General features: G+C 41.1%; 2 protein-coding genes, 1 long non-coding RNA gene and 1 pseudogene across 3 annotated transcripts in view; 2 read left to right on the top strand and 2 right to left on the bottom strand.

Moving 5' to 3' along the window:
• The window catches only part of LOC118359428 (uncharacterized), a 7,158-nt gene extending 2,822 nt beyond the window's left edge, over positions 1-4,336 (top strand). The window contains exons 5-9 of the mRNA XM_035737950.2: positions 136-331; positions 564-718; positions 875-924; positions 1,021-1,064; positions 1,150-4,336. Of these exons, the coding sequence (XP_035593843.1) occupies positions 136-331; positions 564-718; positions 875-924; positions 1,021-1,063 (444 nt within the window). The 3' untranslated portion in view covers position 1,064; positions 1,150-4,336. The remainder of the gene's footprint in view (positions 1-135; positions 332-563; positions 719-874; positions 925-1,020; positions 1,065-1,149) is intronic.
• Positions 4,337-8,771: 4,435 nt separating this feature from the next.
• LOC118360275 (fibromodulin-like) lies at positions 8,772-9,718 on the bottom strand (annotated as a pseudogene).
• Positions 9,719-16,658: 6,940 nt separating this feature from the next.
• On the bottom strand, positions 16,659-37,400 carry LOC118359606 (MAP kinase-activated protein kinase 2-like). The gene is made up of 10 exons (XM_035738139.2): positions 36,506-37,400; positions 21,080-21,219; positions 20,943-21,007; positions 20,738-20,817; positions 20,506-20,632; positions 20,240-20,315; positions 20,005-20,129; positions 19,731-19,816; positions 18,456-18,536; positions 16,659-18,214 (listed from the first exon to the last, which is right to left on the bottom strand). The coding sequence occupies exons 1-10, from the start codon at positions 36,746-36,748 to the stop codon at positions 18,071-18,073; spliced, it is 1,167 nt and encodes a 388-aa protein (XP_035594032.1). The 5' UTR covers positions 36,749-37,400; the 3' UTR covers positions 16,659-18,070.
• Positions 37,401-37,809: 409 nt separating this feature from the next.
• LOC118359607 (uncharacterized) lies at positions 37,810-46,261 on the top strand. The gene is made up of 3 exons (XR_008082921.1): positions 37,810-38,902; positions 40,584-40,838; positions 40,871-46,261. It is a non-coding gene; the product is annotated as an uncharacterized LOC118359607 (long non-coding RNA).
• The last annotated feature ends 25,828 nt before the right edge of the window (positions 46,262-72,089 follow it).

Raw genomic sequence — 72,089 nt, 5'->3', positions numbered from 1 at the left:
CAGCATTACTTGGGTGTTTTAAAGAAGATTCAAGGAAGTCAATACTGAGCTCATAAAACTATTGTATAATTGTATAGATAGGACATGCATCCCATATACATTTTACAAACATTATTTTCTGACCCTATTGACTAGGACGACCCAGTGAGTTTTGGAATGTCATTCAGCAGTTCTCCGTCTGAGGCCCTGGGGAGGGTCCAGGATGTCCTGTCTGTGTACTGGGAGCTGGTGACCACCATGGACTCACCAGTAGACTGGAGCTGTGAGAGGGAGTACACAGACACTGCAGAGCCTCCCACAGCCCTCCCTACAGCACTCTCTCTGACTACAGGTGGGCAACTTCCTCAAGGTCCAGAGAGGTTCCCTGGCAAAGGCATAAAACAGAGAATTACATAATTATCGAATATAATAATCCAGTCCAGGCAATTTAGCAAAGTAGTTTAGAGAATCAGACCCACTGTCCTCTGGTGTTGCATGTATCAACTTGCTGAGCTATCTGGTTATCTTAACCTCACTTGTACATAATATAACCTGGCTGTTTTGACCTGTCTTGTTGTCCCCAGTCAGCACCCTTTGGGACTCAGAGAAAGCCCCTCAGACTAGTCTAGATGGAGACCAAGATAGAGACCTGTACAAGTTTGGTTTCATGGTCATAGCTCCATCAGTCTGTGGAGGATTGCTGTTCATATTCACTCTCTATTGCCTCATCACACACAAGGTAATAATGCATACTAAGAAGTTACTAAACAGCACTAAATACCCCTGTTGCCTTTAAATTCAGTATCACAGTAAACTAAAAATTAAGAGAAAGGGGAAATATATATAAAACGCAATTTACAAGTTCCTTTGTTTGCCTGATTTTGTTCCACCACAGATGTCCTACAGTACTGACCATCACACATCACTAGGGTACCAAAATTCAAGGTAAAGTATCACACAGTATCTAGAATAATTGAACCAACGCAACATGATGACAACCCAAACATATATGTAGGTTCTAATTCAAAGTTTTACTTGTAGTTTGCATACAGATATTCAGGACATAGAGATGCAGGTGGAATAAAGTGAGTATTATTTATCTATCTTCTGTCAGTCTCTCTATGCATTTGCTGTAGCTACATACTGAATACTTCTCCTTTTGCCACAAAGGCCGTAAAAGATTGCTGGAGATGGAGGAGCACATCCAAGGAGGAGGATATACCATCAAGCTCTCATCTCTAATAAACAATGTACAATGGTGGGTTACATATTATATATTTGATTGATATAACATCCTATGGACATTTCCAGTCTTTTTCTGGCCTACAGGCACTATGAATGGATTTGAATGGACCTTATCTTTATGAGAATGCTATTCAAAGATGGGATATTTTGATAATCTATGTTGTATATTGTGTGTATGTATGTATATATATATAATGTATGTATACATATATATTTATAACTTGACTTAAAATCTATATTTTCTTATACTGTTTATGATGATTGATCTGGTGAATAATGTGCCTTTGTCCACTGTAAAAAACAAGAATTGTTTAGTTTTTTCAAATTGACTGGTAAAAAAGTTTAATTAGAAGAATTCCTATACAATTATCGCCAACATTACTGATAATCATACTTAACTATCCATACAGAAAAAATACATGATTTCCCATGTGAAAATATGTGTTTTTGGAAGACTTCACATGTGATCACATTTTCACATGTGTAGTTTCATGTTATCACATGTTGCTTTACATGTTGTCACATGTTATCACATTCACTTCACATAAGATCACGTGTTTTTGGAACACTTCAAGTATCCACATGAAAACATGTGTTTTTGGAATGCTTCACGTGTCCATATTAAAATGTCATGTGTCCAAGAAAACATGTGTTTTTGGAAGACTTTCTCCATTAAGGGCTAATAGGGTTTGAATTGTAGTTTGTACCATTGATGTCTTCCAGTTCTTTGCTTGTGGGGGATTAATGTACATTTATCCAGAATGTTGCAAACTTCCTTCGAAACAGCCAATCAACACGCTCATTAAAACTTTAAAAGCCATTTCATAGCCAGTATATACATTTTTTCTCACCACTTCGTACATAAACTCAGCAAAAAAAGAAACGTCCTCTCACTGTCAACTGCGTTTACTTTCAGCAAACTTAACATGTGTAAATATTTGTCTGAACATGACAAGATTCAACAATTGAGACGAACTGAACAAGTTCCACAGACATGTGACTAACATACATTTAATAATGTGTCCCTGATCAAAGGGGGGTCAAAATCAAAAGTAACAGTTAGTATCTGGTGTGGCCACCAGCTGCATTAAGTACTGCAGTGCATCTCCTCCTCATGGACTGCACCAAATTTGCCAGTTCTTGCTCTTCCACCAAGGCACCTGCAAGTTCCCGGACATTTCTGGGGGGAATGGCCCTAGCCCTCACCCTCCGATCCAACAGGTCCCAGACGTGCTCAATGGGATTGAGATCCGGGATCTTCGCTGGCCATGGCAGAACACTGACATTCCTGTCTTGCAGGAAATCACGTGCAGGATGAGCAGTATGGCTGGTGGCATTGTCATGCTGGAGGGTCATGTCAGGATGAGCCTGCAGGAAGGGTACCACATGAGGGAGGACGATGTCTTCCCTGAAACGTACAGCGTTGAGATTGCCTGCAATGACAACAAGTTCAGTCCGATGATGCTGTGACACACCGCCCCAGACCATGACAGACGTAACTCGGGCAGTTGTTGTTGCCATCCTGAACCTGTCCCGTAAGTATGATGTTCGGATGCACCGATCCTGTGCAGGTGTTGTTACACGTGGTCTGCCACTGCGAGGACAATCAGCTGTCCGTCCTGTCTCACTGTAGAGCTGTCTTAGGCGTCTCACAGTACGGACAATGCAATTTATTGCCCTGGCCACATCTGCAGTCCTCAAGCCTCCTTGCAGCACGCCTAAGGCACGTTCACGCATATGAGCAGGGACGCTGATCATCATTCTTTTGGTGTTTTTCAGAGTCAATAGAAAGGCCTCTTTAGTGTCCTATGTTTTCATAACTGTGACCTTAATTGCCTACCGCCTGTAAGCTGTTAGTGTTTTAACATCCGTATGTTCATTAATTGATTATGGTTCATTGAACAAGCATGGGAAACAGTGTTTAAACCCTTTACAAATGAAGATCTGTGAAGCAATTTGGATTTTACAATTGATCTTTGAAAGACAAGGTCCTGAAAAAGGGAGGTTTCTCTTTTTGCTGAGTTTATTTTAAAATGTTTAAGTCTACTTGTAGGCCTACCTACTAATACAGCTGTTTACTACACCCTGGGCCTAGAACATGTATCATGTTGTTACTATACAGTTATCCTAGAATAAATACTGAGTTATTAAAAGAGAGCTCGGATCAGCATTACAGAAGGTATCGAATAACACATGATCAGCAATAACACTGTAATTCATTTAAATATCTTGTCAGATCTTTGGTTGGAGAGAAACATATTAAAACACCTGGAATGCCTAGACATTATGACCTATTCCCACCCTGCACCTGGATAGCAATGATGGATATTACTCTACAAACTGATACTAATTTGCTTGTCATTACTTTGGGAGGAGTTCAAGTTTGAGCTATTGAACTGAGTCAATCTGCATCCCTCCAATTGTCAGCATCGTTAAAGCACTCTCAACTCTGGTTTAAAATTAACTGGATCTATAGATATTTGGGAAACGTATTAGGCTTAGGGTTGAGTGTCGAGTGTAATAGCAGTTATGATAACAAAAATAATTCCATCAATCCAGATGCATCAGATATCAAAAGCTCTGCCATTCCTCTGCCCTTTTTGATCAGTTAATACTTCTTGTAGACAATACACAGGCTAGCAGTGGTGTTGGTCTACTAGCTTTTCCCTGAATACTTTTTAAGGAAGCCAAAATGTGTTTTAATTCTCCATAACCTCCATAACATTCTACAAGTGTATAACATATCCACAGTGTCGGTCATCTGTTAATATACTCTTTTAACATTATTGCTTAGAATCGTCAATTATATTCCTAACAACCATTTAGTTTGTCTTATTTTTGAAGGCATCCATTTTAAGGTAAAACTAATGCATTCTGGGAAATCAATTATAATGTTTTGTTTTCCTTGATCATTCATTTTAAGAATTTTTCCTGAAAATCAATTGTTTCAACAATATTTGATATGCTCGTATATAACAACATGTATAATCTTTTATGTACAAGATATACAGTATATTTGTATAGATTACACCTAATATAGAATATAAGAGGCATTTGAATGTTATTGAATTCTATTTCCTTAAATTTCATTAAAATTTGAATTGCAATTCTGTATCCTGTTTAGTACTTCACTTCAAATTCAATTCAAATTCAATAATTTAATTGGAATTTCTGAAACATTCTCAATTCAATTCTGAATTGAGCCTAACCCTGGTGTGGATGCCATGGTATGTGTCAATAATCTCTCCCTTCCTGCTCCGTTACGAGCAGAGGAAAAGCATTCCCATGACTCGATGGAGCTGCTGTCTGTTAGGGATTAAAGGCAGCTGTTTAAGATGAAAAGAGGAGCCTTTGACAGATGTCCCAATATGATTTAGTTCAAATATGTGAAAATTGGCCCCAGAGTAAGATAAGCACTTTCTGGAGGGCCGCCCAGCCTGGAGTGAGCGCTTTAAGGTGAAACAGGAGGGAGAAGGCAAAGGAGGAACGTGGGGCTGGATTTCAGTCCTGCAAACGATGAGCTGACAAAAAGAAAATGTTTTTTCATTCTGTGTGTATCTAGTAAACACTGTTTAATTGCATTATACTGGTTGGTCAGGCTTTAAAATGTGTGTAATTATTTAGATACTTTCAGATCCAAACATGGTCTTTGTCAGTTTCTGATTATCCATCATTACATATTTAGTACTGAGACATATCACATTCACATATCTATTGAATCCATTACTTTGCACAAGTAATGGACACAATATACTTACTTGTCTAATGCAACTTTGTTCCACATGAGGGAAGTAAAACACTGAGGGCTGATCCTAGATAAACATGACTGCAATAAACTCGGGATAAATCTCTCATTGAAACCAACACATGATTTATCAGAACAGAAAGTTATGCACAAATTTCTCAAGTTAGGATTCACGGCAAGTCAAAGGCAGTTAGTTCCAAAAAAGTGGCACTAAAATGTTGGCCGCATTCCTCTGCCAAGGTGTTGCTAATGCATGCCAGATCTTATTACGTCTGGATAGGTATTTTACCTAACAGCTAACCACATCATATGTTATAGCAATCTGTCAGTCGATGACATAGCATGCATGCAATGTCTGAGCAGGGGAATGGAAACTTTATCTGTGCACCTTGAGAGCCGCTTAGAGAGAGAATGACTGTACTGCGTGTGTAGCAAAGCACAAAAGCTTCAATCATTTGTGAATTTCACATTATTTATGACAGCTTTAGTGGTAGGCAAAAAGACAGCAAAACAGAAAACAAGGTAAGTAACATTTAATAAACATTGACTACTGCATTCAGCATTGTCCAATGGTATTGATACAACAACAAAAAACATTTTAATACCAATTTACCCCCATACATAATGATATACACTGATTGCACAAAACATTAAGGACTCCTTTCTAATATTGAGTTGCACCTCTCTGAACAGCTTCAATTCGTCGGGTATGGATTGTACAAGGTGTCGAAAGCGTTTCACAAGGATGCTAGCCCATGTTGATTCCAATGTTTCCCACAGTTGTGTAAAGTTGTCTGGATGTCCTTTGGGCGGTGGAACATTGTTAATACACAAAAGAAACTGTTGAGCGTGAAAAACGAAGCAGTGTTGCAGTTCTTGACATAAACCAGTGCACCTGGCACCTACTACCATACCCAGTTCAAGGGCACTTCAGCAATGTCATTTACAAAATAGCCTCCAACACTCTACTCAGTAAACTGGATGTGGTCTATCACAGTGCCAACAGTTTTATCACCAAAGCCCCATATACTACCCACCACTGTGACCTGTATGTTCTCGTTGGCTGGCCCTCACTACATATCCGTCGCCAAACCCACTTGCTCCAGTTCATATATCTATAAGACTTTTCTAGGTAAAGCCCCGCTCACTGGTGTCATGACGTTGGCCTGGGGGGTAGGTTTATGACAGTCATAAATACCTCTTCCCCCCTTTTTCCTCTCTCTAACCTACTGAGGTTACATTTGCAAAACACTTGGTTAACATAGAGATTCTGGGAACATCAGAAGGGGGTGGGGGGAATTAACTATATTCTGGCAATCCGATCAATTGAACATGTGCAGTGGTACTTAATTGAATATGATGTCAGTTCGGTTGTCATCTGAGACATTCTCATCAATGATAAGATGACATAAACTCTACAGTGGAAAGTCTACACATCAGAGTTATTGGATTCACATGGAATTGTTGTTCAATTTAAATGTTTGAATATGAAATTATTTGTGATGGGATGAAATGTGATTTTAGCTTCTAAAATGTGAGATTTGGGTTTTCATAAAATAGGGCTCTACTCAATCAGTGGCCCGCCCCTATGAAGGGACATGGGCTATAAAACTTTACAAACACGCCCTCCTCTCCCTTCCTATATAAGCCCTTGATGACAATATAACCTCCTGTTCCAAAGATGTGTGGACGACGGTCCTATGTCAAAATGGTTCAGATAATAACTACAGAACGAAGCCAAAATCAGCGTGAGCTTTGGTTATAAATGGTATGAACTTTGAACTCTTATTCACTACAGAAGTGATACCTCCTAGCCGTTGAGATAGCAACAGCAGATGCAAACGCAGGTTAGGAAGGAACAGACAGAGTATCCCGTCTACCAACCAACAACGTTACTACAACGTATCCAATTGACAACCAGAGACATTCTTTAAAAAGGACTCGGTTGGGCCACACGGCCTTCCATCTACCACCAACGTACCGAAGCGCAGCTCAGAGTAAATATTTATTGCATTTTCCTTTTCCAAATGGGCGGTAATTTAGAATGCATCAGGTACTGTATTTACGATAGCACAGCTTCTCCCTGTGTCCCTCAGTCTTCCCACTCTTTCACTCAAACCCAGCCCTTTTCCTTTGAGTAACAAGCTGTCATATCTGTTCCGCCCTCTAGGGACGTTTTCCTTCATGACGTAATTTGTAATCAAGTTATGATTTAATTTGTGTAATTCTGTGTGATTAGTTAGGTATTTAGCAAATAAATAATTAAACCCAATTTTGTATTGATGATTCAAATTGTTAGCCAGGTTTCGTGCAGATAACCAAGAATTTACAACTTTCAGATGAGACTGAATTAAGATGACAATTGATATTGAATGCTATTGATGTAAAATATTACTAGGTCTTTAAGAGTTTATTCGGAAGATAACAGCTCTATAAATATTATTTTGTGGTGCCCGACTCTCTAGTTAATTACATTTACATGATTAGCTCAATCAGGTGATATTAATTACGGATAAATTATTTTATAGAATAGCATGTCATATGACTTAATAATCTGGCATAGCCAAAGACACGACACTGGTCACAATAGAAACACCCACCCGTAGCATGCGCTCCAGCAGGTATATTGCACTGGTCATCCCCAAAGCCAACACTTCCTTTGGCTGGAACGAATTGCAAAAATCTCTGAAGCTGGAGTCTTACATCTCCCTCTCTAACTTTAAGCATCAGCTGTCAGAGCAATTTACCGATCACTGTACCTTTACACAGCCAATCTGTAAATAGAACACCTCATCCCCATATTATTACTTACCCTCTTTCTCTTTTGCACCCTAGTATCTCTATTTGCACATCATAATATGCACATCTATCACTCCAGGTTGCAGTTATAAATGAAAACTTGTTCTCAACTGGCCTACCTGGTTAAAGAAAGGTGACGCCGCGACTGGGAGGTCCGTGGGGCGACGCACAATTGGCCCAGCGTCGTCCGGGTTAGAGAGAGCTTGGCCGGTAGGGATATCCTTGACTCATCGCGCACCAGCGACTCCTGTGGCGGGCCGGGCGCAGTGAACGCTAACCAAGGTTGCCAGGTGCTGGGTGTTTCCTCCGACACATTGGTGCGGCTGGCTTCCTGGTTGGATGCGCGCTGTGTTAAGAAGCAGTGCGACTTGGTTGGGTTGTGTATCGGAGGACGCATGACTTTCAACCTTCGTCTCTCCCGAGCCCATACGGGAGTTGTAGCGATTGAGACAAGATAGTAGCTTCTAAACAATTGGATACTACGAAATTGGGGAGAAAAAGGGGTAAAATTAAAAACAAACAAAAATGTAAAAATACATTTTAAAAAAGGTGGGGGGGGGAAAAAAAAAAGGAGCAACCAAGTAGGCTACATACTTGTGGAATTGTAATGCAACCAATAATGGTAGAGGGTAGGTAGGGTTACAGAAAATGCCCATGGAGAACTCTGACAGGAGGAGAGGGAGAAGGCACAGTTTGTTGACAATTTCCTCGTGAATAATTCCCTAACAGCAATGTTTGGGATTGTTTTTTTGTTTCTCTCTCTCACTTGACATACAAACAAAAATGTAAAAGTTGAAAACAATAAACAATAGCCATCTCTTTGGCCAACTATATAGTGAAATTCGATTTAGTACTTTTTCAAAGGTGTAACCTTTTAACCCATTAAACCACAACTACATCATATTTATTCAACTACATTACCATAATCAGACTGTTACAGTACAACACAAACCAGGATCAGATCGACATGTCCACTTTATATGGCATATACAGAAAGTGAATGCTACACACAGAATATCACAAATGGGAATAACAGACACTTCTTTACCGTTAATCTGAAGGTAGAGGTTCTCTTGATGATGGTGGGAATCTTCTCCACTTTGTTGTGGGAAAGGTCCAGCTCCACCAGACTGCTGACATTGAACGTGTTGGGAGGGATCCCTCTGTCAGTCAACTTGTTATGGGCCAGCCTGACAAACTGCAGCTTGGGATACATAGTGAGGAAGTTCACAGGGATCTTGCTATGTCGTTAAACTGCAACACCTGAGGGAGGTTATCTGGAATCTTCTTCAGTTTGTTTTTCCTCATATCCAGTAGTCAGAGACTTGAGTTCCTTGAAAGCCCCTCTGACCTCTTCAACGGTGTTGGCATGGAGATGGAAGTAAGTGAGGTAGGTCATCCCCTCGAACATGGATCTTGGAATTCTTGTTGTGATCCATGCGTAGATCCTTGATGGACTTGTGTAGGTTAATGGGCAGGCGGGCCATCTCGTTTTTATCCAAGTACAAGAGAGCTTGCTGAAGACGTTCTTGCCCACCTTGTCAGAGCTGAGCTGGTTCTGGTGCAAGATGACCCAGACAAGGCTAGTGGCTTGTCAAAGAAAATAATAAAATAATAATAATATATGCCATTTAGCAGACGCTTTTATCCAAAGCGACTTACAGTCATGTGTGCATCCTGGATGCCTGTGATCTAGTTGCACTGCAGGTAGACGTACTTCATGTGGGAGGGGACATACGGGACGTGCTGTATATTGCGGCTGTGGCAGTACATGGCTATGGGGAAGCTGGCCAGGCAGTCACACTCTAGGGGGCAGTCATCGTCCAGCCACTCGGCCCACATGGATGAGGGGTGGTAGCGGTTTCTCAGGTAGTTGAGCCACTGGAGGGCACTGGAGTGCTGGGTGAAGCTCAGGTCCACCAGTCCAGCCACGATCAGGAACACCACCATCCGTCTGCATGGTCACTCCAGGGAGAGGAAGGGGAACAGAGATCAGAACACAAGTGTACACTGTGGTGATTTAAATTATAATTATTGGGTTACATTTTACTTTTCTTTTTGATTGGTTTAAATAAAAACACTATTTTCTACCTATTACTTACCAATTGTGTTGAAATTGAGTCTAGGAATGATTTATTGTACTTGCCCTTCAGGGCTTCCGAGTGGTGCAGCGGTCTAAGGCACTGCATCTCAGTGCTAGAGGCGTCACTAAAGACACCCTGGTTCGATTCCAAGGCTGTATCACAAAAGGCTGTCATTGGGAGTCCCATAGGGTGGTGCACAATTGGCCCACGGTCGTCCGGGTTTTGCCGGGGTAGGCCATCATTGTAAATAAGAATTTGTTCTTAACTGACTTGCCTAGTTAAATAAAGGTTAAAATACAAAGCTAGGTCATTAGTCATTTACAAGTGAATACCACTAAGACAAAACTGTAAAATCAAGGCTTGATAATGCTTGAAATTTGCCCATTACTCTTTCTCAAAACCTTGTTGTTCAATGAAAACTCTGAGATTTTTTCAAGTGTTATTATCCATAAACAATTGCTTTCATTTAAATACATAATTTCTCAAATTAATGGAAATAAACATACATTAAAGTAAAGTAACCAGACTGTTGTTTAGAGGCAGTTCCTCCTTCCCAGGCTCTGTTGCAGTGTCTCCTTCAATCTGTGCTGGAGAGGGGATTTACCGTTGTGTAAATAGCAGTCTCCCCCTTCTCGTCATCCCCAGCTGCAGCCCAGCCACTCTGTCACTTTACAACACACACATTTTCCACTAGCAAGTAAGACATTATACAATGGGTGGGTCTAATCCTGAATGCTGATTGGTTAAAACTGCATTACAGCCGGTGTCTATTCCACAAGTTACCATCGGCTAAATCTATGATGTTAGACCATCTGGTCTTCAACAACCTTGTTTTCCACCCCTCTCTCTGTTGTGCCTTGTCATTAACTCATCTTTAGCTTAGCAACAAGGGTTATGCCTTGAGGGTTAGAGATGCTGGTAAAGAGGTTAAGGTATGAGACCACATACAATCATACAAAACATGCCAAGGTATGACTGCAATCCATCAAATTAGACCTTCACACCAAAACATACTCCACTCTGTCAGAGCGCCTCAGGGAACAGATTTACAGCTTAGAAGCTTAAATGCAAGTTATAATCTTTAAACTGTGGAGAAAGTTAGCAAACGCCTTGACTGGCACCCATTCAGACAGATGACCACTATTCCCTAAAGAGTGTCCCTTTCCTCTATTACCTGGAAAACAGGAGAGAATTACCTGAATTATGCAAATGATCTCAAGTTCAATTTATCTGCATCCTCTTCAGCTGTTGAAAGAGAAAGTCAAAAACCAAAGTGGTGTTGTTAACACTTCACATGTAATTACCATTATCTGTTATCACAAACACAATGCCCTTCCATTGAATGGAGTATGTACATGACAAGAGCAATGGATGAATATTGGGTCTACCTGGATATTGCCAGGGCACTGATGGATTTACAGTATCATTGTAAGAAGAACTCTACTAGTGAGGTCAGTAATATGGGCTTACTTGGAAACAACCTCAGGTCTAAATCCATGACTTAATTCGTTTTTTGTAGATTAAAATCGCCGGTATATGTCCAAGTGTCTGCATCTAAACTTCAACCTCTGTGATAGGGTGCTGGCACCACATACGGTGCTGGCACCACTGATTGTGCCTGAGGTAGACTTGATAATTGGTCTCTCTGTGTGTAGTGAAGATTGGCTAGGGTTGTGAACAACATGACACCAAGCAGAAAGAATGCAAAGTGTTTCCTGTTTCAGTGCCTTGGTCCTTGAAGTTGAACTCACTATGATTTGGCATGAATATAACCAGCAGTAGGAGCCATCTGTGTCATGGTTTAATAGGGCCATACCTACTACCTCAGGTGCTTAGGTTTCAAACATGTACATGAAAAATAGGCTGTATATAATGCTATGTTCATAACCAAGTGAGAAGGTGGTATTTACTACATATGACTTGGAAAAATCCAGTTGAACGGCCCTCCAACAGGTAATTACTAGTGGGAAACTAGTCTATCATCCCTCAGCTCTGACGTCTCCCACATGCTGAGCTCTGACGTCACCTACTAGGGAAATTACCTCGATAACAGCATTTTAGGCAGTGAAATGCAACAAAACATTATAAAAGGTAATCTATACTAAACAAAAATATAAACACAACATGCACACATTCAAAAAATTTGACTCAGTTACAGTTCATAGAAGGAAATCAGTGAATTTAAATACATTCATTAGGCCCTGATCTATGGACTTCACATGACTGGGAATACAGATATGCATTTGTTGGTCACAGATACCTTAAAGTTGATCAGGCTGTTGATTGGGACCTGTGGAATGTTGTCACACTCCTCTTCAATGGCTGTGCGAAGTTGCTGGATATTTGCGGGAACTGGAACACTGTCGTACAAGTCGATCCAGAGCATCCCAAACATGCAGCATGGGTGACATGTCTGGTGAGTATGCAGGCCATGGAAGAACTATGACCCTCGCACCCCAAATGCACAATTGAGAGCATCCTGTCGGGCTGTATCACCACCCGGTAAGCAACTGCACCGCCCACAACCGCAAGGCTCTCCAGAGGGTGGTGCGGGCCTGTCTGTCCTCCAGGACACCTACAGCACCCAATGTCACAGGAAGGTCAAAAAGATCATCAACAACCCGAGCCACGGCCTTTTCACTGTTATCCAGAAGGCGAGGTCAGTATAGGTGCAACAAAGCTGGGGCCGAGAGACTGAAAAACAGCTTCTATCTCAAGGCCATCAGACAGTTAAATAGCCGGCTACCACCCAGTTACTCAACCCTGCACCTTAGAGGCTGCTGCCCTATATACATAGACATGGAATCACTGGCCACTTTAATAATGGAACACTAGTCACTTTAATAATGTTTACATACTGCTTTACGCATCTCATAAGTATATACTGTATTGTATTCAGTATATACATATACAGCCGAGCGGAAATGGAGGAAAACTCGCCTCCCTGCGGACCTGGCATCCTTTCACTCCCTCCTCTCTACATTTTCCTCCTCTGTCTCTGCTGCTAAAGCCACTTTCTACCACTCTAAATTCCAAGCATCTGCCTCTAACCCTAGGAAGCTATTTGCCACCTTCTCCTCCCTCCTGAATCCTCCTCCCCCTCCCCCCCCCTCCTCCCTCTCTGCAGATGACTTCGTCAACCATTTTGAAAAGAAGGTCGACGACATCCGATCCTCGTTTGCTAAGTCAAACGACACCGCTGGTTCTGCTCACACTGCCCTACCCTGTGCTCTGACCTCTTTCTCCCCTCTCTCTCCAGATGAAATCTCGCGTCTTGTGACGGCTGGCCGCCCAACAACCTGCCCGCTTGACCCTATCCCCTCCTCTCTTCTCCAGACCATTTCCGGAGACCTTCTCCCTTACCTCACCTCGCTCATAAACTCATCCCTGACCGCTGGCTACGTCCCTTCCGTCTTCAAGAGAGCGAGAGTTGCACCCCTTCTGAAAAAACCTACACTCGATCCCTCCGATGTCATCAATTACAGACCAGTATCCCTTCTTTCTTTTCTCTCCAAAACTCTTGAACGTGCCGTCCTTGGCCAGCTCTCCCGCTATCTCTCTCAGAATGACCTTCTTGATCCAAATCAGTCAGGTTTCAAGACTAGTCATTCAACTGAGACTGCTCTTCTCTGTATCACGGAGGCGCTCCGCACTGCTAAAGCTAACTCTCTCTCCTCTGCTCTCATCCTTCTAGACCTATCGGCTGCCTTCGATACTGTGAACCATCAGATCCTCCTCTCCACCCTCTCCGAGTTGGGCATCTCCGGCGCGGCCCACGCTTGGATTGCGTCCTACCTGACAGGTCGCTCCTATCAGGTGGCGTGGCGAGAATCTATCTCCTCACCACGCGCTCTCACCACTGGTGTCCCCCAGGGCTCGGTTCTAGGCCCTCTCCTATTCTCGCTATACACCAAGTCACTTGGCTCTGTCATAACCTCACATGGTCTCTCCTATCATTGCTATGCAGACGACACACAATTAATCTTCTCCTTTCCCCCTTCTGATGACCAGGTGGCGAATCACATCTCTGCATGTCTGGCAGACATATCAGTGTGGATGACGGATCACCACCTCAAGCTGAACCTCGGCAAGACGGAGCTGCTCTTCCTCCCGGGGAAGGACTGCCCGTTCCATGATCTCGCCATCACGGTTGACAACTCCATTGTGTCCTCCTCCCAGAGCGCTAAGAACCTTGGCGTGATCCTGGACAACACCCTGTCGTTCTCAACTAACATCAAGGCGGTGGCCCGTTCCTGTAGGTTCATGCTCTACAACATCCGCAGAGTACGACCCTGCCTCACACAGGAAGCGGCGCAGGTCCTAATCCAGGCACTTGTCATCTCCCGTCTGGATTACTGCAACTCGCTGTTGGCTGGGCTCCTGCCTGTGCCATTAAACCCCTACAACTCATCCAGAACGCTGCAGCCCGTCTGGTGTTCAACCTTCCCAAGATCTCTCACGTCACCCCGCTCCTCCGCTCTCTCCACTGGCTTCCAGTTGAAGCTCGCATCCGCTACAAGACCATGGTGCTTGCCTACGGAGCTGTGAGGGGAACGGCACCTCAGTACCTCCAGGCTCTGATCAGGCCCTACACCCAAACAAGGGCACTGCGTTCATCCACCTCTGGCCTGCTCGCCTCCCTACCACTGAGGAAGTACAGTTCCGGCTCAGCCCAGTCAAAAGTGTTCGCTGCTCTGACCCCCCAATGGTGGAACAAACTCCCCCACGACGCCAGGACAGCGGAGTCAATCACCACCTTCCGGAGACACCTGAAACCCCACCTCTTTAAGGAATACCTAGGATAGGATAAAGTAATCCTTCTCACCCCCCTTAAAAGATTTAGATGCACTATTGTAAAGTGGCTGTTCCACTGGATGTCATAAGGTGAATGCACCAATTTGTAAGTCGCTCTGGATAAGAGCGTCTGCTAAATGACTTAAATGTAATGTAAATGTAATGTATTCTACTGTATTTTAGTCAATGCCATTCCATATAAGAGATAATTGTTTTCCATAAACTTTGCACAGTGAGTAGTGAGATCACCGCGACGAAGTGAGATCAGAGAGCATGTCAGCCGTCCGGAACCGCCCATTTCGAGCAATCTGTATAAATGATGGGTTAAGAAAAAACGCACATTAGACCAGAAAGATGTGAAGCTGTAGCTGAACATTTAAAGTGATTTGAACTTTGAATCTCAACACGAGGTGGAGACGATAAACTCACCTCCCGGACGATCGCTGGTAAGGCTGATTAGCGGTCCGAAGAAAGTATCTTTGAAAGCGAATTTAAGTATGTACATCCTGTTACTCTGCTCAAACCATCGATACGGCTGGCTAGCCTATCTTCAAAGATGCTTCTTACAGAGTGAATGGAAGGAAAGTCAACTATGTAATTCTGTTCATAACTACACGACAAGTCACCGGATACCAGAGAACTACAAAGAAGGACAACAATAGAATCATTTTTGGAACCATTTTGGACAATCAGAGCCTTACAAGCGTGCCGCGAAAAGGCCCAACACCCTTTCCGTGGTGGCCCTGTTCACCGAGAGACCCCCGGCATTTCATGTAAATACATTTGTGATTTCTTACTCAAAGCGGGCGGCGGTTCGTGTGCAAGGTATATGGATACTGTATGAGAGTCGTTTCTGAATGTACCAATGTTAAGTCTCTGTCCCTCTCCCTCACTTCTTTAACAAGAATCAATGTTGTTGCCCACTAGGGACCTGTTTTCAGGTTAATACGTCTCCAGTCAATAACCAGTACAGTGTGTATGTTTATCCTGTGTTCTCACTTAATTAGTTAGTAAATAAATATACCAATTTGTGTAGTACCGAATCATAAGGCTCAGATTTTTGCAGATGCAAGGTTATAACTATTCAGAATGATATGATACGAGGTTATGATTGATAAGTTGACTGTTTATAGACGTGATAGGTAAAGAGCTTTTAGAGTTTAATTCGGTAGATGGTAACTCATTAAAGAATCACTCTCCTGGTGCCCCAGATCCCAATGAGTTAATTGTTACATGATTAATTTAAATCGGGTAACAATTAAACGTTGTTATTTATCTAATTAACTGTCTCCAGATTAATGTTAAAGTCAAGTTACAACAGTGGACATTCCTGCAGTCAGCAATTGCACGCTCCCTCAAAACTTGAGACATTGTGTTGTGTGAAAAAAACATATTTTAGTGTCTTTTTGTCCCCAGCACAAGGTACACCTGTGTAATGATCATGCTGTCTAATCAGCTTTTTGATATTACACTTGTCAGGTGGATGGATTATCTTGGCAAAGGAGAAAAGGAGAATTTGTGCACAACATCTGAGAGAAAAAAGCTTTTAGTGCATATGGAACATTTTTGGGATCTTTTATTTCAGCTCATGAAACATCGGACCAACACTTTTACATGTTGCGTCTGTATTTTTGTTCAGTATATTAATGTGGTTTTTGAATACTAATTTGTTTACAAGCATGGCAGCTGTACTTTTAGTTATGGTTGGCAATTATCCACTCAACGTTTCTCAATAGGTTCTGAAAAAGATCTGTGATTGGTCAAAATACCATTTAGTGGTAAAAATATCAGAATTGAGCTGCCTGTGTCATCCGCTCCAAGTCAAAATCATCCGCTCCAAGTCACGCATATATCAGAGGTTGACTGTATGAGGTTGAATGCTTGTCTTTCCATCTCCATGACAGCAGAGGGTGGTAAAGGGCTGTACAAACAGGAGAATGTCTTACATTGCCACAGTATGACATCAAGGCTACTTTAGGATTTTGGCACACCACCAGTCACATACCAATCAACACTTTCGAGAGTACAAGCGACTTTGTACGAGTTTTAATCCACAGTAAAAGACAGCCAGGACATTAGTAAAGCAGTTTGCGACTAGATGTGCTACATTTCATATGTGTACCGCCATACCCCCATGCATTACAATGGTGCCCTTACCGTCAGTGTTCCCCATCGCCTACCACAGCAGAAACCCTGAACAACACTATTGCTGATGTGTGGAAACCGATAGTTAGTGACACTGATGATGTTGAGTTCATTAGTGAGAATTCTCTGATAAGATATTCAAAAGAGTGCAATCAGCATTAATCTGTGACTTTCATCAGGAGAAGTGACGTGGGCTACACCATCTATGGGCTTTTGTGAGCTCATTCTATGGGGTGGATATTGGATAACAATGTCCCTGTGCTACTGTCTACCACAAGGTGGCTTGGATATTCCCTCACTGTCATCACATTGGGAAAAATCCAAATGAGACTAGTGCACAGACCTTGAATGTGTGTCAATCACTCATAACATCAATGGGAGGTGTGTGAAAAGTTAGGCTACGTGCACAGGTCTCAAGTAAGGATTCGGCCCAATGTCCTCAAGGCACACAGTCTTCCTTTCTAAACAGTCAGTCCACTTTTAATGGTGGTGGTTATAGCTCTGGCTACAGGTGTGTTGGCTAAGAAATCAAACCCAACCAACAATGAAAACCCATTACATTTCAGTTATACAATTCAAAAGTCCAATCTAAAACAAAGTAAAGAGTTCATGGCAAACAAAAAGTCCCACACAACAAATAGAAAATGAATACCGTTGGTGTGAATAAGTATATACAACAAATGACAACTAAAGCAATAACCTAAAATACATACAATTGAACAAACAGAAAACATTGCATCCCCCATTGTGAAGAGTTAACTAATGTGGCCCTTCAGTGCACAGGTAGTGTTTCCAGTGCATAGCAGGAAGAAAAAAAAAATAGACATAGCCATGTCCTTAAAGCACTGGTAACTACAGTATAACTGGATGTTTCCATGGTCTCTAAGCGACTTACCCACGACAGTATCATCATGAGAACCATGTGGCCAATACTGAGGGGAATCAACATTGAAGAACACAGAACAGAACAGAGATGGGTCAGATACTGAATTAGTTACAGTGCTGTCGGCTCGCATATAGTGATCAACAACAAAACCCACTGCCTCACAGATACCATGTGATAAACATCTGATCTCTTTGCAGACAAAAAAAGTTATTTACCTTGAATGGCAAAGTTTTTTAAAAAACGATTAAAGGGGGTAAAACGATGAGAATAAAACTGATAAAAATTAAGTTAAAAACTAAAATGGAAACAATTTTTCTTGAGATTCTGACTTTCACCCCTCAACAATCTCTGCTTGTCCTATTAGCTCTCTTTCACCGCATGAGTGTGTGTGTTTCACAGGCCCGGTGTTTCAGTGAGTGCTTTGTTTGCCTTCATTCTTCTCTTCATCAGCAGCGGATTGCTCGAGTCCTTGATGGTCTTGATTTTGATTTGCTCATAGTCCACTCTCATGGTTGCTAAGGCACTTGTCATTTCCTCCTAGTAACAAAAATAAAAACACTATTAGCATATCACAGAAACAATTACCAAATCATGTGTAAAGCACAGAGAAAATCCAAAGAAACAAATACGCAATTGTGTAGAGTGTTTGCTTCTATGTACAGTCTAGAGTAGAATATTATTGTACTCAATCAGCATGGAAGAGCCGTGTGGATCCAAGTCAGAAGCAGAAAGAACGCTATCAAATCACTACAGTGCCAGTGTCTGTGCATGTGTTCACCTTGACCTCCTCCCAGACGTCCTGCTCCTCCTGCAGCACACGGCTGGTGTGGAGAGGGGTTTGAGGGACCTCCATAGACTGCTGCAGGAAGACCAGCATGGGTTAGCATTAGCGGATAGCTTTAGAAAACACATTGTGTCAAACCAAGGCACGTTAATATAGGAGCAAACTGGAAATGTGAAAAGTATTCAGAAACTCTTGGAGGATACTTGATAAGTAGCGCTCCCGAGTGGCACAGCGGTCTAAGGCATTGCATCTCAGTGCTAGAGGCGTCACTACAGACCCTGGTTCGGTTCCAGGCTGTATCACAACCGGCTGTGATTGGGAGTCCGATAGGGCGGCGCACAATTGGCCCCGCCGTCACCCGGCCCACCCCGGGTTTACTATTAAGTAAAGATATAATAGAAAATTAATCAAGTAAAAGTCACCCAATAAAATACTACTTGACTAAAAGTATTTGGTTTAAAATATACTTAAGTATCAAAAGTAATAAAGTATAAATAATTTAAAATTCCTTATATTAAGAAAACCAGATGGCACTATTCCTGTTTTTTTTATTTATGTACGGATAGTCAGGGGCACACTCCATCACTCAAGACTTAATTTACAAACTAAGCATGTGTTTAGTGAGTCCTCCAGATCAGAGGCAGTAGGGATGACCAGGGATGTTCTCTTGATAAGTGTGTGAATTGGACCATTTTCTTGTCCTGCTAAGTAAGCATTCAACATGTAATGAGTACTTTTGGGTGTCAGGGAAAATGTATGGAGTAAAAAGTACATTATTTTCTTTAGGAATGTTGTAAAGTTGTCAAAAAGATCAATTGTAAAGTAAAGATACTGCAAAAAAACTTCAGTATTTTAAAGTATTTTTTTACTTAAATACTTTACTCCACTGCAAACCAGGCAGCACCATTTATTTATTTATTTATAGATAGCCAAGGGCACACTCCAACGTAATTTACAAGCGAAGCATGTGTTTAGTGAGTCTGACAGATCAGAGGCATTGAAATAAAAATGTACATTATTTTATTTAGAAAAATAGTGAAGTAAATGTTGTCAAATATAAATAGTGAAGTATAGATATCACAAAAAAGAACTTCAGTAGTACTTAAAAATATTTTTCCTCCACAGTGTATTGATTCTGTACATTTTCTTAATAATAACCTTGTACTATAACATTGTGATCAAAACACACTGCAGCAACAGTTGCTCAATGGGTGTACCACCTAGCCCAAAGGGTATATTAGGGGGAACACAGAGGGGTGCTGTGCTTACATTGATCCAGGGGTGGTTCATGAACTCTGTGATGCTCATCCTCTGGGTGGGCTCAGTCTTCAGCAGGTGGCGGATCAGCTGCTTGGCTGGGAGAGAGAAAACACAGGAAATCAGAGTTACAACTATTGTAAGCAATTCATACAGAATTAAAACTGCACCTATCCAGTGTATGTGAAATCAAAATGTATATTGTTTTTATACATAATTCCCATCAATGTCATGATATTCATTTTGAATTTGGCGCATATAAATACCCCTGGCTTTTTTTTATTACCTTCTTCAGACACGTCAGACCACTCTGGGTTTGGGAACTCGTACTGTCCGTTCCTGATGCGTCTCTTCATCCCTGGGGAGATGGCCAGGCCATGGTTGGAGTAGAAGGGAGGATATCCACACAGCCTGGGGAGAGAGGTGGAGAGGAACATTTACACAAACCAAACCATGCTACGTCCTGTAAATGCTGCTATTGGGAATTGATTCATGCTGTAAAACTATTTTGTATCACTTACAGAATATACATGATGACGCCCAGAGACCACATATCACAGGATTTGTCATACTTCTCTGGACCAAGAACCTCAGGAGCTGAGATAAAGGAGGGAAAAAAACCAAAAGACTAAATAAATCCAAGCATTATATTTAAAGAACATAGTAAATTAATGGCATTGAGATCTTCATGAATAATTACACCAACAAGATTTAGGGTGTATTATAAACCACAGAAACAGTAAGCATGTTGAACAGCAAGCATGCAGACCGAGGGGCATGCCCTTACCAACATAATAGGGGGTGTAGCATGGCGTTGCCAGGGAGTTGAGTGTGGTGATTTCTTTTGCAAACCCAAAATCGGTGAGTTTGAGGAGGGCGTCTGGCCTTTTGGAGGTGTACAACAGATTCTCTGGCTGAGAGATGAGAAAATAGCATTACATTTTTTTGACTAAACATGTACATAAAATTTGTTCTGCCTGAAGGCATGTACAGTATAATTCTGTTCAGACAGGCTTTACCTTGATGTCTCTGTGAGCAATATCAATGGCATGCAGGTACTGGATGGCTTCACCTATACTCTTCATAATGTCAGAGGCCTCTAGATAGGGGGTGGGAGAGAGGAGAAAGAGTTCAAGGCATAACTGAGCGAGTGAAAAGTTGAATACCAGTGGAGTGAAGGCAGACATTCAAACGGTCCAAAAATTTGGAAAAATATGCCTTTACCTCTTTCTGTGAACGCCTGGTTCCCTCGGTCTTGAATATGGCTAAACAGCTCACCGCCATCCATGCTAAAAGATAGAATAAACATTGAATAACATAGGCTAAAAGGATGTGTGTGTGTGTGCGCATGTGTGACCTACCACTCCATGACGATGAGCAGGCATTTTCTGCCCTGGTAGAGGTTCTCGTAGACGTCCATGATGCGTACGATGTGAGAGCAGGGCGACGCCCTCCAGTGCAGCTCTACCTCCCGACGAGCCTTCGCACAATCCTGCAGCATCTGAAGAGAGGGAGGAGATGAGAGAAGGGTGAGGATGGAATCAGAGGTTACAACTCATCTTCATGGCTTCTTTCTCATCACCACTGATTATAACAGACCGTAGGCTTTCTACATAAAAGTGAAAGCAATGTCAGACTGTCAGAATTACCGAGCATCAGAAGGGGATTTTTAGGCCTGAACTAATAACCAACAATGACGCAAGCTTATGGTAAACCACACAGAGCCGAGCTGCTGACATCTTTCAAAAAAGGTCACGTAGTCTAGATTTCTCCTCAACCGGTGACTAGTGTACCATTTCCTCAACTACTGAGGATGCATCAGGCCAGGGGTCTCAAACTTTCACCTTTGTTTCTAAATGAGAAACAGCGCAGTGGCTTTTCCACAATCAGTCATCAGTTTACTACGAGTTTAGAGAAGACCTCAATGACGGAACAAAAGCCTTCCAGAGGTAGTCACTTCATTGACTCTGCCATTCAGATCTGATTACGGCAGCCTCAGACATCATAACAACATTTCCCTTCTTCCCAGATGCTACTGCTCCAGAGGCAGCCTTACGCAACCTAAAGACTTTACTTACAACTTTGGATTGCAAGAACAATACCATATGAAACACCAAGCTGGTGAATAAGGTAAAGGCTTAACCCTCGCTGTGCCTGCTGCGACAGGCTAGTAAACAAAACACACATTGGTAAACACTTTACAGTCAGATGCATTAATCAAAGAGAATCTTGGATTGGCATCAATTCTCCAACGTGTTCTTCCTCCAGATTAAGCTGGCTGTAAACTATATTACTTTAAGTGGATAACGTCCACTAGCCTGTGTCACATCCTGAGACTTGAACAGTGTAGAGGCCAGTTAACAGTGACATGTAGCAGAGCAGTTTCATGGTAGGGAAAGGCTTCAGGAACACACACAGAGACAGACTGACATTTAAAAAATATAACTGACAGTGTTTAAGCAACATGAAATGTTAATGAAATATTTTCATATACACCCTCAGGGCTTCTAAGCTAACATATGGAATTGTTTTAAGATGGTCATACCTTGGGCTGTGGCATTCACAAAATTTAATCAGCCGGTGATTGTCAAGCAAATAACGGTCGGTCTCACGGTAACTGACCGTTAATGAACACATTAAAACATTAAGCTTCTACTGGCTTACACACAAGCCACTGATGAAGACCTTTGGAACATCTACATTTTAAAAGTATAATACAGCCATGTTATATATATATATAGCCTACACCTACACAAATTCATTGCTAATGTATATTTCAGAAGAACATAATTGCATACTCTGAGTTGTCCTTGTTAGGTCCTGATCTGGCTACGCCAAATGGCTGTGTGCTGCACAATTTTAGCAGACAAGATTTGCTTAGAATTCAGTTGCATTAGATTGAACAAAGCGGAATAAAATATAAAAGGATATTTTCCCCAAACGATTTGAGGATGTGCGCACATGCGGCTATTCTGTGAAATAGGTATTCCTCTTTATGCTTAATTTAGAAATATTTATGTAACTTTAGTTGTTCTACAAATGTTGGGCTATATGTTGATTTTTTATACATTGTAAGGCTGTATGATGAGACTAATGACGATTTGAAAAGTCGCTTGAAAAGCATGTTTTTTGTGCAGGTTTTACACTATATCAGTCACTCATTCACAATTTCACAAGCACTTGATAATGCCTAGAATCTCACGGCCGCATCCCCTTTGTGTGGCTGTAAATGCACCCTAAAAATGTTTTTATTTTATTTTTTAAATCCATGCCTTTAGGGCCAGTGGCCGTTGTGCCCTTCTCCCTGAGTTCTTCACATTTCTAACAGGCTACAAGTGAAGGCAGACACATCGGGAACGCAACTACGTGTTCTTATCCAATTCCAAGGTGCATATTGAAGATATTGGAGAAAAAAAAAGAGAAAAAAACAACTGTCCACATTTACTTTGTCAGCGAACAAGATGAGTAGGCCTAACGAATAGCAAAAACACTAGCTTAATTCATTCCACTATCCCCCATAGTACAAAGGTCGACCTATTCTATTCTGTCCGAGAAATAAATATTCCAAACATAGTCTGGGACAGTTGCGGAATGCGATAGTTCCCAAATTAATACAACCTCTAGTATAATTATTATTATTTTTTAAATTAAGCAATGTGGCTAACGCAACAGATCAAAACGTTTAGCTTCAAATGTCTTCACATTATACGCGCAGCAATACACACATTGTAGTTGGCTATAAGCGCGAATGTTCCATTAGCAGAAGACACAATTATCAAAAGTGACATGCAATTCGGCATGTAATGGCTTTTATAATGAAAAGGTGTGTTTTTGTGGTGAAAATCTTTCCCAAAATTGAAACACGTGCTGCTTATTTAGGCCAGTTATGCTCTACACCCATGTAAAGCAGATTAATGTACTTCATTTTAAGAAGTTATTTGGCCACTTTGTATCACTAAAGCTTATTAAAACATTTCGGCCTATGGGCTTGCTACATGAGGTGTGTGACTATGACTAGAAAAAGTCACAAAAATGCATTGTTTCTTATGCTGGGCATCATTCACAAGTAATATATAAATTAAGGGTGACAATATTAGCCTATTTTAATCTCGTCTTTACATTTGTTTTGATTTAGAATGGACCATTATCATGCACCTCTATCGAAACCGCCAGTGGAAATGTCATTATGCACTTAATAGCGAATGGAGGACACTTTTCCCTGTGGTTTATTTTCATACCAGCCAGGTAGGCTATACTCCCGTTGTAAATTAGAAATTCACTTAACATTATGAAAGTAAGAGAAATAAATATAGAATGCCTAGTCTATAGAAAGTTGTTCCCCCTCTTTTTAGTAGAGGCCATCCCTCTGTTCTCTCGCACAATTACATAGACTATTGAAATGTTGCGCAACATGAGCCCTCATGAAGTGTTTGATTAGATTTTCGTAACATTTGCATTGATGTCAGGGACAATATGATTAGAGGGACAATAGCAGTAAAGTAAAATACTTAAGTAGTACTTTAAAGTATTTTTACTTAAGTTGTTTTTTGAGGTATCTGTACTTTACCATTTATATTTTTCACAACATTCCTAAAGAAAATAAATTTACTTTTTACTCCATACATTTTCCCTGACACTCAAAAGTACTAGCTACATTTTGACAGGAAAATGGTCCAATTCATACACTTATCAAGAGAACATCCCTGGTCATCCCTACGGCATCTGATCTGGCGGACACACTAACCACAAATGAGTCATTTGTAAATTATGTCTGAGTGCCAGTACCAGGCAGTTAGTAGCCTACCAAACTTACTAATGACCATCAGCAGCAGCAGAGCTTGGAGAAGCCTAATTACCATGACTAAACAGTCACATGGAATTTGACTGCCTTCATGACCGCAGGTGTGGTGGTAATACGGTCACATCAACAGACCTAGTCAAGCTAACATTGTGGGCTAAGGGTTAAACATGGCAATAAATCATTTCTTATCCAAGACCTGAGTCTATGAAGAGCGGTGTGCCATAGCCAATCAGAGATACAGTAGGCCTTTATGCAAATAAGCCATTGCCACACAGGCCTGCCATCAGTCACTTTGAAATGGACTGTGTGTACAGGCAGTAGCAACAGCACAACTTTAGCTCAAAGGCATTTGTGAAAAGCCACAAAATTCACCCGAATGGATTTCTGCAAATACCACAGGAGTCCCCTTACATTTGGGAACTTTACAGCCCTATTGATCAAACCACCATGAAAAAGGTTGGCTCGCTCTCCCTCAGGTACGCATATCAATTAATGCAAGCCAGAGTGAGATGAGTCAAACTAACGAGTGAACATTAGACAAACCCTCTCAATCTTTTCAGCTAGTCAAAATTGCACTGATAAACAATGGCGTAGCCTAATCTTCCTTATGCAGCTTCCCTGCCAATGCGTGCTTGTCCGGGCAATGCATGCTTGTCCCGCCAATGCATGCTTGTCCCGCCAATGCATGCTTGTCCCGCCAATGCATGCTTGTCCCACCAATGCATGCTCTTCCCAAACCATGTTTTGACAACAATGTGAACTTGCCTGCTCGCCCATTTGATTGATGCCAAATACATTGGATTGACAACCAAAGTTATTTTTTTTAAATAAATTTCCTCCAGTGTCAGTAGGCTCGGGGATAGAAGAACAGGAATAATGAAGGTCATTTAAATGTAGTTAGGCCGTGACTGGCCTCACACGCCAGTAAAGTAGATGGTGGGGTATGATCCCAGCGTTCCTCACAGTGGCAGTCAAGCACCCAAGCTAACTGGCTAAAGTTGGCTAGATACTTCCAGACAAAGGAGAGAACACCTCACTGATCATTTCTCACCCTAGCAGAGCTGGTTAGCTGCTAACATGTTACTAACTCGCAACACTGGCTGAATGACCAAATGGATAGCAGTCGTTCAAGTGCAGCATAGCTAGCAAAGCGATTCACATTTCTTGCTAGCAAACCAAATGACACCTGCATCTCTAGCTGTAGCCACCGAAAAACAATGAGTGGAAAAAGTGGGTCACTCACCCAGTCCTCCAATGACATGACATCCTCCCAGCAGCTAGCTAGCTAAACGGTAGCAAGCTAAAAACACAGAGACTAAGTAAATAGCTACAAAAATAGATATGCTAGCCTATTAATCATGTTATCACTGCCCTTGCTAATTTGATTGTATTGACATTCACAGCCTTCTTTACATTCCTCTGTTTTTCTGACAAACAGTGCATCCCAAATGGGTGGAGGCAGCAAACAATGTACCAGTCCAGCTGTAATTTACAACCTGATATAAGCTATTTTTAAAAACCTCTTATAAAAAGTTGGTTTAGCAGCATAAGCTGGGAATTTGAGGTCATGGACAATTATGATTGTCTTTGATATTTGCTAAGTACTTAAAGTGGAACTGACAGCGTTTTAAGGCTCTTCTGGAATGTAAGACCAACACTATTCTCCTCAATAAAGTATTGTATGAATGTGGGATTATCCAGTACCATTGACTTAATGCAACTCGTCCTTTATGCACTAAACCAGAACATGCAGAAATTCGAAGCAACTAAAAAGTAGGAAAATTGATTTTACAAGTGAACAGCACTTATAGGCTTAAAGAGAGCTCGCACTTAATGCATGTTGGAAGTTTGAGGCCCAAGGTGTCAGTGGTGTTGTGTCCTCCTGGCTGTTTACTGTGAGAAATAGGCTTGGGCGATATACTGTTTATCAGGGTATTTCAAAATACCAACTGAATGATTTTCAATACCGGGTGTGTGTGCTACGCCCCTGCTTATAACTAAGTTATTTATAACTATAAGAAATCTAAGATGTTAAAGCTCCAGCTATGCATTTGGTTTGCTAACTTGCTATCCAAGTGGCTAGATGTCAAGGTAAAGCATCTCGGCAAAATTGTTGTGTGCATAAAAAAAGATCCATCCATAGTACCAGTCAAAAGTTTGGACAAACCTACTCATTCAAGGGTTTCTTTATTTTTGCTATTTTCTACATTGTAGAATAGTGAAGACATCAAAATTATGAAATAACACATGGAATCATGTGGTAACCAAAAAGTGTTAAATCAAAATAGATTTTATATTTGAGTTTCTTCAAAGTAGCCACCCTTTGCTTTGATTGACAGCTTTGCACACTCTTGGCATTATCTCAAGTAGCTTCATGAGGAATGCTTTTCCAAAAGTCTTGAAGGAGTTCCCACATATGCTGAGCACTTGTCAGCTTCTTTTCCTTCACTCTGCGGTCCAACTCATCCCAAACCATCTCAATTGGGTTGAAGCCGGGTGATTGTGGAGGCCAGGTCATCTGATGCAGCACTCCATCACTCTCCTTGGTCAAATAGCCCTTACACAGCCTGGAGGTGGGTTGGGTCATTGTCCTGTTGAAAACAAATTATAGTCCCATTAACCCCAAACCAGATGGGATGGTGTATTAATGCAGAATGCTGAGGTAGCCATGCTGGTTAAGTGTGCCTTTAATTCTAAATTATTCACTGACAGTGTCACCATCAAAGCACACCATTACACCTCCTCCTCCATACTTCATGGTGGGAACCACATATGCAGAGATCATCCATTCACCTACTCTGCGTCTCACAACAACACAGCGGTTGGAACCAAAAACCTAAAATTTGTACTCCAGACCAAAGGACAGATTTCCACCGGTCTAATGTTCATTGCTCGTGTTTCTTGGCCCAAGCAAGTATTTCTTATTGGTGTCCTTTAGTAGTGGTTTCTTTGCAGCAATTCGACCATGAAGGTCTCATTCATTAAAAGTAATGATGGACTGCCGTTTCTCTTGGCTTATTTGAGCTGTTCTTGACATAATATGGATGTGGTCTTTTACCAAATAGGGCAATTTGGTAAAAGCATTAAGAAAAGAATTTGCACAAATGTACTTTTAACAATGCACACCTGTTAATTGAAATGCATTCCAGGTGACTACCTAATGAAGCTGGTTGAGATAATGCCAAGAGTGTGGAAAGCTGTCATCAAGGCAAAGGGTGGCTACTTTGAAGAATCAAATATATTTTGACAATTTTTTGGTTACTACATTATCGCATGTGTTATTTCATAGTTTTGATGTCTTCACTATTATTCTGCAATGTAGAAAATAAAGAAAAACCCTGGAATGAGTAGGTGTCTGAATTTGACTGGTACTGTATATAAAATTGAAATGTAATGGTGGCCCTTGTGTGCACTTCCAGTAATACCGTATACCCGGTTTGATACAGAACCAGTATGAGTTATGAAAATCTGGATACCGCCAAACCCTAATTTGTAGCCTACCCACTTGCACATCAACAAACAAGTGTCACTCCCTGACGTCATTCAGTATCCCTGGGAGGAGGGGGCTCTGTACAGCTGGCACTGTCATTCCCTCAGCATAACACACACCAACCGCGCGCATGTACCCACACACGTCAGACATGTTTATGGGCCACCTGAGCCTTGCAATGAGAACTACAATGCGCAGAATAAATATCAGCCCATTGAGAGAAGCAGGAGATTGAAATTCACTCAAGAGTTTTCCCTGTTAGTTAACACTATCAATGTTTCCCTTCACAGTGTCAATTGTGATTGAATCAATGCAATATTAGCCACGTTCAACAAAACATACCGAAACAAACTATACAAGAGATGTTGTTGTCGGCAGAAGGCATAGGATTCTATTGCACACAATTCAGCCTGTACTCTACACAGACCAGTGCGGCATAGCCAATCAGAGCTGCAGTAGGCTTATATGCAAATAGACCATTGCCATATATGGATCTGTGCCATTAACTTTTTTTGTGGCCTGTTTACAGCAGTGGTCCTACAAATTGCATAAAATGTGCTCATTTCTAGACATCTTTGAAAAGCAAGTCAGGTAAAGACCTGGTTTGTCAAGGGCAGTGTTGTATTTTGAGACAGACTTGAATAAACTAAGTAGCCAATAGACAGAGGGGTAGCATAATGTGTCTGATTCTGTTTTTTATTTTAGTTCTGTATTTTGTAAAGTGGTTTCATGCAAACCAAACTTGTCGAGTCACCTTGTCTGAAGGACAAGCGAATAAACTGGTTAATGTCAAGCCTGCATGTTTTTTTTTTCTTCAAATGTCTCATGGAATGTTTATTTTACCTTTATTTAACTAGGCAAGTCAGTTAATAAAGAACAAATTCTTATTTTCAATGACGGCCTAGAAACAGTGGGTTAACTGCCTGTTCAGGGGCAGAACGACAGATTTGTACCTTGTCAGCTCAGGGAATTGAACTTCTTAATCACTAGTTAAGTACATATGGTTGATGATATTACTAGTTTATCTAGCTTGTCCTGCGTTGCATATAATCGATCCGGTGCCTGTTAATTTATCATTGAATCACAGTCTACGTCACCAAATGGGTGATGATTTAACAAGCTCAATCGCGAAAAAAGCACTGTCGTTGCACCAATGTGTACCTAACCATAAACATCAACGCCTTTCTTAAAATCAATAGAAGTATATATTTTTAAACCTGCATATTGCCTGCTAACATGAATTTCTTTTAACTAGGGAAATTGTGTCACTTCTCTTGCCTTCTGTGCAACAGAGTCAGGGTATATGCAGCAGTTTGGGCTGCCTGGCTCGTTGAACATGTGTGAAGACCATTTCCTCCTAACAAAGACAGCCAACTTCGCCAAACGGGGGATGATTTAACAAAAGCACAATCGTTGCACGAATGTACCTAACCATAAACATCAATGCCTTTCTTAAAATCAATACCCAGAAGTATATTTTTTTAAAATCTGCATATATAGTTAAAATAAATTAATGTTCGCAGGCAATATTAAACTAGGGAAATTGTGTCACTTCTCTTGCGTTCATTAACGCAGAGTCAGGGTATATGCAACAGTTTGGGCCATCTGGCTCGTTGCGAACTAATTTGCTAATTCAATGACATAACATTGAAGGTTGTGCAATATAACAGCAATATTTAGACTTATGGATGCCACCGGTTAGATAAAATACGTAACGGTTCCGTATTTCACTGAAATAATAAATGATTTGTTTTCAAATGATAGGTCATTAATATGGTCAAATCTGGAAACTAAGGCTCGTATTTCTGTGTGTTATTATAATTATGTCTATGATTTGATAGAGCAGTCTGACTGAGCGGTGGTAGGCAGCAGCAGGCTCGTAAGCATTCATTCAAACAACACTTTACTGTGTTTGCAAGCAGCTCTTCGCAATGTTTATGACTTCAAGCCTATCAACTCCCGAGATTAGGCTGGCAATACTAAAGTACTTATTAGAACATCCAATAGTCAAAGGTATATGAAATACAAATGGTATAGGACCATTTCTCTATAATAACACCAACCTAAATATTCTTACCTGGGAATATTGAAGACTCATGTTAAAAGGAACCACCAGCTTTCATATGTTCTCATGTTCTGAGCAAGTAACTTAAACATTCGCTTTTTTACATGGCACATATTGCACTTTTACTTTCTTCTCCAACACTTAGTTTTTTCATTATTTAAACCAAATTGAACATGTTTCATTATTTATTTGAGACTAAATTGATTTTATTGATGCATTATATTAAGTTAAAATAAGTGTTCATTCAGTATTATTGTGATTGTCATTATTATATATACACACACACACACATTTATATTTTTAAAAAAACTGTCATTATTATATACACACACTTATATATTTTTTCAATTGTCAGATTACATCGGTATCGGCTTTTTTGGTCCTCCAGTAAATCGGTATCGGCATTGAAAAATCATTTAAATGTTTTTTTTTGTTGTTTTTTTTTTAAATATTTTTTATTATTATTATTTTTTTTTATTTTTTTTTATTTTTTTAAATCGGTCAACCTCCAGTTATTTGACATGTATAGTTTTTGACACGCAAACGGCGTTCCATAGAAATCCTGGTTGAGAATGAAACGACTGAACAAATGAACAACGAAACAGCACAGCAATATGTTTTACTGGTAATGGGGATATATGTAAATGCCAACAAAATAACTTTTTGGTCAGTGTGGTGTGAGTAAACTTTATTTAACTATGCAAGTCAGTTAAGAACAAATTCTTATTTACAATGACGGCCTACCCCGGCCAAACCCAGATGACGCTGGGCCAATTATGCGCCGCTCTATGGGACTCCAGACCACGCACAGCCTGATGTGATACAGCCTGGATTTGAACCAGGGACTGTAGTGACGCCTCTTGCACTGAGATGCAGTGCCTTAAGACACACACACATGGACGCAGCGGTTTAACTATTTAACTGTACTAGAACGCTTAAAAAGGTCACAAATTAGAAAAATTGGTTATATCGGTATTTTTTTTTTTGGCAAAGAAAATAATCGGACATCGATATCGGCCAAAAATGTCATGTTGGTGCATCACTAGTCACAACATCTATATTTTTTAGATGTGACAAATGTTCCGCCCAAATAATTTTTGGCACCGACCAAATTTCAGGTCTACTGAATATATATTAATTTATTTTTTAATAAGTGGAGACCACTACCAGCCCAGTCAGTTTTAATCGTAAGATTTAGTATTCTGCTGTACCGGTTAGCTGATAATTCATACAGGCAAAAACAGGAAGGAGTCTCTTCCCTCCTCACAGACAGCCTAGCCATTGGCAGAGATACGGGAAGAATCTTCCCTCCGTAAACCGACAGGCATTTGCAGACAGGGAAGAATCTGCTCTGCTTACACAACAGCCCCTGAAAGGACACTGTCGGGAAGGGCAATGTTGTTCCATTTCTAGCACAGAATCTCTTGACACACATATATACACACACACAGCAGGCGATTCATACAGTACTATGCTCAAGAGACCAATTGATAAATCAGAGGCTAAAGCACATACAGATCTGAGGCTAGGCTAGTAGGCAAACACCTATCCAAAGAGGGAAAGGCCATCTAAAATAGTGGTTCGTCATTCCAGGGAGGTCTCTCCTCTGGTTTGCCAGTCTCAGGACACCTCCCCAATAAACGCTGAGTGTCTGTGTGGAGCATGGTGCTGTACGAATCCAGACCGAATAATCCTCCAGTCATCTCTGGACTCTTGCGCCAGGCTACTTTTAGAGCTCAGACACACAGGAAGGACCGTCAAAATGTTTGCAGTACTCTGTACAGAGTGTCAGCAGTCGATGTCTTTTGTTTTCATACAGCAAAGACCTTAAAGTCGTCAGCCAAAGCCCTGTTAAAATACTTCAAACCAGGTGGCAGTAGCATTATTTGGCAATGGATGTCTGTGTTGCTTTAGGGTCTAGTTCCCTCAAACTCAACTCTGGACCTTGAAGCCAGTTCCTCAGCCTTTCTTCATTGTTCTCCTCTAAAATCCAGGACCGATTTAGACCTGGGACAGGTTGATTTAATTATCAGATAGAACAGAAAACCATTAGGATCCAGTCCTCGTAGGGTACGAGTTGAATATCCCTGGTCTAGTCAATGTTTGCTAGCAAGCTGATATATAACAAGCTAGCGAGATCACAAAGAAACAATTATATTCAATATCCATAATCACATACAGCCCATATATACATTTTTGCTAACATTAGCATGACTCACTAGCTGTTGTGCTGACAATGCATTGTCTCTTGGCAGCCAGCTACTTCATGGAAAATAATCTATTGTGATTTAATTATGTTACTAGCTACAGTGGCCAGATAGCTAGCTTGGTAAAGCATTGAGTGTTGTATGCATTGTGCTGCACTTACCACCCCATTCATTTCATAAGTAGTGTGTGTCACTACCGTGCTCAGTTAGCAAGCTAACATTAGCTAGCTAATAAACAAACATGATTAAAAAAATCATTCAAGGACAAAACTCCTTAGACATAAAAGATGTAAAGTACTGCTCTAGATTTTTTTGCAGCTTTATTGTTTTAGTTAGAACAATGTCAGCTCCCCCACGCGGAGATTCACGCCCTTTGATTGGCTCAAAGTCAAGTTATTGGCCACTGCTGAGCATTGTGAATCCACAAGTAAAAATAGCAGGTTCGTCGGTACACAGCAGGTACATGTTTTGTTCTAGCAAAAGAAGGCCTCTCTACTGTGATGCACCTACCAAGTCTGATTCTCAGGTTGTTTTATGCTTTAGACATGGGCTTTTTCTCCAACAGCCAATAGTATTAGGACGGGCCAAGCAGGGAAAGAAGAGACAGCAGGGATGGGGTTACGAATAGCAAACCTTTCAGCTTCAGATCGTAGAATAACTCGACTTTGAGCGACTAAAACGCACCAATTCCGCATGTTCTCTCTGTTGTTCTTTAAAGAAAAACAAGATTTCAATCTGGGGGGGGTTCGATGTGGCAGTTAATGGTGACATAGGAACAAAGCCAGTATCACTTCCTCAAAATCATCAGAATGAATCTAAGATACCTAAAAAAAAAAAATGCATTTTAAAAAGTAATTAATTGAAATTTTTCCAGAGGTTTTAGTCACTCAATTTTACATCAAGTAAGTGCATAATGCTGCTGGGCTGGTCTGTCCTACTGTCTGTGCGTTTTCCGGTAGGATTGTATAGAGCAAAATCACCGCAGCTGTGTATCCTGGTGTTAGTGGGCCAGTGAGCATTGTCAAAATCAAAACCCAACCCTGGAGTAACTCATGACAAAACTACATTTTGGATGAAACTGACTAAAATGATGCTATTTACTTCGTAGTCAATTTTGACACTAGAATAAATGTTTGTCTAATATCGATGCCACATAGGCCGTTTTTGATCAGAAAAGGCTGTTTTTTGCTTTCAGTTGCGCTTTAAGGTAGAGTAAGAACAAAGCAGTGGCCAATTACTCAAATGTTGTAAAGGGAACATGTGCTCTTCTCTCTATCCCCATTAGGCCTAATAGTATTAGCCTGGCCCGGGCAGTGGAGGAAAGGGTGTAGACTAAGTCTAAAAGCAAAGCGTTCATACTCAAGACTTTGGACGCAGTAGAAAAGGAAGGATTTGAGAGGTCACAAATATTCAGAGGCTCATGATCTTGAGTCTTTATTCAAATATATAAATCTTTAGCCTTATAGACTATATGGGAAAGGAAGAATGACATCTGTTCTTGTGCAATTCTTCCTAAAGGCAATTTGTAAAATACAACACTGAATGAAGCCCTTCTACAGCATACCATCTTAAGGGGCCTGACAGTCAAAGCCCTGGTCACAATTAGAGCTGGGGGGGATAAACCGAAAATGAATGGCAACGACCACTTATCGTGAGCATTTTCCTGATATCGTTCATTACAATATGTAGCCTATACTAGAGAAATGTGAAGTTCGAAATAAGCTTGCTAATATGGGTTGTTGTTAATGGGAAAATTCATGGCTACCATCAAGTAGTATTAAAAAAAAATGTTTTAAAGTTAAAAGTATCATTATTAATTCTGTCAATTTATTGCAATATGGATCTCTGTCCATATCACCGAGCTAGTCACAATACAACATTACAAGCTGATCGATAAACCCATATACCAGAGGTGTCAAACTCATTCCACAGAGGGCCGAGAGCGGGTTTTCGCTCCTCCCTTGCACTTGACAGATGAATTAATTTCACTAATTAGTAAAAACTCCCCATACCTGGTTGTCTAGGGCTTAATTGAAAGGGAAAAACCTGCAGACACTTATTTTTTTCAATTTAACTAGGCAAGTCAGTTAAGAACAAATTCTTATTTACAATGACAGCTTATGCTGGGCCAATTGCGCGCCGCCCTATGGGACTGCCAATCACAGCCTGGATGTGATACAAGCTGGATACTAGGCCCTCCATGGAATGAGTTTGACACCGCTGCCATATACATATCTGACACCTCATCCTCATCTCCACTGCAAAGTCAAGCTGTGCTCAGCATCACAATGCCACTAACCCCAGTTGCCCAATCAGAGCAGGAGGAGGGGGATAAATGCATCAGGGCTGACCAATAGATCCCAGAGGAGCAGACTGAGGAAATATCTGGGGAAGTTATCAATTTTCAATTATCTCTGCCTGAAGGCTAACACTGGGGCTCAGCAGGCCGAAACACTGCCCTGAGGGGCAATGAAAGAACATAAGACTGTGTCTGTGAGATGAGGAGTGTGTGAGGTGAATGGAGAGAGGTGGCAGGATGCTGCTATTGTTTAGGGCTTATCTGGGAAACCTAGAAATCAGCATGGGACATCTGTTTGTTTCAAGTCTGTCAATGATCTAGAGATTATTTTAGGGTTGACAAAGAACAATGCACTGAAGTGAACAAATGAGTGGCATATGAGTTTCTGAATTTCAGAAATAACAGTTGTCATACATTTTTTGAAAAACATCAGCCTTTTTCTGCAAATTTTCCTGGGAACCTGTTATAAAAGCTGATAGCACAAAAGAAACAGATGAGTTTTATTCCAAAACATATTTTCACAAAGAATGGATTATTCGTGACTCATTGAATCTGACAGTTGCTGAATATGCCTGTACCTGAAGCCCAGCCTACTAAGTCAATAATGTCAGGGCAAAGACACAGAATTACTATTTAACTGTGTTATATAAATAGGCCGACAGATCAATGATGTGTTAGACACAATGTACTTCTATTTTTCAGAATATTTAATAAACAATGACAGATTTTTTCTGCTGCACCGTCTCTATGTCATTCACAATTTTTTTTGTACTCCCTTTTCTGTAGAAGTTACTGCTAGTTAATAGGATAAGTCAAATAATGGCAGCAGAAGACCTTTTGTTAGTTTCCGTATCTGCTTCAGGGTAGACAAGAGGCCAGAGCTATTTGGGGACCAGAATGACAGCTGCGGTATGACGATCACGAACACCAGCAAAGAAAAGCCCTGGTTGAAAGCAATGTTGACACTAAACAACAGCACCAACTAGGCCTAAATACAGACATTCAAATAGGATCAGAAAGTTTTCCCATTTTAAAGTGAGAGGAGCGGCTGACCTTAACGTAAATCAAGAGCAATGATTTGCTCTATCAGCCATCCTGATGGTCGGATATGAATCATAGGATTTGTAGTGTAGAGTCAGGGCCTCAGAGGAAGTGGCACCCACAAGAGATTAACTAGGCCTCAGAGGTATTCTGGTCTGATTTCTTTTGAGCAGTATAGGAGTAAACAGATTTCTTTCTCACTCAAATGGAATTGAAAACTTGAACACAATCAAATGTAAATGTACTCACACTGAAAACGTCAGTGCAACAGACCTATTACACTTCAAATCTAGGTAAAAAAAAAAAAATCTAGGCTTAGGCTATATCACATTGATAAAGAAAAGGAGAGCTGCACACTCAGATGCAATACATGTATAACCAACCATGACAGGGTCGAAATGTTGGTTATAAAATGATTGCATCAGAGCTCCTAGTGTGGAGCTCTCCTTTTTCAAATATTATACTCCGCTAGCCAGCGCCGGTGGCTAAACAGGTGTGCGTTTCTCTCGCCTTCAGATAGATCAATCACATTGATAACATTATATGGTAACAAAGTTGCAAGTGACACTCGTGAACTTATTCAACTGCCACGCTGGAAATGGAATAAGGTGGTGCATTGTGTGCTTTGAAAAGCGTGGGTATGTTGAGGAATTCCTGAGCATTTTTTTCTGTCCAAATGAAAGACCTTTTACAGAATGGCAGTACAATACCATAATTGGTCATTCATAAGTGGGATGGGGGGGAAAAAATAATCATACTCGATTGAGTTCTCAAATATGCATGGCTATAAAAGCCCCATTCTTTAAAATGACATTGTTTCACTTGGACGGTTTAAGTTTTAGTATACAGTCTCAAAATCACAAGAATGCACAAAACACATTTACCTTCAAAGCGTATTTATCTCCACTTCCTTTTTGGAATATCTCCAATACTTTCCCATTTATGCCCATGCCAAGGACTTGACTTGTAACTTTGTAGTCGTCAGTTATGGCATTCTTTTTTATCTGAAGAGGGTTGTGGGGTTTGACGAAAAACGGAGGAAAGGGGGCAGAGTTCAGATTTGGCGCTTGCTGTTGTTGCTGGTTCGGAAAGGCCGGTTGGTTCTGGTTCTGAGCGTTCGATAACATTGTTCTGATTTGGTTTGAGAGAGCGGGTTCACTTACAACAATTCCAATTTTACCGCAGGGAAATCCTCAGTTAAAAATAGTGGTTTCCTAATGCTAGCTACCTGCTGATATGTGGTCGAACTCGCATGCTAACGTTAGCTAGTTATACAATCACAGTGCCAATTTCCAGTCGAGACTCAAGTGGCCTTAAAATAACTTTAGTTAGATTACTATCTAACACGCTTATTGGTTAAGCTACTTGCTCATGAACCGTCCCTTAATATTCAAAGTTATCTCGCGACAAAGCTAACGCTCCGAAGCTTCTAAATTCATTCGTTTCGACACTCTACCACCTGCATTGAAGTGAAGTCATCCACCAGAAATAGGAGGAGCTTTTTTTCGTTAAGCATCCGCTTTCCGTTCTTTGAACATGTGTTTAAGCTTGTCCGGTATGTCCAGTATCGGTGGCCTTTCTATATTTTCAAGGTAGCTCCCACTGAATAAAATCTTCAGACTTCAGTATCGAACGTCTCAGTCGACACGACTTTCAGGTTGTATCTTGTTTGTTTTTTTCCCCACTCTCGCTACGGTCATGTCATAATGACCTCACAAGTTTAACTCGCTCGAGACTCGAATCTCCGGAAGATCTCCATTTCTACCTACTTGCGCCTTCTCTCCGCGTATCCTTCTCAAAACCCATTGGACAAGAAAGCCATAAGTCCCTCCTCTCTGATCGTCTCCTCCAATGGGTTTCGAGAAAGAGAAGAGAGGACGCGAGGATGATGCGATAAATATACATTTGAGATCTTCCCACAGATTGGATATTTTAAAGGCCAAGTGCAGTCAAAATTCAGTTTAAAGGACCTTCACGCTTCGGACACACCGACAGCTTATGGCATTTTGGTACAGCAGAATTACATTAATTTCCAATGAAACGCTGCGTTTGCCTTGCAAGTGCAGTGCATACATTGGATTTATCGAACGTATGCGTCAAACGGTATGCGTAGACGGTTTGACAGCAATGGTTGCAGAAGGTGAATGTTGAACTTTTGTTGCATACATATCCAGATGCTATCCACCAGATGCATCGAGCTCTTTTTGTTCCACGGAGGTCATTCATTTTCAATGGAGAAGTCCGCAACGCTACTTTGGCGGTGCCGTACTAACTAGGTTGTGGTGCATTCAATATTTCTTATCCTGCATTGCTTTACCTTGCGGTGGTACAAACAGAAGTACACACAGACTCCAACTAACTATCTTTTAGCAAGTTGAAAGCAAAGCAAGTGCCTCAAGTACAGAAAATGGGGACTAGACACAGCGAAACATCTGCATCAGATGGACATTGTGCATAAAGGTCCAATGCGGACGTTTTTATCTCAATATCAAATAATTGCTTATGTGTAACAAATTAATTAAATGATTAAAATAGTCAAATGAACAAAAACAGCTTCTTAGCTAAATGTAATTTCTCAAGCAATAATTTTGCTAGGACTGTCTGGGAGTGGTCTGAGAGAGGGGCCTAATTGGAGGAGCCTAATGATAGGGATTTGTAACCTAAAAACTAGTTGTTATTGGCAGAGAAGAGGGCAAACAATCTTTTCAAACATCTCTTTGACTAAAAGTGCATTTTCATAATTTCCCAGTGTTATTTCAACGTCATAGTCGGGATATATATAAAGCACAGTAATATCACGTGTTTGACTGCACTGGGTCTTTAAGGTATCTCATAGGACCCAATTTACGGCAATTGGCAGAATCCTTCCGGACGTAGTTTGTGATGCACCAAAATAGCAGCTGTCCATTTTCGTGCTGAATGTTTTTTTTAAGAACTTGCGAAGTGTGTGTTTAAACTTAGCTAGTAAATATAATCGAATACATTTTAGGAGTAAGAACTTGAGTTGACGACGGTGTCGTTTTCAGTATGTTTGCGAAGTCCAACACAGTGATTAAACGCTCCGATAGGCAAGGAGTCACTCGTTCCACATTAAACTCAACGATTTACAATGGAGTTGAGCGACGACGAGGTGTGTTGTGTGCGGCCGACTGGAGCTCCGACGTTTTAATGAAAAAAAAACCCGACACATTTCAGCACCCAAAGAATAGGCAACAATTACACACGATATTTTCTATTCGCCGCTCAACTCAACAGGCATCCAGCCTCTGGTAGCTAGAAAGGTACCCAGACAGTCTGAGTGAGAGGAGTCTGGAAAAGACATGCAATTTGATATATGCTAGATTGTGACTGAGACCTGTAGGACGTTCCATTTGATTTCAATCACTTTTTGACCGCACCCCTTTTTAAGTTGGAACAAAACCTCCCATACATATTTGCTCATGGTAGAAGTGGTCAGAAAGTGACTTAGGACCTGAATGCCAAAACATTCAGTAGAGGTGCCTAAAGTTGGCCATTTTTGCATACTCCACCATACCATGAGACACCCATGTCTTCATCAGTGGAAAATATTAATGGTCGAGTTTGATATAATTTAAAATAGTTTTTTCAAACCATTTGATCATTTCTATAACTTTAAAATTGTTTTTGTATCTTTAACTTAAATTATCAAAAAATGCAAAAACTCAAGATTATTTTAAATTTTCGCCTATGTTGTAGTTTATGTGGTATTAAAACAACTGGGGACTCTGAACATTACCAGGTCAAATCATGACAGTGATCTTCAGGTCAGAAAGTAGGAGCTCTAGAAAGAGGCCCGAATTCCGAGTTGGATGACTGTTCAAATAGATGTTTTTCCCCAGTCGGATCTCTCTTTTCTTCGAGGTCCCAGTTGTTTTTAATGCACTTAAATCAGAGAGTTCCGAGCCCCCAGTTGTTTTGAACACAGCATTAGACCCTATTTTATATCATCCGAAGTGTTTGAGGTTTGGCCGCCATCGGTTGAAACCATAGAGATAGATAAGAGGACTCGGCTTTGTGTCTGTGACAGCATGGGCAGTGCCATTGAGGCTATCTCCATTTGATGTAATCCATTTTCATGGTCACCAGGAGAGATCTGCCAATGAAGTTGGAAGTCATACCTGTTGACTACATTAAAATGGTGGAAGCCCTCAATGACGCCTCCCATGCTAATACAGCTTTTTGGCCACTATAATTCATTATGATTGAGACAGCATGCTCTTAACACAAGGTGGGTGTTAAATGTACTAAAATGGGAATCAAATGGTACACAAAGATGGTTGGATGTCTACACATCAGCTAATATTGACTTGAATGGGAATATCAGTTCTTTTAAAGTACACTGTCAATCTTCCATAGGAAACCTATTGAAATCATAGAAATATTGATAATAGAATAGACATTCCCATTTAAGTTGACATTCGACGATGGGTGGACCAACAGCCATCTTTGTGGTAGTAATTAAATTACAATTTCTAAATTGCAGTGGTCTGAAGGATAGGTTCATTCTATTAATTATATTTCTATGATTGAAATGACACCCACCCTGATATCAAACTCAACCGTTCGTATTTTCCAGTGATGAAGACATGTATGTCTTCATGGTATGGTGTATGGGTATGCAACATTTGCAAACTTTCGGCACAAATCTCCTGAATGTTTTTGCATTCAGGTCCAAAAAGTCACTTTCTGACCACTTCTAACATTGGCAAATATGTATGGAAAGTTCCATTCAAATGTCAAGGGTGAGGTCAAAAAGTGATTGAAATCAAATGGAATAACCCCTGTTCCATTTTCTAGACTCACACTCACAAACAACTAAAGATGTACATGGTGCTTATAATTCACTTAGGATTTTTGTGGAATGAAGCATCACAACATTTCCTGAAAACCTTTTCACATAGATTACAACAATATTTCATATTGACCCTCTACCCACCTTAGGAGGAAGCTGAAAGCTGACATATCCACAGCCTTTCCCTCTCTGTCTGTGGAGGAACTGTCTGAGTTGGTCCCAAACAAAGAGGAGCTGAATGTACTGAAGATCTATGCCCACAAGGGAGATGCAGTCACCCTCTACGTGCTTCATAAGAACCCAGTGTTCTTTGAGCTGGAGAAACGTGTCTATCTCACAGGTAGGGTTAAAGTCAACATGTCTATCCCACAGGTAGGGTTACAGTCAACATGTCTATCCCACAGGTAGGGTTAAAGTCAACATGTCTATCCCACAGGAAGGGTTACAGTCAACATGTCTATCCCGCAGGAAGGGTTAAAGTCAACATGTCTATCCCACAGGAAGGGTTCAAGTCAATATGTCTATTCCACAGGAAGGGTTACAGTCAATATGTCTATCCCACAGGAAGGGTTAAAGGAAGGGTTACAGTCAACATGTCTATCCCACAGTAAGGGTTACAGTCAACATGTCTATCCCACAGGAAGGGTTACAGTCAACATGTCTATGTTCTGTTATAATCTCCACCCGGCACAGCCAGAAGAGGACGGGCCACCCCACATATGCTCTCTCTAATTCTCTCTTTCTTTCTCTCTCTCGGAGGACCTGAGCTCTAGGACCGTGCCCCAGGACTATCTGACATGATGACTCCTTGCTGTCCCCGGTCCACCTGACTGCTGCTGCTCCAGTTTCAACTGTTCTGCCTTGTTATTATTCAACCATGCTGGTCATTTATGAACATTTGAACATCTTGGCCATGTTCTGTTATAATCTCCAGCCGGCACAGCCAGAAGAGGACTGGCCACCCCACATAGCCTGGTTCCTCTAGATTTCTTCCTAGGTTTTGGCCTTTCTAGGGAGTTTTTCCTAGCCACCGTGCTTCTACACCTTCATTGCTTGCTGTTTGGGGTTTTAGGCTGGGTTTCTGTACAGCACTTTGAGATATCAGCTGATGTACGAAGGGCTATATAAATACATTTGATTTGATTTGATTCATCCCACAGGAAGGGTTAAAGCCAACATGTCTATCCCACAGGAAGGGTTAAAGTCAACATGTCTATCCCACAGGAAGGGTTAAAGTCAACATGTCTATCCCACAGGAAGGGTTACAGTCAACATGTCTATCCCACAGGAAGGGTTACAGTCAACATGTCTATCCCACAGGAAGGGTTACAGTCAACATGTCTATCCCACAGGAAGGGTTACAGTCAACATGTCTATCCCACAGGAAGGGTTACAGTCAACATGTCTATCCCACAGGAAGGGTTACAGTCAACATGTCTATCCCACAGGAAGGGTTACAGTCAACATGTCTATCCCACAGGAAGGGTTACAGTCAACATGTCTATCCCACAGGAAGGGTTAAAGTCAACATGTCTATCCCACAGGAAGGGTTACAGTCAACATGTCTATCCCACAGGAAGGGTTACAGTCAACATGTCTATCCCACAGGAAGGGTTAAAGTCAACATGTCTATCCCACAGGAAGGGTTACAGTCAACATGTCTATCCCACAGGAAGGGTTAAAGTCAACATGTCTATCCCACAGGAAGGGTTACAGTCAACATGTCTATCCCACAGGAAGGGTTACAGTCAACATGTCTATCCCACAGGAAGGGTTAAAGCCAACATGTCTATCCCACAGGAAGGGTTAAAGTCAACATGTATATCCCACAGGAAGGGTTAAAGTCAACATGTCTATCCCACAGGAAGGGTTAAAGTCAACATGTCTATCCCACAGGAAGGGTTAAAGTCAACATGTCTATCCCACAGGAAGGGTTACAGTCAACATGTCTATCCCACAGGAAGGGTTACAGTCAACATGTCTATCCCACAGGAAGGGTTAAAGTCAACATGTCTATCCCACAGGAAGGGTTACAGTCAACATGTCTATCCCACAGGAAGGGTTACAGTCAACATGTCTATCCCACAGGAAGGGTTACAGTCAACATGTCTATCCCACAGGAAGGGTTACAGTCAACATGTCTATCCCACAGGAAGGGTTACAGTCAACATGTCTATCCCACAGGAAGGGTTAAAGTCAACATGTCTATCCCACAGGAAGGGTTACAGTCAACATGTCTATCCCACAGTAAGGGTTACAGTCAACATGTCTATCCCACAGGAAGGGTTACAGTCAACATGTCTATCCCACAGTGTTGGACTAGTAACCGGAAGGTTGCAAGTTCAAACCCCCGAGCTGACAAGGTACAAATCTGTCATTCTGCCCCTGAACAGGCAGTTAACCCACTGTTCCTAGGCCGTCATTGAAAATAAGAATTTGTTCTTAACTGACTTGCCTAGTTAAATAAAGGTTAAATAAATAAAAAAATTAAAAAGGGTTGCAGTCCAAATGTCTCAAGTGGCAGAGATGCACTGACCATACAACTCAGGAAAAAAATAGAACTCTTGACTACGGTGGTGCTGATAAAGATAGCACCTCTACAGACGGTATCTAACTGCACATTTGCATTCTCTCAAGATGCTGAAATAAATAAATAATATTTCTCCACTCTTTTTCCCCAAGTCAAAATGTAGCCGACATTTGAAGGAGTTAATATTAAGGCTATGTGAGAGGTTATAGACATACAGTCAGTGTCCAGATTTCAGTTTTCATTTAACCCATCTGAACAGTAGGCTACAGTTCCCTTGACAGACCATGGCCTATTAAGTCCCCCTCTTGTGACTGTCGATTTGTAGGCTATATCGCCTCACAATCATCACAATCATCCTCTTTTACCACTTCACCAAATATTACTTTTTTGGCCCTCCCTTCTCTTTATTTTCAACTCCCCAATTCACGGCGCTTCTCTTATTGAATTAAACTCAGACATTGTCCTTTTTGTTTCCGTGGATTGACGTTTACTTTTTTCTGCCCGTTCCCAAAAGCATTTGGCATGTAAGCTATTTGCCACGTGTGCAGTTAATCCCTAAAAGTTTAGGCTAATGCACTACTACCATATAGCCTAAAATAATAAAATAAAAACCTCAATGTAGCCTATGTATATATATATACTTCTTTTCCACCATAATTAGCAAATAAATTCATTAAAAATCCTACAATGTGATTTTCTGGATTTTTTTTCTAATTTTGTCTGTCATACTTGAAGTGTACCTATGATGAAAATTACAGGCCTCTCTCATCTTTTTAAGTGGGTGAACTTGCACAATTGGTGGCAGACTAAATACTTTTTTGCCCCACTATATACAGTGCCTTGCGAAAGTATTCGGCCCCCTCGAACTTTGCGACCTTTTGCCACATTTCAGGCTTCAAACATAAAGATATAAAACTGTATTTTTTTGTGAAGAATCACCAACAAGTGGGACACAATCATGAAGTGGAACGACATTTATTGGATATTTCAAACTTTTTTAACAAATCAAAAACTGAAAAATTGGGCGTGCAAAATTATTCAGCCCCTTTACTTTCAGTGCAGCAAACTCTCTCCAGAAGTTCAGTGGGGATCTCTGAATGATCCAATGTTGACCTAAATGACTAATGATGATAAATACAATCCACCTGTGTGTAATCAAGTCTCCGTATAAATGCACCTGCACTGTGATAGTCTCAGAGGTCTGTTAAAAGCGCAGAGAGCATCATGAAGAACAAGGAACACACCAGGCAGGTCCGAGATACTGTTGTGAAGAAGTTTAAAGCCGGATTTGGATACAAAAATATTTCCCAAGCTTTAAACATCCCAAGGAGCACTGTGCAAGCGATAATATTGAAATGGAAGGAGTATCAGACCACTGCAAATCTACCAAGACCTGGCCGTCCCTCTAAACTTTCAGCTCATACAAGGAGAAGACTGATCAGAGATGCAGCCAAGAGGCCCATGATCACTCTGGATGAACTGCAGAGATCTACAGCTGAGGTGGGAGACTCTGTCCATAGGACAACAATCAGTCGTATATTGCACAAATCTGGCCTTTATGGAAGAGTGGCAAGAAGAAAGCCATTTCTTAAAGATATCCATAAAAAGTGTTGTTTAAAGTTTGCCACAAGCCACCTGGGAGACACACCAAACATGTGGAAGAAGGTGCTCTGGTCAGATGAAACCAAAATTTAACTTTTTGGTAACAATGCAAAACGTTATGTTTGGCGTAAAAGCAACACAGCTCATCACCCTGAACACACCATCCCCACTGTCAAACATGGTGGTGGCAGCATCATGGTTTGGGCCTGCTTTTCTTCATCAGGGACAGGGAAGATGGTTAAAATTGATGGGAAGATGATTGGAGCCAAATACAGGACCATTCTGGAAGAAAACCTGATGGAGTCTGCAAAAGACCTGAGACTAGGACGGAGATTTGTCTTCCAACAAGACAATGATCCAAAACATAAAGCAAAATCTACAATGGAATGGTTCAAAAATAAACATATCCAGGTGTTAGAATGGCCAAGTCAAAGTCCAGACCTGAATCCAATCGAGAATCTATGGAAAGAACTGAAAACTGCTGTTCACAAATGTTCTCCATCCAACCTCACTGAGCTCGAGCTGTTTTGCAAGGAGGAATGGGAAAAAAATTCAGTCTCTCGATGTGCAAAACTGATAGAGACATACCCCAAGCGACTTACAGCTGTAATCGCAGCAAAAGGTGGCGCTACAAAGTATTAACTTAAGGGGGCTGAATAATTTTGCATGCCCAATTTTTCAGTTTTTGATTGGTTAAAAAAGTCTGAAATATCCAATAAATGTCGTTCCACTTCATGATTGTGTCCCACTTGTTGTTGATTCTTCACAAAAAAATACAGTTTTATATCTTTATGTTTGAAGCCTGAAATGTGGCAAAACGTTGCAAAGTTCAAGTGGGCCGAATACTTTCGCAAGGCACTGTATATATATATATATATATATATATACTGCACAATAAGTATACATGTATGGATTTTTTTATATATTGTTTGCTCTTTATTCAACCTGGCTGCCACCCGCCCTACACCCACAAAATATTTAATGACCTTGAGGATATAACCATGGGGACTGCAGGTTATGAGTCAACCTGCGCATCACTACCACAAGGTAACTATTATGGCTCAAATGGAGAACAAGTGAGAGGAGAGATTGGCAGTTATTATGATACTGGTACAGTGCATTAGGAAAGTATTCAGACCCCTTGACTTTTTCCACATGTTACGTTACAGCCTTATTTTAAAATTGATTGAATAAAAAATAGTACTCATCAATCTACACGCAAAACCCCGTAATGACAAAGCAAAAACAGGTTTTTCTAAATTTTTCAAATATATAAAAACATATTTACATAAGTATTCAAACCCTTTGCTATGAGATTCGAAATTGAGCTCAGGTGCATCCTGGTTCCTCTGATCATCCGTGATGTTTCTACAACTTGATTGGAGTCCACCTGAGGTAAATTCAAGTGATTGGACATGATTTGGAAAGGCCCACACCTGTCTATATAAGGCCCCACAGTTGATAGTGCAGGTCAGAGAAAAAAACCAAGCCATGAGGTTGAAGGAATTGTTCGTAGAGCTCCAAGACAGGATTGTGTCAAGTCACTCATCTGGGGAAGGGTACCAAAACATTTCTGCAGCATTGAAGGTCCAAGAACACAGCGGCCTCCATCATTCTTAAATGGAAGATGTTTGGAACCACCAAGACTCTTCCTAGAGCTGGCCACCCAGCCAAACTGAGCAATCGGAGGAGAAGGGCATTCAGTCAAGAACTGCACAAGTACTGAGTAAAGGGTCTGAATACTTTATGTAAATGTGATATTTGTATTTTTAAATAAATTTGCAATTTCTAAAAACTGTTTTTGCTTTGTCACTTTGTTTAGAATAAGGCTGTAGGTTCAAACATAAAGCAAACATTTCTAAATGACTCAAATGTATAATGTAAAGTCATGATGCATCACAGGTGTCCACATGGCAGCACTGCCACCAGCTGGTCTTCCTGGCCAGCCACCCGTAAAGAAGAAGGGCCACATTGAGCCCATAGACATCTCTGTGGCCTTCAGAGACGGTACACCATGACAACATCTTTACAATCTTTCTTGTTTTAAATCAGCACTGGTGATTAATAAAATATTTGGTGCAGTCAGCTGCTGCTACTGTAGGTTCGCAAACATTTCCTATTGGTAACCACATGACAAGACTGTCTTAATACCAACTCTTGATTTAACAGGTGTTTATGTGCATCATTTCTAAGGCTTTCCCCCACTTTATTTTTCCGATAAGTACCAAATTCCCCGCAAGTACATCCAGGGTCTAGACAAAGTTCAGAAGCCTGAAAAGAAGAAATAATAGAACCTCAACATTTCATCAACAAGTATGTATAGCTGTGTTAACAAATTGTTTACAAATTGTCTATCATGAAATAAAGTTTATTCCAGGATTAGCTAAATTTATGTTGTCATTAATGTTACATTGTGCTAGCCTAGATGCCAGCCTGAGATGTCTGTTCAGTTAGAATATGCCACTCAATTAGAATATGACCTGTCCAATCATCATCCTCTGAGTCTATGAGTGGAGTTAGCAATGCCTGACATTGACCGTGGTTACTGATGAAAAGGTGACCCAATCATTAAAATAGGCTGTGTTCCGTAGAAACAGCACTCATTAATGAAACAATGCCAAACAGTTTCTATACCAGAGTTACCAGGCTGAGAAAGTCTGTCTTGCATCCAGGCTAACATTGTTCTCTCTGTAGCCTCAAAATCAGGGAAACTTTAAATAAATAGGCCGTATTATTGTACCTAAAAAAAGGGTATTATACTGATAAGAAGCTATTAGATTTTTCCATACATACAGTATATGATGTCTGCTTTGAAGAGATTTTCAGCTGAATGACTCAAATGTTAGTGTCCACAAACAATTCCATAGTGACAGACAGAATGCAATAACTTGTCTCTGACAACGTCTGAGTTGTTAGAAATGCTTGTTTTGTAACTGTTGGTACACCACAAAATCAATAATAGCTAAGCAGTAAGCCTGTCATATATTGGCATGTTTTGAAGACATCAATAATGGGAAAGTACAGTGGTCAAGAGTTGCAGCAAAACCTACAATCACATACTTCTGTAATGGAGTCACTGGTTCTATCAAGTCACATCAAAGGCTTTACGGGGGTCAGACGTTTACACTGCATTAAACAACATTGTCAGATTAAATTAATAAATTAAATATAATTTACTTCCTTTACTAATCCATTTAAATGTCAAATGTATTGTAATATCCATCCAAAATGTGTGGTTTTAAAAGAAAAACAATATTATAGCCCATTTGAAAAATAAATATAAGCACATTTAATACTATATTTTTTAAACAGTAGCTAACATGTTTTAAATGCCTTTTGCATGTGGGTAAAGAATGTGAGGACACCATTACAGCAGTATCCATAACAAATGTCCATGGTGACATCACCCTCAATAAGGTTATTTAACTTCAGCTACAGATATTAGGTTGCTGGTTTGGGGCGACAGTTCCATAGGTCGCTGGTTTGGGGCGGCAGGTGGTTAGAGCGTTCAGCCAGTAACCGAAAGGTTGCTGGATCGAATCCCCGAGCTGACAAGGTAAAAATCTGTCATTCTGCCTCTGAACAAGGCAGTTAACCCACTGTTCCCCGGTAGGCCATCATTGTCAATAAGAATTTGCCTTGTTAAATAAAGGTTAAAAATTTAAAAAAATACATAGATGACCGTCAGGTAGAAGGCGCTGGACTCCAGAAGATGAGGAAGGTAACAATGTTGGCTGGAGGAGGTTTTGGTATTATTAGGGTTTCGCCATTGGAAACAAATGAAGCATATAATCATTCATGCAAAGCATAAACCAAACTTATACCAGCCTTCTCTTAATGTTACTATAGCCATATATATAAGATTCATTATATCCATTATCCTTTAAATGCAGTATACATCAGATTTTACTAGTTAATTTGTGGGAAAAATAACATGTATATTCTGATAAATGTGTGCCGAGCAAATTAACACATTTTACTACTACTCCCCTAGTTATTGTACTCATCCATCTGTTTAAGGCAGCATTAGATACCCAGCAGCAGTGAGTTCTATAGGTATACTTACAGGGGATGCACACTATACCCAGGGCTTGGTAGAACACACCCTGCAGAGTGACCATCCAGTGTTCCTCTTGAGGGTTCATGACTTTACCCACCACATATATTGTAATAGCAGAAACAGCATCCAGGAGAGTGCCTCTCCTCTCACCAGCACATATCTGTGCTATGGTCATATCACTGGGGGTTAACCACGCACACGCACACATATGTACAAACATGCACACACAGTGTCTGTATTTACCCATTGTTAATCATTACTCAGACGATATTTGAGGCACACACAAGCTTATTAGCTGGACTACAGAGGTTGGCCACTTCGAAATTCAACTCACCTTGTGTGCATCTAAAGAAACGTCTTCCAGTCCACTCACTTATCTAATTTTATTATCTCATGCTGATGTGGTTGTTGTTTTTCCCTTTTTAGCCATCTCTCATAATATGATGACCCCGATGACCCCGATTACCTTAGGGTCTTTCTTTCTTGCTGGTAAACATGTACTTTGACATCCAGCACATACTCAAAGCCATTGGATCTGTGTATCTCTTCTCATTCAAAATACACTGAACAAAAATATAAGCGCAACATGTAAGTGTTTGCTCCCATGTTTCATGAGCTGAAATAAAAGATTCCAGAAACGTTCAAAAAGCGTATTTCTCGAATCTTTCTCAAATTTGTTTTCATCCCTGTTATTGAGCATTTCTCCTTTGCCAAGATAATCCATCCACCTGACAAGTGTAGCATATCAAGAAGCTGATTAATCAGGATCGGTGTCCCTCTAGCGGGACAACTTTCAGTGAAACATTCTAATAAATATTATGGATTTTAAACATTTAGGTATATAAGTGTCTTATATCGGCTGAAAGCTTCAATTCTTAATCTAACTTCACTGTCCAATTTACAGTAGCTATTACAGCGAAAACATGCCATGTGATTGTTTGAGGACGGCGCCCCATATCAAAATATTTTTCCACCGGCACAGGTTTCAGACATTCACATATAAAGATGAAATATTCTCTCTTTGAAAATCTTCCTCTGATTTGTCATCCAAAGGGTCCCAGCTGTAACATGTAGTGTCGTTTTGTTAGATGAAATCCTTCTTTATATCCCAAAAAGTACGTTTAGTTGGCACCATCGATTGAGTAATCCACTCGTTCAACTTGCAGAGAAAGGAATTCGAAAATCTACCCCTAAACTTTGTTTCAACAAGTCAAAATATGTTTCTATTTACTCCTCAGATAGCCTCAAATGTAATCAAACTACAATATTTATTTCAGAAATAAGTATGTTCAATATGAAACTGATTTTAGCAGGTGCGTAATGTCTTCATGGCGTGCGCAAACACGGATTTCCAAGACTGTCCTACTAAAACTCTTATTTCTTATTCGTTGTTGAAGTTACAAGCCTGTAACCTTGGACATAGACTGCTGTCACCATATGGAAGCTGTGGGAATTGCATCAAGGGAGCTAATTTACAATATGACCTTTCTCTTGCATTTCTAAGAGGATGGTCTCTCTCAAAAAAATAATTCTGGTTGGTTTTTCTTTGGATTTTCTCCTATCATATCTTTTGTGTTATATTCTCCTTCATTATTTTAACATTTCTACAAACTTCAAAGTGTTTTCTTTCCAATGTTACCAATTATATGCATATCCTGCATGATCATAACACAGGGGCATAGGGGCACCTTGTGCTGGGGGACAATAAAATGCCACTCTAAAGTGCAGTTTCGCCACACAACACAATGCCACAGATGTTTCAAGTGTTGAGGGAATATGCAATTGGCATGCTGACTGCAGGAATGTCCACCGGAGCTGTTGCCAGATAATTTAATGTTAATTTCTCTAGCATAAATCGCCTCCAGCGTCGCTTTAGATAATTTGGCAGTACGCCCAACTGGCCTCACAGCCCCAGACCGCGTGTAACCACGCCAGCCCAGGACCTCCCACATCCAGCTTCTTCACCTGCAGAATCGTCTGAGACCAGCCACCAGGACAGCTGATGGAACTATGGGTTTGCACAAACTGTCAGAAATCATCACAAGTAAGCTCATTTGTGTGCTCGTCATCCTCATCTGGGTCTTGACCTGACTGCAGTTTGGCGTCGTAACCGACATCAGTGGGCAAATGCTCACCTTCAATGGCCACTGGCTCGCTGGAGAAGTGTGCTCTTCACAGATTAACTCTAGTTTCAACTGTACCAGGCAGATGGCAGACAGTGTGTATGGCGTTGTGTGGCAGAGCGCTTTGCTGATGTCAACGTTGTGAACAGAGTGCCCCAAGGTAGAGTTGGGGTTATGGTATGGGCAGGCATAAGCTACGGACAAAGAACACAATTGCATTTGTCGATGGAAATTTGAATGCACAGTGATTCCGTGACGAGATCCTGAGGCCCATTGTCGTTCTATTCATCCGCGGCTATCACCTCATGTTTCAGCATGATAACGCACGGCCCCATGTTGCAAGGATCTGTACACAATTCCTGGAAGCTGAAAATGTACCACTTTTTCCATGGCCTATATTCTCACCAGACATGTTTGGGATGCTCTGGCTCGACGTGTACGACAGCGTGTTCCAGTTCCTGACAATATCCAGCAACTTCACACAGCAAGTGAAGAGGAATGGGACAACATTCTACAGGCCACAATCAACAGCCTGATCAACTCTATGTGAAGAAGATGTGTCGCGCTGCATGAAGCAAATGGTGGGTACACCACATACTGACTGGTTTTCTGATCCATGCCCCCAACTTCTTTTAAGGTATCTGTGACCACCAGATGCTTATATGAACTGTAACTCAGTAAAATCTTTGAAATTGATGCATATTGTGTTTATATTTGTGTTCAGTGTATAATGGGCCATTACATTGGCCTGTCAGAATGTAAGCATTTCTGACTGGAAAGATCAGGGGCTGGATAGATCAGGCTATAGCACTCCATTACTGCAGTTGTCTGTTCCTCCTCTAAGGAGTTTATATTTCTGAAGTTGACAACCAAGGGAATGCTTGTCGAAATATCACTTAGTGTCTGCATTCTCTTGCCCAGTCCCTTTTGAAGTGATACTGTGAAGAAAATCATGCAGGTTGTGACTGGAATATGGCTTGAAATAGAACATGAATGAAATGGATGAGATAACTTTTTACGGTCTCTCAGTCCCATTGTGAGTTGCTTCAGACTAGAATATGCAGACTCACCCTTTTTCTCTCCTCTCATGACTGACTGAGTGGTGGAGAGGACATCCAGACTCACCCTTTCTCTCTCCTCTCATGACTGACTGAGTGGTGGAGAGGACATCCAGACTCACCCTTTCTCTCTCCTCTCATGACTGACTGAGTGGGGGGAGAGGACATCCAGACTCACCCTTTCTCTCTCCTCTCATGACTGACTGAGTGGGGGGAGAGGACATCCAGACTCACCCTTTCTCTCTCCTCTCATGACTGACTGAGTGGTGGAGAGGACATCCAGACTCACCCTTTCTCTCTCCTCTCATGACTGACTGAGTGGGGGGAGAGGACATCCAGACTCACCCTTTCTCTCTCCTCTCATGACTGACTGAGTGGTGGAGAGGACATCCAGACTCACCCTTTCTCTCTCCTCTCATGACTGACTGAGTGGGGGGAGAGGACATCCAGACTCACCCTTTCTCTCTCCTCTCATGACTGACTGAGTGGTGGAGAGGACATCCAGACTCACCCTTTCTCTCTCCTCTCATGACTGACTGAGTGGTGGAGAGGACATCCAGACTCACCCTTTCTCTCTCCTCTCATGACTGACTGAGTGGTGGAGAGGACATCCAGACTCACCCTTTTTCTCTCCTCTCATGACAGACTGAGTGGTGGAGAGGACATCCAGACTCACCCTTTCTCTCTCCTCTCATGACTGACTGAGTGGGGGGAGAGGACATCTATCTGTGTATGTGTCTAGTGGTACAGTATAAAACACAGTTAGCCAGGCAGCATAGAAGTGAGTCCCTAGATGATGCACTCCTAGGCTGGTCTGTGATGTCAAAAGTAGTGCATTTAAGGAGTAGGGTTACATAACCAAATTTAATGCTAAACATTTGTCCTATGAATTGGTGACACAAATTATTCCTGCTCCGATCTAATCTCATCAGATGATGCATACATTTTATTAAGGAGTTTAGTATACTGCTGAAGCCAGCCAACAGATGGCACTGTGTAGATATTTATGGTAAAAGGTTCCTTTCCAACGGTTTTATCTTCTTTTAAGCTCACATTTTCAACTCCGCAAGCAAGGAATCTGGTCTGCACCACATTGCACAATATTGTACAATCTTACATGGCAATTAGCTGGCCTAAAGACATCTCTGTGCAAATGTTCAACACTGAAAATCATTTACTGTTGTCCCCATGCAATGACTGGCCCCAGGAAGTGAGTGATGGCATTTGGGGCACTGACGGGGAACACAATGACAGTAATGACAATAATCATGGCTTCAGGCCTCTATTTAGTAGATAATAGGCTCCAGCAATGTGATTTTCCAACTTAACCTCAATTACTTCTTTGTCCTGGGGTGTTTGCCTGCTTGACATTTTACAGAACGGCACGCCAAACCAGCTGATTAGAGGTGTATAGAAAGGGATTTCTGCTGCTCATAAAACATGTTCAAAGCAGAGGGGAATGCCTTGGAGGAAGAGTGAACATCTCCAATAGATTATAACCGCAGACTTCATCTGTCAGTTCCCACCTCATCTCTCAGGCCCCTCTCAGTAGTTACAAACGTCACTTCCAGGCCTGAGACAGGAAGGAAGCAGAGGCGTTTTTTCTGTTTACCACAGAGAGGATAGCGTCCAAACGACTGACAACACACCTTGGGCCAAAACTAAAACACAATGAACATATGAACGGTGCACAGTGTCCTTCGCCCCCGCCTGCCAAGCGCTGTTTTCCCTCAGTTCTGTTGACGTTACATCTGCTATCCAAAGCATCAACAGATTACACATCAATTTTAAGCTAAAACATTGCACATTAGTTCAACTAAAATGATGGCATTGTGCTTTTATTTCCCTTTTGACCCATATTTTAATTGCATAGACAATCAGGGGAATTCCAGAATATCACGTGTCACTTAAACATAAGCAGGACATGAGAGGGCCCTGAGAGATGAGGGCCCTGAGTGATGAGCGGGAGGGGCCTGATATATTAGGGGGAGGGGCCTGATATATTAGGGGAAGGGACCTGCTATGTGAGGGGGAGGATCCTGGGAGATGAGGGTGAGGGACCTGAGAGATGAGGGGGAGAGGTCTGAGAGATGAGGTCTATAGCTGGACCCCTTTCAACAACACAGGCATGTAACCGTTTGAAAAGACCGGAGTAAAGTAGGGGTGGTTGGAATTAGAAGAAGAAAAAAAACTACTTCTGACACGTGCGCTGGTTGCTATATTAGAGGAGGCCTTGTTGCCAGGGAAACCAGGGTTCCTCAATCAGTATTCTGAGCGCTGAATAGGAATAGCTGAGGAGAATTTCGATGCCTCGGCTCACATCTAGGGTCATCTCGTACTTCAAACATCCCCGGGCTGTCCACTAAATCTGCCTTCCACCCCCACCATACGGGATCCACCATACGTCACCACCACCCCCTGCTTAATCGTAGTCTCTCACAAGGTGAATTATAGCTATATGTCGCCATTGATAAAGTATTTGTGTTCCAAAAAGACACATATAGTACAGTACTCTTGACCAGTAGAGCACCATTTGAGCCAGAGCCAGTGTGCCTCTATCCTCATACTGAACATAAACATGAGCGTGATCACTCAGCGCCTGATGATGTTATGTAACCCTGTAAGCTGTAAGCTGGTCATTAGGAAATATGTTTTTAAACATTTCTGATAGTATTTGGCGTGTGTTCAATCCCATTCAGTAGATAGGGATGGTGGTAGGTAAAGAGTATCATTCTGGTTCAACTGTTGAGGATGGTTTTATCTTCCACAGTTCCATTACCTCTGGCCCAAATTCAATCAAACTTGGGTTGCAAGGCAGGGGTTTGTAACCAAGACATGGTGTAAACATTTCTGTGGCGCGTTCGATAATAGTCCAGCCTACAGTATGTTCTATCTGCTCATTGAAACATTGTACAATTACAGTTTTTCTAGATCACATACAGTAAATCTTTGCGATCTATCCATTATTTCTGGAGAAAAGCCAAACAAACACGTGATGAAGTGCTGTAAGATAGATCTGTAGACATAGCTATGCTCATTGCTCACCAACTGTGTCTCCCTCCTGTGTAGCTGTTCGATCATTAACACATGACTGCCTGTAAAACTATCACCTAAGGGGAAAAAAAAGGAAAACATTTTCTGTGTTGTTTCACAGATTTTCTCTACAGAAAAAAAGGTTTCTTATCTTTTTGTCCTGCTACGCATGATTAGATTGTTGATTTATTTGACTTGGATTTGATTGTGATGGTCCCCAGAAAAGATGGGCATTCAAGTTTAGGGCTGTTTTGTGATCACTCAGGCTAAAACCCACGGGGCAAAAAAATGGTTGAATCAATGTAGTTTCCTCGTCATTTCAACCATAAAATGTAATGAAATGACACTGAAGCAACGTGGAAAACTGATTGTCATCAACGTAAGGAATCTTGTCTTTTTTTCACACAACTTTTAACATAAATCCAATGACATGGTGAAATGTTTTGTTGATTACACGTTGAATTCACGTTAGTTAACAACTTAACCAAATGTAAATAAAAATGGATGTTGAACCGACTGACGTCTGTGCTCAGTAGCAACCTAAAAGAGTAGAAGGAGAGACTTTACAGGTGCTATTCTTTGTTGGTTTTGTTGTACAAGGAAAGCGCAGACACCAGTTGAGCTGCTCCTTCATAACAATATGAACTGAGTGGATCTCATCAAATGTCTCTCTTGCCTTGGACAGGTCTGGGACAGGTCTTCGCTGGATGTCAAGATAACGCCTTGTCTGGATGGAAGTAAGGTTGGGTTGGGAGTACTATATCCATTACAGATAGCATCAACTGCCTTCATCAGCTCACATTCCCACTACACTGATAAAAAGGTCCCGCGGGACCCATGGTAGCAAGACTAACACCTGTTAATAACTGTGACATGTCACACTGTCATTGACTTCAGCACCAGTCCATTACCTTGACCTTCTTCTGGGTTTCTCATGAGGTTATGTGGTTCCTGGCGCCATAATCAGATAGGTTGGCCATTACAGCTTGGAACAGAAAAGCATTTTGATGCTTTAGGTCAGCATTTCACTTAGCACTAGAGAGCTGATTCAAATAATCAAGCTTTATGATGAGTTGGTTATTTGAATCAGCTGTGTAGTGCAAGGGCAAAAAAACAAATAGTTCCCCCAGGGAGGGCCCTAGAACCGAGTTAGGGAAACCCTGCTCTAGATGACATTGGAACCTAGGGCATCACCTCCACAACAACCTTAAACCAGTGTCAGTAAAACACAATCACTAATTTTTCTGAGTGGGTTGCTCAGTGGCATCAACATGTCATCCTTAATGTGTGATTCTGGTTGTGCCAAACTATTAATAGACAGATCATCTACGAATCAGACCAAAGACGTCTCACTCACTAAGCTTATGAACAAGGAGATCTCAGGGATGCAGTCATTGCTTTGAGCTACTACCTGGCTCTAAAGAGCTACACCTCCGCATTGGCACGCAATACACTCTTAAAAGGGGAATTTCACCCTGGGGAAATCTGTCCCTGTTTTCATCATGTCCGAGTTATTTCTAGGACAGTGAGATGTGTTTCACATATAATTGCCCAGGAGGAAGGCAGGTCTGGGCTTCGTGCGCTGAATGATACACCCTTAGATGGCTGACCCTTAAACTGATATTTGAAAATTAAAGAAACCTTAACCTGACAACAAATGAGATATTGGAAAAACAAACTAACATTTAAAACTAAGTAAATATAAATAAACAAATCTAGTAATGGCACATTGATGGGGGAGCGAGATCTAAAAAGAAATGTAGTCATGCATAGATAATAAACAGTGAGTAGCAGCAGTGTAAAAACAATGTGGAGGAGGGGTCAATGTAAATACCCGATCGCTGCCCGCACCCGCTCGCCTGTCTAGCATCACTACTCTGGACGGTTCTGACTTAGAATATGTGGACAACTACAAATACCTAGGTGTCTGGTTAGACTGTAAACTCTCCTTCCAGACTAACATGAAGCATCTCCCATCCAAAATTAAATGTAGAATCGGCTTCCTATTTCGCAACAAAGCATCCTTCACTCATGCTGCCAAACATACCCTCATAAAACTGACTATCCTACCGATCCTTGACTTCGACGATGTCATTTACAAAATAGCCTCCAACACTCTACTCAGCTAATTGTATGTAGTCTATCGCAGTGCCATCCATTTTGTCCCCAAAGCCCCATATACTACCCACCACTGTGACCTGTACGCTCTCATTGGCTGGCCCTCGCTTCATATTTGTCATCAAACCCACTAGCTCCAGGTCATCTATAAGTCTTTGATATCTGGAGTATTTCTCCTGTCTTATCTGGTGTCCTGTGTGAATTTAAGTATGCTCTCTCTAATTCTCTCTTTCTCTCTTTCTTTCTCTCTCTCAGGGGGCCTGAGCCCTAGAACCATGCTTCAGGACTACCTGGCATGATGACTCCTTGCTGTCCCCAGTCCACCTGGCCGTGCTGCTGCTCCAGTTTCAACTGTTCTCCCTGTGGCTATGGAACCCTGACCTGTTCACCGGACGCGCTACCTGTCCCAGACCTGCTGTTTTCAACTCTCTAGAGACAGCAGGAGCGGTAGAGATACTCTCAATGATCGGCTATGAAAAGCCAACTGACATTTACTCCTGAGGTGCTGACTTGTTGCACCCTCAACAACTACTGTGGTTATTATTATTTGACCATGCTGGTCATTTATGAACATTTGAACATCTTGGCCATGTTCTGTTATAATCTCCACCCGGCACAGCCAGAAGAGGACTGGCCACCCCTCATAGCCTGGTTCCTCTCTAGGTTTCTTCCTAGGTTTTGGCCTTTCTAGGGAGGTTTTTCCTAGCCACCGTGCGTCTACACCTGCATTGCTTGCTGTTTGGGGTTTTAGGCTGGGTTTCTGTACAGCACTTTGATATATCAGCTGATGTAAGAAGGGCTATATAAATACATTTCACCATAGCAGCACCCACCCGTAGCACACGCTCCAGTAGGTATATTTCACTGGTCATCCCCAAATCCAACTCCTCCTTTGGCACCCTTTCCTTCCAGTTCTATGCTGCCAATGACTAGAACGAATTGCAAACATCACTGTAGCTGGAGTCTTATATCTCCCTCACTAACTTTAAGTATCAGCTGTCAGAGCAGCTTACCGATAATTGCACATGTATATAGCCCATCTGTAAATAGCCCACCCAACTACCTAATCCCCATATTGTTTTTTTGTTTTTTTGCTCCTTTGCACCCCAGTATCTCTATTTGCATATTCATCTTCTGCACATCTATTACTCCAGTGTTTAATTGCTAAATTGTAATTATTTTGCCACTATGGCCGATTTATTGCCTTACATCCGTAATATTACTACATTTGCACACACTGTGTATAGATTTTTCTATTGTGTTATTGACTCTTCGTTTGTTTATCCCATGTGTAACTCTGTGTTGTTTGTGTCACACTGATTTGCTTATCTTGGCCAGGTCGCAGTTGTAAATGAGAACTTGTTCTCAACTGGCCTACCTGGTTAAATAAAGGTGAAAAAAATAGTCTTGATTAATTGTTCAGCAGTCTTATGACTTCGGGGTAGAATCTGTTAAGGAGGCTTTTGGTCCTAGACTTGGCGCTCTGGTACCGCTTGCCGTGCGGTAGCAGAGAGAACAGTCTATGACTTGGGTGACTGGAGTCTTTGACAATTGTTTGGGCCTTCCTCTGACATGGCCTAGTATATAGTTCCTGGATGTCAGGAAGCTTTGCCCCAGTGATGTACTGGGCTGTACGCACTGCCCTTACCGAGCAGATAAAAATAATCCACCTTACCGAGCATTTGCCATACCAGGCGGTGATGCAACCGGTCAGGATGCTCTCGATGGTGCAGCTGTAGAACTTATTGAGGATCTGGGGACCGTCCCTTAACCCGGACGATGCTAGGCCAATTGTGCCCCGCCCTATGGGACACCCAATCATGGCCGGTTATGATACAGCCTGTGATCGAACCCGGGTCTGTAGTGACGCCTCTAGCACTGCCGAAGCAGTGCCTTAGACCGCTGTGCCACTGATTCCTTCCAAACCACTCATTGTTGAATTTGCGATTTCCAACTTGTTGTGTAATGTTTAGGTGTGTCTTTTCTGTTTAGTTAACAAAATAATTAACTATTCATTTAATTCATTTGAAAGTAACATAATGACATAAATAAAATGTGCTGTTCTGTTGTTTTGAAAAATATATATAAAAAATATATATAATCTCTATATTATAATCTTTTTTAGGACCTGTCTAAACAAATACATTTGCGCGCGGGAGGTATAAAAGGCGTATGCAGACAAGAATGTGGTAAAAATGGGCCTCTTTGTAAGGGGGTCATATAAACATTGCCCAATTTTTGTTGCAGGCAAAATATCGTAAATCCTATGTGAAAGCAGTAATAAGAGTGAATTCTGGAGACGCTCCTTGTCACTGATCCATTGAACAGATTACGTTGGCATGCCGAGAGGATTGGGCATCTAAAATGGATTACACTGCTTGACTTTTTTCCCCAACACAAACCTGCTTAAGCGCTTTGATGAGAGAAAAAATATAACATTCATGATGACGAAGCCAGATCAGATTTTTTTGGCCTGATCCTGACCTCCTGGGATTGATGTTGTTGAGTCATGATTAGATGACAGGCATTTGAGGACAAAATGGACACGAGAGATGTATCACAGCAGCCCCATATAATACAGTGCTATATAGCAATAGTCCAAAAGTGGCTTCCTTTCCTAATTTCCTTTCCTTTATCTGAACTTGTGTAAGAGCTAGACCTACAGTACCAGTCAAACGTTTGGACACACCTACTCATTCAAGGGGGTTTTCTTTATTTTTACTATTTTCTACATTGTAGAATAATAGTGAAGACATCAACACTATGAAATAACACATATGGAAACATGTAGTAACCAAAAAAGTGTTAAACAGTTCAAAATATATTTGAGATTCTTCAATGTAGCCACCCTTTGCCTTGATGAGAGCTTTGCACACTCTTGGCATTCTCTCAACCAGCTACATATGGTAGTCACATGGAATGCATTTCAATTAAGAGGTGTGCCTTGTTAAAGCTGGTATTTAAATTAGTTACACTAACTCTTGCTTTCACCTATCCTGTTTTTATTTCATTTTAGTTAGTGATTCATTCAGAAACAAGTGCAGGAATGGAAACAAGGGGAAGAGACCACTGAGACACCCCATGCTAAGATTGTGAATAGGTCTTTTCGCTGTACCTGGGAATGGGCAAATGGGCAAAAACTGGTTGAATCATCTTTGTTTCCACGTCATTTCAACACCCCAAAATCAATATGATGACATTGAATCAACGTGGAAAACCTATTGGATTTGTAAAAGGTTATCAAAGTAAGGGCATTTCGTCTTTTCTTCACCAAAATGTTTACATAAATCCAATGGCATGGAGACATGTATTGTTGATTTCCCAATACTTGACAACTCAACCAAATGTAAATCTAAACTAGACGTTGAACTCACGTCTGTGCCCAGTGGGAAGGCCTGTGTCTAGAATCTGATCTGGGAGCTTACCACCTCGACAGGCAGATAAATGGGCTTTATGTTCAGCAGAACACTGCAGAGGCCTGTTCTCTGGAATTCTATCTGTCATCAAAACCCCGTTAAATCACTTTGTTCCCCTGAGTCTAGTTTCAGTGAGTAACCAGGGCTCTAATGGAGACTTTATCACTAAAATTGATTTTTAAACTCAGATTACTTAATTTGGGTACAGTCCAGACTTAATAGCAGCGTCCTGAAAATACTTTGGTGACGTGGAGCAGAAAAGGAGAGGGCAGAGAGAGCGGAGAAAGGAGAGAGAAGGGAGAAATACAGGCATAGTGATTCCTGGATTGCAGCCCCTGCTTGACCAACAGATATACAGCTATTAATTAGGGTGAATATCTACCATACAGCACAGAGCTCTTCCAAGTGCCCTGAATCTTGTCCATCTCTCCGCCCATGTCCCAGTTATTCTCCATTGTGCTTATCCATCGTAAAATCCTCCAGACAATTCTCAAAGGAAATCCCAATAATATTTAACAGGTTAGAATGTGCTGCTACAGATGTCGGATCTTAATTTGACCCTTTTCGTTACAGGAGAAAAATAATCCTCCAACAGGAGGATTTGAATATCTGAATCGACGTCAGCGGGCAACTGGAAGTGGTGTTTCTTTACAATGCAGTACCATACCTATGTAGTGGATATGAGTTGGGCATTGTTGCGCACATGATGATGTAGCCTTGCCTGCAAACTTAAGAGCCAGTGTCTGCTCTCAGACCAAGAGGGAATAGACCAGTTTAAGATGTGGGTTGCTCCCGGGGGATATCCAGGTTCATATCCTGTGTGTTACACCTACATTGTGCAGGCTACAGTCGCATCTGATGTGAATTCTTATGTGGATTATAATAAATGTAATTGTAGGGGGTAGATGTATTTTTTGTTAATTAAGGAAAATCTGTTTATTTTTATATTTTTTATATTTTATTATGTGTTCAAGCATTAGGCAGAATAAATGATTGGTTAAATCAGTGCCTGTGTGGTCTAACGTTTACAACCCCCAGCACACATAACCTACGCAGATCTGACATGGGTTTGAATCTGGCCCCCTGTCCTTTGACTCTCCATCCCACTATTTTCCCTGTCTTTTCTATCTCTTCAATACAAGCAAAAAATGACTTCCATTATTTTATATAGCCTATAGACTACATTAGGCCCACAAGTAAAGTGCATTCATTTCAATGTTCTATGTTTTCAAGAAGTAAAACGAATAGTCTAATCATTTACACATCAAAGAAAAGTGTCTCAGCTCAACTAAATCCTCTTTGGATAGGATAAAATGCATAAATATCTAGACAGCTTTACGAAATGATATATTAAAGCCACTCAATATAGATATTCAATCCACACCAAAGACCAGAACTATATTGACAAATTATACATAGCCTAACTATAAAACGTGGACGGACGTCCACACTGGAGGAAAGTCCATTTGTCTACAGTAGGCCTACATCTGTCAATCAACTGATGGCCCAAATCAACTCATCAACTCAGCCAGGGAAACATAAACAGTAGCCTATTAATTCAATTCAATTCAATTCAAGGGCTTTATTGGCATGGGAAACATGTGTTAACATTGCCAAAGCAAGTGAGGTAGATAATATATAAAGTGAAATAAACAATAAAAATTAACAGTAGACATCACACATACAGAAGTTTCAAAACAATAAAGACATTACAAATGTCATATTATATACAGTGTTTTAACAATGTACAAATGGTAAAGGACACAAGATAAAATAAATAAGCATAGATATGGGTTGTATTTACAATGGTGCGTGTTCTTCACTGGTTGCCCTTTTCTCGTGGCAACAGGTCACAAATCTTGCCGCTTTGATGGCACACTGTGGAATTTCACCCAGTAGATATGGGAGTTTTTCAAAATTGGATTTGTTTTCAAATTCTTATCGTTTTTTTTTTACACCTTTCATTATGTGACAATGGATAGGCTATTGGGTGGCTTACAGAATGTAGCCTATTGGAATATAATTAAATAACAAGGGGCCTATGGCAACCATCGAGGGCACTAGATCAGTCCTCACCAACCTTTTCTGAGTCAAGATCACTTTCTACCTCTTAATTAAAAAAAAACATGAGCCTATCAACATTAACCAATGTATACAGTAGGCTATAGGCCCAATACATTATCACTGCAAACTGGCTATGCTTGAATTGCCCTGCCAATGTTGTTCTTTTCAATTCGTTTATAAATTATATTTAAAAAATTTAGGTGTATGATCACACTAGTAATAGATCATTTGTTTTATGACTTTTTTTCTGGACTGATGGCCTGCATCTGATGGTCAGTCTGAGGAGAGGGAGCAGCTGTGAGGCTGCCTGTCACCCAACTAACCGCTCCTCCAAAGTGTTGACAGTGCTGAATAACAACTTAAACATGAACTTACTCATAAAAACAGCATTTTTATGCTGTATTCATTGAGCCTGTCTCTAGTCATGATTTTAAACATTTTGAAATGTCACAATATCAACTTTGCTGTGCATTCGAGGCTTTCTCTTTTACAGTCTGTGGCTTAAGGAAACTGTGCAGACACGGTGATCAGAGCTATCTGATTGACCAGCGGTAGGCCTATAGGTGCACTTGATTTGCTCTCTAGGCCTGTCGGGTAGGCAGAGTTCTTCTTTCAGACACATGAAATGGTTCAAAATGAGAACAATCAAGTGCACCTACCGCCAACAGCGCAAAACAAATAAATAAATAGGAATGCAATAATTTATCGTTGTTTTTTTTACAGAAATGTTTGGTGATCGACCAGGAATGCCTTGTAGATTGACCAGACGATCGCGATCGACCGGATGGTGAATGCTGCACTATATTATCGCCAGCTGATGTTTCATTAAACATTTAATAGACGCCAAATTATGCTAAATTCACCCACAAAGCTGATCTCAAATGCAACCATTATTGGTACCTCATTACCACTCCCTAAAATATGATGGCATTTTTACCTTAGTCCTGCTTGAAACCAACGTCTTTGAAGATATGTGCGCCCTGTGGTTGGTTTTGTCATTGGAACATCTTAGTCCTTTTTGAACAGACTAAGGGCGATTTATATATTCGACAAGCATTCCTTACAATATAAATAAAGTATTTTTACTTTACTATGGCAATTTACCTGACACTTTGTATGAATGGAAACTAATGGTTGGTGTTGCCTACTGTTGTTAGTTTATTAGTTTCTTATTTATGTTATCCAAACGTTTCTGTCTGGTATGGTCATTTCTTATCAAGATTGGGGGTAAAATATCCTTGGAGTGTCCATATTTGAAATGTGTAAGTGAATCTCTTCCAACGAGGGGATTTAGTTATTTGTGCCAGAAGGGAGTAGGCCGGAATCAAACCCACGCCTACACGGCAGGCCTATATGTATGCGCTAAAGGCAGATGATAGGATACACTTCACACTTCACACTTGTATTTCATAGCCTAGTGGAGACCAATATATATCTTGTGTTATAAAACGACAGCTGTGGATATGTATGGATGCATTTCAGATACATGTTTGTATGTTGCAGTAATAGGATCTAGTCCTAGCGTTTAGGCAAACGAGAGAAAATTGTTTCGATAGCAAGCCCCTGATCCTAATGACTCGACCTCCCCCGCATGGAGAGAAAAATAAGTACTCATTTTTACGGACTTACAAGGCTCATTTGAATTTCCTGATGCAACAGGGGAATTCTCTATGACAAAAGAGTGATCAATTGAAGACCCGACATATGTATCAACAGTTATGCAACACAAAGTAATGGCTACCTCCCCTGCTAGTACAGTTTCTGATGATGAATAGGGTTGACCTTTAGAAAGACCCCTAACACCAGCTGTGGGGAAACACGACACCATGGGTTGCTCCCGGCTGGATACTATAAGGGAAAAGATGAGGGATCATAATGTTACCGTCTGAAGTCCGCTATAAGCCGCGTGTCTAAAGGTCTCCTCTCAGCCTCAGCCTTGGGCATTACTTTACACTGTGTGTGTGTGTGCGCATGCGCGTGCGTGTGCGTGTATTTGTGTGGTGTGTGTGTGTGTGCGCATACGTTCGTGTCTCAGCATGTGCTTGAGTGAGTGTGCGTGAGTATATATGTCTCTGCCGCCGTGCTTTCAGATGTATTTCATACCAGAGCTAGCTGTTGCAAATTGCACTTTCATGATGTACTTCTCTTTGGAATCCTGATTATGGTGACAATAGTGAATTATGTATGTTTGCTGTGAGCGGTTGTGGCTGGAGAGAAGAGCTAAACACGCTGCTCTGAATTCTGATGAAGGTGCTGGCATTTCAGGGCCAGGCTACAGGGAAAAGCATGCTAATTATGTCTAACGATATGAACCTACTGTATGATTTGATGTGCTTATTAACAATAACAACTGTCACTATCTACAGTAAGTATGATATGAAATATGGCTAGTGAAGAAATTTTAGAGCATTCACATTTAAGTTCAATGGCCTTTAATCCATGACATGAAATCGATCATTTCAGTGCAGTTTTCGAAGTTCCACTCAAAGTAGTGAACAATTTTTTTTTTGAGTAATAAGCACATGTATTTATACAGGATGTGTTCCTCCTTTAATGTCTTAACAGTAGCTTGCCATTTGGAAGATGAGTCATACAAGATTCATTGCCAGCAATCCAGAATTGACTTTGCATGAAAGTTCTGCATATTTCTAAACTTTGCACCCTAATAGTTAGGAGCAGTGTCTTAACTAATGACTTCTTGAAACCAAACACACATTTCCCAGTAATAATGAACATGTCATTTCAGTTGTAAAATAGATGATCTAAATGTCAGCTATCTTCCACAGTATGTATCATTCACACACACACACCATGCGTATAATACATATATTTTGGGTTAGGAGATGATTGGGTATTTCGCACAGAGACACACACCAGTGAGATACAAATCAACGAGAGGGGAGCTCTTTTTAATAAAAACATACCATTTTTCTTTAGCTACGAGCATGCACATTTGGAGCCATGCACTATTTCCACTGTGAGGCTGAATTAAACGCAGCTGCATCAAACTCAAACATACTTGGATGCTGCCGTCATGGAAGAATGTTCCATTTTCTTTTTTTTCCCCTTATCCAGGAAAAACAGTTAGCTTTTTGAATGAACAGAGCCAAGATAGTGTGTGTGCATCTGAGCTAGCTAGCTAGCGTTGTCCCAGTAAGTGTCTCCAGCACAGGCCACTGGACTGATACTGTGCATAAGTGTGATGTGTACGCATCCTGATTGTCATCCTGAATATCTCTCACCGTCTGTTTTATAATTCATCAGCCGAGACTCCTTCCACCTCCCTTCTCTGGGCTATTTATAGCCCCGCCTCACTCTTAATTCATTTACAGACCTCTTTTCTCTCCATCTAGGCTGTTACAGCACAACAGCGCCTTTATGTTCTCATCAAAAAGCTCTCTCTCACTCCATCTCTCTCTCTCCATCTCTCTCTCTCTGTCATTCAGTCTTCCCCCTGTCTCCCGCTGACACACTCTCCATCATTCTCTCCTCTCTCCCCTCTCTCTCTCTCTCTCTCTCTCTCTCTCTCTCTCTCTCTCTCTCTCTCTCTCTCTCTCTCTCTCTCTCTTTTGTCCATCTCTCTTTCTCTCTCTCAATCTCTCTCTCTCTCTCCATCTCTCTCTTTCTGTCATTCAGTCTTCCCCCTGTCTCCCGCTGACACACTCTCCATCATTCTCTCCTCTCTCTCTCTCTCTCTCTCTCTCTCTCTCTCTCTCTCTCTCTCTCTCTCTCTCTCTCTCTCTCTCTCTCTCTCTCCTCCATCTCTCTCTCTCCATCTCTCTCTCTTTCTGTCATTCAGTCTTCTCCCTGTCTCCCGCTGACACACTCTCCATCATTCTCTCCTCTCTCTCTCTCTCTCTCTCTCTCTCTCTCTCTCTCTCTCTCTCTCTCTCTCTTTCTCTCTCTCCCTCTCTCTCTCTCTCTCTCTCTCTCTCTCTCTCTCTCTCTCTCTCTCTCTCTCTCTCTCTCTCTCTCTCACTCCATCTCTCTCTCTCCATCTCTCTCTCTTTCTGTCATTCAGTCTTCCCCCTGTCTCCCGCTGACACACTCTCCATCATTCTCTCCTCTCTCTCCCCTCTCTCTCTCTCTCTCTCTCTCTCTCTCTCTCTCTCTCTCTCTCTCTCTCTCATCTCTCTCTCTCTCTCTCTCTCTCTCTCTCTCTCTCTCTCTCTCTCTCTCTCTCTCTCTCTCTCTCTCTTTGTCCATCTCTCTTTCTCTCTCTCAATCTCTCTCTCTCTCTCTCCATCTCTCTCTCTTTCTGTCATTCAGTCTTCCCCCTGTCTCCCGCTGACACACTCTCCATCATTCTCTCCTCTCTCTCTCTCTCTCTCTCTCTTTTTCTCTCCTCTCTCTCTCTCTCTCTCTCTCTCTCTCTCTCTCTCTCTCTCTCTCTCTCTCTCTCTCTCTCTCTCACTCCATCTCTCTCTCTCCATCTCTCTCTCTTTCTGTCATTCAGTCTTCCCCCTGTCTCCCGCTGACACACTCTCCATCATTCTCTCCTCTCGCTCTCTCTCTCTCTCTCTCTCTTTGTCTATCTCTCTTTCTCTCTCTCAATCTCTCTCTTCATCTCCCTCTCTTTCTTGTTCAGTCTCTTCCTATCCATTTCCTCTAGGCCTTGGAGGGAAAAAGTGGGAACCCTGTTGTTCCTTAATAAGAGAGGCAGCATAGGATATCTGTCAGATTTCCCTGTAAAAAGTGTACTAGGATTTCACATACAGTATGCATGTACTGTAGATTACACTCACTCAGTAGGCAATTATCATGTCTGGAAAGTATTGATAATTCATAATTCATATTCCAGATTACGCACATTTTTAGACCCCTTATTAATGTATTAACATTGTATGAGCATTCGCTCTTCCACAAAGAGGAAGTCAAACTTTTCATAATTTGATACATCTGGAATTTCTTCTCTGAACTCACGGAGAAGTGTAAGGGTAATCTTCAACACTTCACATTCTACAGTGACATAGAACAACCGATTATCTAGATCTGAGAGAATGAACAATATCGTTGCATTCCAGCAGTATTATTAGGAGCAGTGAATCCATACGTTGTTAACAGTCTGTTTAATTGTGGTGGCCTTGCCTAAATGGCCCCTCAGACTACTGGCCTCACCATGTCTCTGAGGTCTCTGAAATCAAAGCCGGAGCCCCTGATTCTCATTCCTCTCTCTGCCTCGCCTTTATTTTGCCCAGCTCAGCTCATTACCACCCTACAAACACTGCATATTCCACATTGTGTAGTTGAATCTTATGTCCTTTAATGTTATCAGACTTCTAATATCACACTCGCACAAAACGCCTGCCTACTACATTTCCAATCACCCGATTCCCGCCCCCCCCCCCCCCCTTCTCTCCTCTGTCTCTCTCTCTATACCTATCTAATTTTATTTCTGGAACATGGTGTATATTGGAAGAATCTTCTGTCGTTTTCCATACAAGGACTTATGTAAAGGTAGACAGGTAATGTAAGAGGAAAAGGGCTTCGGAATAGAAGGTGCATTAAAAAATGTGTCAAGGTTAAAAGATGTTCTAATCAGAGAGCTCCTGTCAGAGATGTTCCTGTTCTTCCAAGGCCTGGAGGATGACTCAGTGTGTAGGCTTGGTGCTGTCTCTACTGTCTCTGATGCCTGTGCTGGACCTGTTGTATATACAGGCGCTTTAGGTAGAAGTTGGTCGTAGACACAGATCTAGAATCTTTACCCTTCCAATCTAGGGAGGATGGATACAACTGACCTTAGATCAGTAGGGGGCAGGTTCATCCTACTCGTAGACAGTCTGAAAATATATTCTGAGATCACTCCTTATGCTCTTTATTGACATTCCCATATTTCATCCTTATTGATATTGGCCATCAATCTTTTATTCAACCATAATTGGAGAAAGAAGAATTGTCCTGTATGAATCTCTTGCGGCAGACATTCCATAGGATGTCCACGAGAATGACTATGTAAATTAAGGAAGAGTGTGATTGATGCATGTGTTATCATGCATGCGTGAATATTTATCATCATGATATTAGATATGTATATAAAGGGATATAACTGGGGCAGTCTCCATGGAGATGACATGATTATGATGTCATAGTTATATAGTATTGACATTATAAAAAGTCAAATCCATATAATGGAACCAAGATTTACATATGCTGTAGGTAGATGTATCGGCAGAACAACATTAGTAATGTATAATTATTCAGAAAATGGCCTTTACAAATTGTGTGATGAGTCATAGTACAAGAAACAAGAAAAATGTTTTAGCATATTTGCTGAGCATCCCATTTAGATGACATTTACAGTGCCTTCACAAAGTGCAATTTTTACCATTTTTACGAATGAATTAAATAGAAAAACTGAAATGAGTCTATAAGAATTCAACCCCTTTATTATTGCAAGCCTAAATAGGAGTAAAAATGTGTTTAATGGACTCACTCTGTGTGCAATAATAGTGTTTAACATGATTTTTGAATGACTACCTCATCTCTGTACCCACATCTGTAAGATTTCTGTCGAGCAGGGAATTTCAAACATAGATTCAACCACAAAGACCAGGCAGGTTTTCCAATGCATGGCAAAGAAGGACACCTATTGGTAGATCGGTAAAAAAATAAAAAAATAAAAGCAGACATTGAAAATTTGAGCATGGTGTTAGATTCTAAATAAACAGAGTAAAAACTAACAGACAACTAGTTAAAGCTCAAACCAAGTTTATTCACCCATTGGGTCAAACAGCTGAAAATACATGTTTCCAGCAGCACAGTATTTATACCCCCCCTTTAGGTGGAGTCTCATACTTTTCTCTAAACATTACATCTTTGATGCTAGGCAGAAAAGATAAAATGATGTTGGTAATAAACTGTTCCTTCTCCCTTTACGTGACCTGACCTCGGCCCCCATTCCTCACTAATCCACAGCTATCCGCCCTCATTAGTGACCGCAACCATGTAATGGCCTTTTCCCATACTTAGTAACATTCTAGGCCCCTGGCTCTTATCCAACCTCCATTGACCCCATAATATACATTCCTCCTACATATAACCATTAACTTCTGGCATAGCAAGTATTTCAAATTACAACCCAACAATGGTTAAGTATTTCATTACACTTTGGATGGTGTATCAATACACCCAGTCACAACAAAGATACATCCTTCCTAACTCAGCTGCCAGAGAGGAAGGAAACCACTCAGGGATTTCGTCATAAGGCCAATGGTGACTTTAAAACAGTTACAGTATCATGTCTGTGATAGCAACACTGTAGTTACTCCACAATACTAATGTAATTGACAGCGTGAAAAGAAGGAAGCCTGTACAGAATACAAATATTCCAAAACATGCATCCTGTTTGCAACAAGGCATTAAAGTAATAGTGCAAAAAATGTAGCAAAGGAAAACCTGTTTCGGTCCGCTTTCCACCAGATACTGGGAAATTAATTCACCTTTCAGTAGGACAATAACCAAAAACACAAGGCCAAATCTACCTGGAGTTGCTTACCAAGAAGACAATGAACGTTCCTGTGTGGCTGAGTTACAAATTTGACTGAAATCTACTCTTGAAAATCTACAGCAAGACTTGAAAATGGTTGTCTAGCAATGATCAACAACCAATTTGACAGAGCATGAAGAATTTTGAAAAGAATAATGGGCAAATATTGTACAACCCAGGTGTGCAAAGCTGTTAAAGACTTACCCAGAAAGACTCAACGCTGTAATCACTGCCAAAGGTGATTCTAACATGTATTGACTCAGAGGTATGAATGCTTATGTAAATTATATATTTCTGTATTTCATTTTCAATGCATTAGCAAACATTTCTAAAAACATACTTTCCCTTTGTCATTATGCGGTATTGGGTGTAGATGGGTGAGAATAGTTTTTTTTTAAAATAATTCAGGCTGTAACACAACAAAATGTGGAATAAATAAGTCAATGGGAATGAATACTTTCTGAAGGCACTGTGAATATCTTTCCAAAAGACCATATTAATGTTAAATACTTGACTACCATGCTGTTTTTGAAGGATTTCCTGACATCTGTGCCAACAACATATCAGTTGCATCTCGTGACTATCAACAAACCATGGCTGTTGTAGCAAAGTCATCAAACACTGAATTACTAATGAGGATCAAATCCCTTTAAAGGTCCAGTGCAGTCCAAAAAGTGATTCCCCTTTGGTTTATATATATTTCCACTATGAGGTTGGAACAATACTGTGAAATTGTGAAAGTTGTGATAATGCATTTTAGTAAAAGAGCGGTTTCAAAAGCAGCAAGGCCGCTCAAGATTCACTGAGAAATTGGACGTCCATCCATGTCCCGAGGATGTCGGGAGATGCCTTCAAAACCCCACCATTAGGGGAAATGGTGAGCGCTATTACCATCATGTAGATTTGAGTTTTGGGGATGGTGGATGGGTGTAAACCTTGAGCTCCAGCTCCAAGGGTTGCATGTTCAATCCCAGTGCTAAAAACACATTTTTTATTTTTCAGTTTTACCCCTATCCCAAACCTTAACCCTTAATTTAATTCCGAAATGAATGCCTAAATTCAACCAGCCTCGAGGCGCCTTGCCACGAGGCTCAACCGATTGATGGTGGCTACACAGGGTGTTAAAAACAACTTAAAAATTGGATGTGACTTGGATGTTTGACGCGGGAATCTGAAGTCAAATTGTTCAAACTGTGAGCTCTTGTTGTTGAAAAGACCGCCTGAAATTTCAGCCTATTTTGCAGGGATGGAGTTTTGGCCTACCTGGTGACATCACCATGCAGGAAATTAGTTAATACACCAATAAGAAATAAGAGTGCCAAACCTCTCTGCCAATAACAGCTCGTTTTCAGTTTTCCCCTCCTCACTCAGAACACTCCCAGACAGTCCTAACAACATTCTTGCTTGAGAAAGTGCTCTGTGCTAAGATTTTTTTTTGTATATTTTTGACCATTTTAATTTAAATAAATACACTCACAGTAAGGTACATAATTGATACGCATAAATGATTTGATATTGATGTAAAAACAGCTGCATTGGCCCTTTAAAGAAAGAGTGGGTCTTTAAACCAGTCATCACTCTTTGTCCTTCTCCATGGCCAACGCCAAAATGGAGGATATGTGATTGCATAACAGATGAAATATTTCCTCTCCACATCTATCTTGCTAGTCCCGGTCTGCTATCTGCTAGATTGTTAGCCCCGGCCTACTAACTGCTTGCTTGTTTTCCCCGGCCTGCTAACTGTCTGAATCGCCGTGTCCCCAGCCAGCCCAACCACTCACTGGACCCATATGATCACTTGGCTACTCATGCATCTCTCTAATATCAATATGCCTCGTTAGTGATTACTGTCTTATTTCACTGTAGAGCCTCTAGCCCTGCTCAATATGCCTTAACCAACCATGTTGTTCCACCTCCTACTTATAAGATGACATCACCTGGTTTAAACGTCTCTAGAGACTATATCTCTCTCATCATTACTCAATGCCTAGGTTTACCTCCAATTAACTCACATCCTACCTTACCTTTGTTTGTACACTATGCCTTGAATCTATGCTGTCGTGCTCAGGAAGTATCTCCTTTTACTCACTGTTCCGAACGTGCTAGACGGCCAGTTCGTATAGCCTTTAGCCATACCCATACCCTTATCCTACTTCTCCTTTTTT

Source organism: Oncorhynchus keta, chromosome 27, assembly GCF_023373465.1.
Source record: "Oncorhynchus keta strain PuntledgeMale-10-30-2019 chromosome 27, Oket_V2, whole genome shotgun sequence".
Taxonomy (NCBI): Eukaryota; Metazoa; Chordata; class Actinopteri; order Salmoniformes; family Salmonidae; genus Oncorhynchus; species Oncorhynchus keta.
Note: the sequence above shows the minus strand (reverse complement) of the source record. Positions and strands in the feature narration are given on the sequence as shown.

Excerpts from the sequence above, each read along its gene's own strand:
- LOC118359606 (XM_035738139.2), bottom strand. The coding sequence starts at position 36,748 with ATGTTATCGAACGCTCAGAACCAGAACCAACCGGCCTTTCCGAACCAG. Across the intron at positions 20,633-20,737 it reads TTGCTCACAGAGACATCAAG|CCAGAGAATCTGTTGTACAC; the intron begins GTAAAGCCTGTC and ends CTCATCTCTCAG. Across the intron at positions 18,215-18,455 it reads ACGTCTGGGAGGAGGTCAAG|GAGGAAATGACAAGTGCCTT; the intron begins GTGAACACATGC and ends TTTTGTTACTAG.